The sequence below is a fragment of the Alosa pseudoharengus genome, unplaced genomic scaffold (genome assembly GCF_046254945.1).
Source record: "Alosa pseudoharengus isolate Yale_2024_CS ecotype anadromous, Long Island Sound unplaced genomic scaffold, YU_APseudo_1.1 YU_APseudo_1.1_scf_9, whole genome shotgun sequence".
In the NCBI taxonomy this organism is placed as follows: Eukaryota; Metazoa; Chordata; class Actinopteri; order Clupeiformes; family Clupeidae; genus Alosa; species Alosa pseudoharengus.
The window spans coordinates 10916552-10986821 of NW_027468881.1; the positions used below are offsets into that span (position 1 = coordinate 10916552).

Genomic DNA, 70270 nt, shown 5'->3' on the forward strand with positions numbered 1-70270 from the left:
GTCTTTGACCACATTAAAATCAAACAAATCATAAACAAATAACAGGGGCAATTAATGAAGTCTTTTCATTAATTCATTAAAGTGATTTTTAGGCAGGGAGTAAATGTAATAAGAGGGGTTTGTCATTCATTTGGAGGGTATTCTCAGAAATAACATGCTATTCAATGATTGAAAATGTCCAAGTGTTGAATGCTATGCTAGTTTCTGTGTTATGTTTTTATAGGTCTGTTGTGTCATTTAGAAGATGCCTGCATAACCAATCCATGTCCACAAGGTAGCAATTGCGACACAAACCCACTAAATGGGAAAATAATCTGCACCTGTCCTATAGGATATGTGGGTCGTGACTGCAGTGTAGACGTTGATGAGTGCTCATTAGGTAAGTGACACTGATTATGTGTTTGAACATGTAAGTATGTTCTTTAATTTGTATTTATTTGAACTTCCAGGCCAAAACCCATGTGAGCATGGAGGGCGCTGCATCAACACTGTTGGGTCCTTCTCCTGTCGGTGCCCAGTTGGTTACGCAGGCTCACGCTGTGAGTTAGAAATTAACGAGTGTGCATCCAATCCCTGCCAAAACGGCGCAACATGTCTTGGCCAGATTGGAGGATACAAATGTATCTGTCATCCAGGTTTGTATATGTTGTAGCCTATATGTTTGCACATGTGTGGTGGAGCTAGGGTGGCCAGACGTCCTGCTTTAGGAGGGACTGTCCTGATTTTCAATGCCCTGTCCTGCGTCGTGCGCAACATCAAGCAGAACGCGTAGCCTATTTGTCCTGCTTTTTGAGACAGGCTTGAAGAGCGGAGTTCTAGAATCTTTGCTGGGACACAGCACAACGTCCAATGCAGTAACATATCTAGTCTAACAAATTGATTAAGAGCAGTGTCAGATAAATATATGTGCAGATATCATTGGTTAAAAACGTAAACAAGGTTCTATGTGCTGCTACGTCATGTATTGCGGCTAGGGCTGGGAAGGTAACCGCATTACCGCAATACCGCGGTCACGTGACCCCATTCCGTGGGTCTGAGCTCGTCACAGTCATCACCGCAAAAAAATCAAAAAATCTCAAATTCCGGGTTGAAAACGTAGCAGAATCTCAGAGATAATCACGTTATGCAGTCAGTTTAGACGTCTGCAGGTGGCTAGCCTAGGCTACATGAAGTCGAAACCTATAATTGGCCTGCACATGTGTGCACGTAGTAGGCCTATGTAATGTCATGATGTGTAATGTGATGAACTATCTTATGACATTGATACTCAGAGAACCTCATTTACGTTAAGTAGGCTAACCCTCTGTTTTCAAAACAAAACTTCAAAACTTATCATCAAAATATGAAGCAAACCTGACCTTTCGCGTTTGTGTTGGGGAGCGCGATGTTCCAACATTCCATTTGTTTAGCCTAGGCTAGGCTACTAAGCGAGAGTAGGGGAGAACTGGCACAATCGTACCACTTTTCTATTCTCTCCGTTCAAACTCGATTTACATAAAGCTGTTAAACGCGAAAGCTGTGAAATTTGGCCAGAAAGGAGTCATAGCCTACATGTTTAGTTCATGAAAGAATTAAAAAAATATGTTCTAGTTTGTTAAGAATTTCACTTAACAGCGACATGTAGTCTAGCCTGGCTAGCCTAGGACCTACCTTTGTTACAACCTGACGCAGCCATTAAAACGTGCGGTAGCCTAACATTGTAACACTAGCATTTAGCGTCATGAATGTAACAGTTCTAAAATCGTGATAGCCTTGTTGATAAACTGCTTATTTCTGTCATGTCTGAAGCATTTGGTCCAGTGGTCTTTGAAGTTGCTGCGGCTGTCTAAAGTTTAATTGGCTGTGATGGCTGATGTTGGCACAAAATGCATAATCCATAATCCATTCTTTTTTTTTGGGGGGGGGGGGTATACCGCAAAACCGCGGTAATTTTTTGCTTACCGACCACGGTAAGAAAACATCCATACCGTAACAGCCCTAATTCCGGCTTCAATGACAGAAAGTTAGCCTACTGGTTAGCGCTTCGGATTGTAACCGGAGAGTTGCCGGTTCGAACCCGACCAGTAGGAACGGCTGAAGTGCCCTTGAGCAAGGCACCTAGCCCCTCACTGTTCCCTGAGCGCCGCTGTAGCAGGCAGCTCACTGCGTCGGGATTACTGTGTGCTTCACCTCTCTGTGTGTTCACTGTGTGCTAAGTGTGTTTCACTAATTCACAGATTGGGATAAATGCAGAGACTGAATTTCCCTCATGGGATCAAAAGAGTACATGTTATACACACACACACTTCAAGGTATTGAATAAATACAAATACTGTGAACAAACACTTTTTGACATTTCATTAATATTTTTTCCTATTCAGCAACACAAACATCATCTTTAAACTGTAACGGACACCCCCCCCCCCCTCTTCATCCCCACCTCCCCTCAACATTCAAAATCAATTGTATGCACCATATTGCTATGTAGCTAGCATAGCAATATTATACACCATGTGAAATCTTGGACTTTTGGGAATCAAAAAATTACCATTTTTTATGTACAGTCTGTATAGTGCTTTACATTGTCAGATTGATCATAATTATGTCAAATTTAATCCCTGCTGCCCTCCTCCCCCTCCTCCGCTTTTGGTGCTACCCTGACCTCTGGCTGCAGTGTAGCTGCAACACAGTAAGTAGATGCAACATATTTTGTACCGAAATATTCACAAGAATCCTTAGAAATTGAATCTTCATGATGTTTTATCCAATATTAGTTGTGCAGATGTATAGTGTATCTTATACACAACCATTGAACCAACAAAGTAAATGCAAAAATAGATACTTTTGTGTAATTATTCCATATTTTGTGTAGTCATTCTATATCAGAACACCTGACATACAATCAAAATAGTCTACAAGAAACCTCAGAGTGTTACCTTTCATTTGAGACCAAGATCATGCTTCTAGAGAGGTTCCTACACAGTAAGGCTTTTATTGTCAGTATGCATTTTGGGTAACCAAAAGTCCTATGGGGAGTTTCCATAGGGCATTTTACAAAACGCATGAGCATACTTTGGTAAATAATGGTCTAAAGCAGTGTTTCTCAAAGTGTGGTCCGGGGACCACTGGTGGTCCGCAAGCTATCCCAAGTGGTCCGCGAACAGACGTGGTAAAATATCATATAGATGAGTTGTTTGCAATGTTGAACCAAATCCAAATTAAATCCTATTAATCCAAATAGTTATAGTAAGCTATGTCAGTTCATATGAATCCTCTTACACAATAAGCAAAGCGTAAAAAGGCAAAAAGCAGGTGGTTTAGTAGGCCTATTGTGTACAGGTCTACTCTTTTTTTTTTAACTAAGTGGTCCGTGAGTTTTTGTTGAATTGGTTAAGTGGTCATTGGTCTGAAAAAGTTTGAGAAACACTGGTCTAAAGTACTCATTTTTCGTTCTATTTTGATTTACTTTTGCACAAAGCTTCACAAGACCTGGTGCTAGGGCTCAGTTGTGTTTCTAAGTCCATTCAAGTGACCTAGAGGGCTGAATTGTGGTCAGTTCAGAGATGCTTGCAATCTGGCAGGAAGAAAAAACTATTCTAGCCTCTGCAGCCCTGTGTCAGTACATCACAGTTATTCTGATGGTCTCTACTGAAACTACTGTGTCTCAGCTCTCCAAAGCGGTCAAGCATTTGATGGTGGGCCAAATTGGGTGAGAACAGTAGCTTCTAGAGTATAAGAACAGTGCGATTTCGACCTGTCCGAAATAGTTAAACCACACAAAATTGTATTGTAAATGAGAGTATACCAGAGTCCTATGTACACCATAGTAATTTATTGATATGCCACATAATGTCCTGCTTTTTGGTGTTATGGAAATGGTCACCCTAGGTGGAGCAGCCATAACGTCACCATCTGACAGTTGGTTGGCCAGAGTTACTCAACCCACCATTGTGAATCTGTGTCATTTTGGATAAAACTTTCACTTTCACTTTAGTCAACTTTAGTCATTTGGTCTTTCTCCCATATTTAGACATGTCGAAGAGGAAACTAAGAGTAAAAAGCCATGTAGTTCTGTCAAACATTATTGCATGGCTGCAAAGTAGTGAAATGTAGATTGTTGGTATGTAGAAGAAAGTTGGTGTGTAGTTTGATGACTCAAGCCCTATATTGGATATTCTTTAAATGCTACAGAATAACATGTGCCATGTTTAAAATGTTTCTTCCTAGATTCTGCATGCCTATTTATATAAAGCTGTAACCTGTTAATTACAGCTCTGTGATGTTTTCAGTGAATGGAAGCTATCTCTGTCTCTCTCTCTCTCTAAGGCTTTGTTGGTCCGCAGTGTGAGGATGTTGTTTGTGGTCAGCACATATGTCACAATGGGGGAACATGTCTAAAATTACGGGAGGACGGATCAGGTAACACACACACTGGGTTTGAATTCGACATAGGTACCCTTCGACTGAAAGAACAATCTGTGGAAAAGCCATTTTATGTGCAGCTAATGGAAACTATTATACTTTGTTCCCAGTCAATTTCTGCAAATGTGCGAGTGGCTGGACTGGAGAGGACTGCAGCGAGAACATTGATGATTGCCTAAATGCAGCTTGTTCACAGGGAGCAACTTGCAGGGACAGAGTTAATTCATTCTTCTGTGAATGTCCACTAGGGCGCACTGGTGAGAACTTTTGTGTGTACAGTATGTGTGTGGACATTGCCACTGGAGCCAAGACAATTGTTGATAGCAGCAGCATGAACTTGCTTGATTCACAGATTCCCCTGATTCTATCCGTCTTAAAAGAGTTTAATCTGATGCAAAAAGTCCAGCTGCTTTGAAATGTTCACTAAACATGATGTTACATCCTGGTCGTGAAATAATTGTATTGTTTGATAATTATCGATACTTGTTTGATAAATTATCATTTTACAGCATTGTTAAACGTTGAGTGATTTACGGATATGTATTCTGTCTTTATAGGTCTGTTGTGTCATTTAGACGATGCCTGCATAACCAATCCATGTCCACAAGGTAGCAATTGCGACACAAACCCAATAAATGGGAAATTCATCTGCACCTGTCCTACAGGATATGTGGGTCGTGACTGCAGTGTAGACATTGATGAGTGCTCATTAGGTAAGTGACACTGATTATGTGTTTGAACATGTAAGTATGTTCTTTAATTTGTATTTATTTGAACTTCCAGGCCAAAACCCATGTGAGCATGGAGGGCGCTGCATCAACACTGTTGGGTCCTTCTCCTGTCGGTGCCCAGTTGGTTACGCAGGCTCACGATGTGAGTTAGAAATTAACGAGTGTGCATCCAATCCCTGCCAAAACGGCGCAACATGTCTTGACCAGATTGGAGGATACAAATGTATCTGTCATCCAGGTTTGTATATGTTGTATACGTTTGTATAAGCATGTGTGATCGATCAGCAGTAACATCACCATCTAATTGGTTGGCCTGGGTTACTCAACCCGCCGTTGCAAATCTGTGCCATTTTGGATAAAACTTTCGCTTTCAACGTAAGTCAACGTTACATATTGTAGTCAGTCTTTGTTATTTGTATCTATATTTTATAAATACTACAGAATAATATGCGCCGTGTTTAAAATGTTTCTTTTGCATGCCTATCTAGATATAACTTCTGGAATGCTATGCAATACTTTGTTTCCAGGCCAATCCTGTGAATGTTTTAATGGCCGGGCTTGAATTGTTTAGTTTGTAATCAAAACTAATCTCACACTCACAAAATTGAAAACACTGATCTGTAGGTTACCCTCATTGTTTTCCTATTATGTGGGTCTAAAAAAAGAGACTTACATGTATCTGATTTACTGGATCTCAGCAGTCAATTCATTGGAGAACTGTTAAGCGTGTTGCCCAGGTGCAAGCTCCTTTGAAATGCTTTGGTATTGTGTGGGGGGATATGTATTAAGGCCTTTTGTGATCCATTTTCCCTTCAGGGTTCTCAGGGAATCAGTGTGAAGTGAAAGGGGGGCAGTAGGGGCACTGATCACATGTTGACCTGCTGGAATCAGCACTTCCAATTAGAACTTCCATCCATCAGTTTAAAAAATAAAATCAATGATAAAAAAAAACAAATGAAATGTTACTGACCTTATGCTGTGATTGTTAATCCATTGCAACAGTCATATTCAATGATGTGATTCCTTGTTCTTTTCATGATGTCAAAGGGAACATCTAAGCCAACAACACACACAGCACACAGAAATATGATACCGCTCTTAAAGATGACATAGAATGGATGAACAAAGTATTTGACCTTGTTTCCTGATGTTTACATACTATAGAATGTGTGCAACTTTCTGTCAAAAAACTGGCTCAGGTGCTATTTTACAATCCCATTTCCACCCTATTACAGTTTTTAACAAAACACATTTTTTTGAAACCTGCCACCTTTTTCTCAAAACTATAAACAAAAATCCCAAATTGTAAACTACATACCCAAAACCTTTGCCAACCTCTGCAAAACTAAACAATCGCCTCAAAACAGTGCTCAAAACCAAACACTGTCTTCAGTTCATCTCACAAAGCAGTCAAAATGAAAACACTTCTAGGCAGTCATTGGACACTACATCAAAAAATGGAAAGCAGTATTCAGGGCAGCTCATATAGCTCCATGATAAATTGTCATTGTTTACAATACATTAAATGCATTTTGCATCTACAAAACAAAACAAAGCAAATAGATTTCATAACTAATTTTCTGTAAATCCAGTAAACATAAATTAAAAGTATTGAGAACCGGTGTTTTGTGTTTACTGTGTTTCGAGAAAACTGAGGTTTCAAAAATTGTTTTAGCAATTGTGAAAAACTGTATGCTGGAAAATACAGGCATTTCAGTACTGTAAATGAGAAGTACATTGCAGCTACAACCTGCATTTGTGTCACAATGCAAAATGTGTCTTATTGCATGAGAATGTGCAAAACATCTTTGGAAGAAGAGTCTATAAGATCTGCAAATTGTGTTTTATATGTAAAAACTGTTTAAGGTTTTGCCAAAAGGTTTGTCACCGACAAAAAGAACCAAAGCTACCATCTTTGATCATATAAGAAGTGTTAATAGAAGCTGGCAAGTTGCATTGCACATTAGCTCTGGGGTCGCAAAAAACAAAGTTTGCCGTCCACTAGAAGGCAGAGGACAAAAGTGTGTAGAGCAAAAAGTCTGCATTTCTGATTTCTTCATCTCCGCGAGAGTTTAACAGGTGCAATAATTCAAAATCCCCATGTTATTTTTCCAGAGAAAAAAATCTCAAGATACCAGATCTCCTTATATGGGGAAAGATTGTAGCTTTTTTGTAGGCGAACTTCAGAGGTCTATATATCACAGTAGCTTTATAGCCATGCACCAAACTCTCTTTATTCAACAAACCATTTTAGTAGTAGTATCGTCATTATCTTTGTAGCATCTTCATTCACCTTCCCTATTAAGCCTGTAGCCTTGTGCTACTAAAATGACAGTTATCAGATTAAAGAATGGCGCTAAAAGCATTCAAATGTAATCTGAAAGAGCAAGATAAACTAGAAATGCAATTCCCAAGGAATTACCAGTGCATGAAAATGCAAAAAATATGATGTAAATATCATACGGAGTAAAAACAAATAATTCAGATATAATTACAATAGTGTGTCTAGGGTACATATGATGGTTGTTATGCCAAATTAAGTGGTTTCTATGCTGGTTGCTAGGGTAATCCTGTGTGTTGCTATGGTAGTTGCTAGGTTGACATTGTGGTGGTTGCTAGGTTGTTGCTAGGGTAAACTATGGTTGCTAGGGTGTTGCTAGGGTAGTTATGGTGGTTGCTATGCTGGTTGCTAAGGTAATCATGTTGGTTGCTAGGTTGTCATCATAAAAGTGGTTGCTAGGCTGTTGCTAGGGTATTTGTCATGGTTGCTATCCTGTTGCTAGGGTACTTGAGGTGGTTGCTAGGCTGTTGCTAGGTTAGTTGTGGTGGTTACTATACTGTTGCTAGGGTACTTGAGGTGGTTGCTAGGCTGTTGCTAGGTTAGTTGTGGTGGTTGCTATGCTGGTTGCTGGGTTAAACTCATTGGTTGCTATATTGGTTGCTAGGTTGTAACTGTGGAAGTGGTTGCTAGGCTGTTGCTAGGGTATTTGACATGGTTGCTTGGCTGTTGCTAGGATAATAGAGGTGGTTGCTAGGCTGTTGCTAGGGTAGTTATGGTGGTTACTAGGCTGTTGCTAGGGTATTTGAGTTGGTTGCTATGCTGGTTGCTAGGTGGTGGTTTAATATAGTTGGAATGGCTGAACAGTTAAATAGGTGGATAGTTTAAATGGTTAAATTGTTTAACAGTGAATTATTGTGCTGAGGACTTATTTTGAAACAGTTGTGGACAGAGGAAGCAGTGGAACAATGAGTTTGTAGGCTTAAAGCCTGAGAAGCTGACAGTTGGTGCAGGTGGCCTGGCCACCTGGCCTAGGATTCTAATTGCTTACCGGCCCGATTGTGATGTCATCAGCCCAATGTTAAGTCTATGGGGAAATAACAAACAATAAGTGACAATAGAGGTGACAAACCATTTCAATCACACAACTGTTAGAAAGCAAGTTAATATCTTTACAGGATGCCAAAGAGGGACACAAATCAGACCTAGGGCATACTGTGGGCATTAACATGCACCGCACTTTGATACACTTATGAGTAGCACTTTCCAAGGTACAACACTGCACCCTCGTGGTCATTGTTAGTACATCAGGTAGGTGTTTAAACATGGTCTTTCTAATTTGACAAATAGGCCTACAAGAATATACAGGAAGTAGGACTGTCAAACGATTAAAAAAATAACTCATTATCATATTTTGAAATGGATTAATCTAGATTAATCATGATATTTTTCCCTAAAGACTAAAGCTTATGTTAAACACAACATAAATCACAAAAAGAATGAGTAACCACAAAGGTAAAAGTAAAACACTCTGAAGTTCACCTAAAAAAGAAACCAAAGCTGCCATCTTTAATCATGTAAGGAGATCTAGGTGTTAATTGAAGCTCTTCATTTCTTAAGAAATACTACTTATTTGATGCTGTTTAACTAATTTGTAAATGGTGCACTGTCACTTCAAACCCATTCTGTCCATCAGCTCGAGCAAATAGGCTAGCCTGTTTGTGCCACATGTAGCCTATAGCACAATATTAACCATGATAAGCATGATAGTTGGTATAAACAGCTTTCATTCCTTTGAAAATAGAAACATGTAATGACATGAAGCTAGACATGTTCTGTTTGCCTAGCTAGCTGAGTGGAATGCGTTAATCGGCAAACAAATTGAAAAAAGACTCACCAGTTCCATTACACAAAGGCAAAGATAATTCTTCATGTTCTTGTCCATTTTCCAAATCACAGTGAGTGAGTGCAGCCTATGTCAAAGTGCCTTGGCTCTCAGTTTAACTGGTCAGTAGTGGGAACCGGATAGCCTAAATCCGCAATCTCCTCTAACCTAGTCTTTGTTGCATTCAGGATTTCCTTTTATAAGTTTCTGATATTAAAAAGGAGATATCAATTATCATCAATGACAAGCCAACTGGAACCTGCCACTCGTTTTCTCTCCCTCTCGTGAGCACGCTCAGACGTGTTCTCAATTAAATGTAGCATATGTTCAAGTTGGATCTTAATGGAGAGGACCCGAAAAGTATTATCTTTATGTAACATGCTGTTTTTGCATTTTGACATTGTAAACGTTCTCTAACAAGAGTGAAAAGCAGTTTGCAGTAAAGCTACTATTTATTGGCTAAGTGTTGGTAATGCGTAATGCTGTGGTGGTAGCGGCAGCACTGATCACTGATAAAATGAAACTTTTCACCTACAAGCTCCTCACATACATATGGCATCAGCCCACCACAAAGGAAATAGGTAAACACATTGGGTTAATTGCGTTATATTTTGTAGTTATGCATTTCAAAATTAATCGCTGCAATTAAAGCATTAATTTTGACAGCCCTAACAGGAAGCATGTTATGGCATTTTTTGGTGAAATTCTTATACATTAGGGCTTTAGAATCAGGCATCCCTCAAAATCTATGAGTTTTGGGCAATCAAATTCAGTTTTGGAATATGAACTGCTGCCAAAGAAAACATTTGTAGAATTGTAATGGCACATACAAAAATAGAATAAAAGTTCAGGTATGTGGTTTTGTTTCCTCACAAAAAATTGAAAATAGACCATATCATTTCAAGTATTACCATGCATTGCACAGCATCTGTGAGGCATCTAATCATACTAGAAAGACGTTTTAGAAAAAGTTAATTTGTTGTTAACTATCGTTTGATTCAGATAAATCAATCTCAGTCTGGCTGAGAAAGTAGATATTCAGTAAGTTCTTTTAAATTGAAGTTGACAATCACACTCATGCAGACATTTTTTTTTGTTTTAATGAAGGAGACCATTCTCTTTCAATCCTCTATAAAATAATAGCAATTAAAAACCTTTTTTAAGTAAAATATTTACATATTAACAAGTGGCTGTGCAAAATTTACAAGATATCAATACACATACTTTAGGCCATCATCTCACTGTTTGTCTTCTTTCTGAAAGGGAGGCTGGGGGGGGGGGGTGCATCGTAACAGTTACCAAGGTGATCATCTCGAAAAATAAGACAATACTGACTAATTGACAGGAGTCTGACAGTGAGCAAGAATCAGTTCTGTTCATGAAGAATCACCTCATCACGGACAGTATGAAAAACTAACTGAAGTATGTACAAATCATAAAAGCTTTATCCATAGACAACGTTTCATACAATATAACCTGTGAAAATATATAAGGAACCAGTTAGTATGTGCGCTAAAAAAATAGGTACAAACAGCCCCACCCCCCTCCCCCCTCTGGCAATTAAATAGTCCGATTTGCAAAATCTGATCCATCAGAGGATGCAGTCCATGATCATGGATGTGGGGTGGGGTGTATGTGCGGTGGGGGTGTTTCCTTCTCTTCTGTTGCCAAAGTTTTGAAAAGACACAGCCTGACCGAAAGAGGCAGTCAATCTCCATCCAGGGACAGTGCAGTCAGAAAAGTTCATGATTTAACAACATTTCTTATTGTGTATTAAAATAATCTTAGGGTTTGTCTCCCACATTTCATTCATCTTCTGCTTATTTTTTTTTTTTAAACGTTCACACAGTGGACTAGAGCCATCCTGCCCCATGCAATGGGAACTTGAGGAGTTGTGGTGATTACATATATACATTAGGTATACTTTCGCATGTGTATGTGAATATATATTTATATATAATCTCCAAACAAAACCAAAAATGCACCAACATATAAATAATCATTACAGCTGAATTAGCAACAAAAAGGTTAAACATCACACAAAACAGACGATTAAATAAACTTGCCAAATCAGAGACCAACGCAAAATGTGAGAACAAACTGGAAAATTGTGTTGTGGATGAGTAATCAGACTGATGCTACATCAGATGGAAATGAGAAATGAGAAAAGAGAAAGACAGGGAGGAGAAAGAAAGAAAGAAAATTGCTTAATTGCTCAGCCTTCAGAGAAAAGATACAGAATAATAATTATATGGCTTATTTTGGCAAGAAGGCAACTTAGTTTAAAAAAAGACAAAACATTTCCAGTTAAAAGAATCTGTCGGCTCTGAAATGTCGTAGAAAAAGGGCTGAATATAAAAACTGTCCCTTAGAGCTTGCCTCACCGTGGCTCTGAACAAGATTAGTATGATTATAAAACGAGTGAGTTTGACATGATGAGTGAAGTCTCTTTAATTTTCATGTACTAGCCTGTCCAACAAAAGGCGCTTACTCTTTGTGAATAGACTCATGTCAACGACTTAAAAAAAAAAAAAATCTACGTCCTTTTTTGTTTATCCATTTGTTTCTCTTTTTCTACTTTTGTTTTCTTTTTTTTTAAAAAAAGGTGTTAATCCATCAGAAGTTAAGAAGCAGTAGGACATCCTGCAGATTCCCCGTGCCAGGCTTGCCTGTTTGCTGGAGGTTTTGTAACCCTCAGTCTGCTCAAGGCTGGGCTGTTGAGTGAGGAAGCAGGTTGTAGAGCGAGAGAGAAAGAGAGAGCGCAGTGCCCCTCTGGGTGTCCTGTCAGGAGACCCTCATCGAAGCAGACATACAGGGAGCTACGCCAGGCTGTACATCAGATGGAGACTTCTCAGGAAGCACTCTACTTCAAATAAAATTAAATTAAATTAAATTAAATACAAATAAAACTCAAATTAAAAACCCAACAATGTGAGCTTAAACAAAAAAAATATTGTAGGAAGAGGGGTGTAGGGAACAGAGGTGATGTCAACTGCACTTAAAGGTGAGGACCCAACTGCTTAACCTTTTTTAAGTGAGCTCTCTTTTTTGCCTTGAGGAGTAGGGGGGGGGGGGGGGTGAGGTATGAGTTTCTGGGTTTTCTACCCCCCTCTCTCTCATTCTGTTTTTCAGTGAGGGGAGACCCAGGTCCCCTTTTAGATTCCTGAATGGGGCACGACAGAGATGAGGGTGGGTGGGCCTGGGACCTGATGTAGGTGAGTAAAAACCGAGGCTGGGGCTGTGGTGATGGTGGTGGTGGTGGTGGTGACTGGGGTCCGTGGGGGAAAACAGATGGTGCTATTTGAGAAAGGCCTTATAGAGGAGATGTGAGTGGCTGGTCTCGCGCTCGTTCTCCAGACAGAACAGCAGGTCCCTGAGGTTGACCCGGATGATCCGCTGGCGGGTGAACTGCCTCGAGCCACTGGCCCCCGATGTTGCCGACACCGCCGAGCCGGAACCCGAACCCTGCAGACGATGGAGGAATGACACTGTGAGAAGACATACAGTACACAAACCACTAAACCTCTGCTAAGGCTTGAAGAGAGAAAGAGAAAAAGAGAGAGATAGAGAGACAGACAGACAAACAAAGAGAGAGACAGAAAGAAAGCGCTAAAGACAGACAGACAGACAGACAGACAGAGAGAATCAAACAAACCTCTGCTCCTGCTCCACTGGCAGGGGACTCTACTTTCCGTTTCTTCCGGGGCCCAATGGCGGCTAAGGCAGTCAGGTTCGCATCTCTCTGCCTCATCTGAGCCAACTCCTGCTGCTGCATCTGAGTCGCAAGAAAACAGAGAAGACACTCAGCACTACACATCAAAACCAAGCCATGGCCCCCAAGGTTACTCCTACACCATAGAGTTCGCAAGGGGCGTATTTCGACCGACAGAGAAACCGTTCTTGAACCGTTCAGTTCTGAATTCTGTAAACCTTGGTGCTATCTAGTGAACCAACCTACATTTACACCAGTTTTGAACTGAGCCAAGGATGAGTCATCAACAATGAGTGTTGCATGCAAAAGAACAAATTTAATGAGATGCATAAATGGGAGAATGAACAGTTGTCCCGTAAAAACAACAGAATTTAACTGTTTAAAATGTTAGTCAACATTTAGTCTATGGATAGTTGACTTGTTTTGTTTACTCATGGCAACAGTTGATATGGACGGAAAACTCATGCTTTTAGCCTTCTCCCCTCTGATTGGCACAATGACACGGCCACTCCGCTTCGCAGGAAAAAACAACTATTTTCTGGTTCAAGCTCCGAACCAAGGTGCCACGTTCTGAACCGGCTTTTGTTTGGTCGAAATGCTCCGAACGTTTCAAATGTTGGTTCGCGAACGGGAACGGAGCCAGTTCTCTGTCGGTGGAAAATGGCTAAAAGTAGACACATCGGTGTCACTAAATAGCACTGGAATTAGATTCATCTGCAAGAAGCCAGAGCATTCCTTAGTCCATGACTTGTCCATGATGATCAACTGCGATGACAGACTGAAGCTGGAAAAGACCCAGACATCCTCCTACCTCTTTGGCCTTCTGTTTGAGCCGGAGCTGTTCTGGGTCCTCTTGACGTGACCGCGACTGTAGTAATGAGAAGAGTAGAGAGTCATTCTTACTTATCTGAAAAAAAATATTTCTCTTTTCAACCACTAGGTGGCATTTATTTGACCAAGGAATGGTAAACTTCCATTTTTAGGATACTAGATAGGGATTTTTAAAAGTGTTGACTTATTGTATGGCTAAAGCCAAGGCAATGCAAGTTTATTTATATAGCGCATATAATACACATGGGTAATTCAATGTGCTTTACATAAACAAAAGCAAAGAATAATAGTAAATAAAAGCATAAATAAAAGTTAAAAGTAAAGTACATAAAATAGGATGATTAAAAAAAGACTTAAAAAAGACACAACATAGAATAATTAACACAGAGTGAAAGAGGGGGAAGTGAGGCCTTTCACCTTGGCAGCCTTCATGAGCCATTTATTTTTTAGGGAATGGTAGACTTCGAGTTGTTGACTTATTTGAATGCCATGTTGAAACTAGTTGAGCGTATGACCAAGGCCCTTTACCTTGGCAACCTTCATGAGTCGAGTCGAGTCAAAATTGTTGACTTATTTAAATGCCATGTTGAAACTAGTTGAGCGTATGGCGAAGGCCCTCTACCTTGGCAGCCTTCATGAGGATCTCCCTCTCCTGCTCCTCCTTCCGCTGTTTCTCCATCTGATCCAGCTGCTCAAAGAACTTGAGCTGCGTTCGGACGTCACTGACCTGGTCATACCGCTCCTCCTCCTAAGGCCACACAAAGAAAGGGGAAATGAGAAAGGATTAGTGAGGGAGTGAATGAATGAATGAGAGAGAGAAAGAAAGAAAGAAAGAAAGGGAGAGGTGGGTGGAGAGAAGTTAGCGAGGGTAAGTGTGTGTGTGTGTAAGAGTGAGTGTGTGAGAGAAATTGAATAACCCTTAGGTTACTCTCTAAGGATTCTCTTCACATTTTAGCAACAGCATTAAGTGTACCTGTGGCTCACCTTATAAGAGATATTTTTCTGCTGGGCAACCTCTGACACTTTCTCTAGAAGGTTCTGCAGCCGCTGCTGGGTGGCGTGAGAGACAAAGTTGATGACATCCGGGCCCAGCTCTGAGATGCCATACTTCCGCCCTGCATAGAGCCCAGAGACAGACATGCATAGGGTGTGCCGTAACAGAAAAGACACTTGTGTTCAAATACAAATTGGCACAAATGGATGTTACAAGAGGACAAACAGAGAGACAACAAAGCTTGCAATATTCATTCTTATGATAACAAGCATACATCAGGGTTGCTGCAGGTTTCAACAAGTTAAATTTAAGACTTTTTAGGACCATTTTACAACAATTATGACTGATATCATGCCCAGAATTATTAGCAAAGTAAATAAATTTGTTCTCTGGACTTCTAGACAAGCTACAGTTTGTATCACTTCCAATATAATGTTATTACTTTGTGCTATACTGTATCTGAACTATAGAGAGAAACAACATAATTAAGCATAATTAAGATCTACCTGTATTTAGATCTAGTGTGTGATATGTTAATGTATTTAAGACTTTTTAAGGCCCCGCAGATACCCTGATAGATCTAAACACAATGGATAACATCAAGGTAAGATCAAGTTCATGTCTGAATATCACATGATAAGTTTATAAGTTAATAATGCCATTATTATGACAGGCCTATACCTGGTACTGCCCATCTACTGACTGCATGTCATGTTCTATGAGAACAAAAGAACCCAGAAGAGAGGCAGTCTTACAGGAGAAGAACATGTTTTAATCACAGTCTATCAGAAATGGCATACTACACATTATATGGACAAAGCATTGGGACACCTTGCCATTAGACTACAAGAAGTTTGAGGGCATCCCATCCTAAATATATTCATGGATTTCATCAGGTCTCTTTACACAGGTGTATTAATCAAGCACCATGCATTCTGCATTCATAATCTAGGTGCTTGATTTTATACACCTGTGAAAGGGACCTGATGAAACCCATGAATAGAAATAAATCTAGAAATCTATAGGATAGCTACAACAGCTTCCACTCTTTAGGGGAAGGATTTCCACTAGATTTCTGAAGTGTGTCTGTGGGATTTTTTGCCCATTCATCCATAAGAGCATTTGTGAGATCAGACACTTATGCAAGACGAGAAGGCCTGGCTGGCTTGTAATTTCCGTTCATCCCAAAGGTGTTCAGTGGGGTTGAGGTCAGGGCTCTGACCGGGCAAGTCAAGTTGCTCCACACCAAACTCACTAATCCATGTCTTCGTGAACCTTGGTTTGTGCACCTTATGACTACCCTGGGAATCCAGAGTTCTCGCAGAAGCATTTGCTCAGCGAGAAACTCTGGCAACGAGTAATGATGCACGTAACTTTTGCCCCTTGCATCACGGGGAACCAATCATATCTGTGTATCTGATGAGAAGCGAGCTAAACAGATGACAAACGTAGTGTTATCCAATTGCGTCGAAGTCCGGAATCAGTCAGTTAACATTGTTCGTATAGTGTTATCCAATTGCGTGCAGTGAGATTTTCAAATGCGTGCTTGGTGCCGCCCCTCGAGTTGAGCCATTACGTTATTCGTGGCCAGACCCTTAATCTTTCAGATTGGGTCTGGTCCTCCAGACTACCTTATGACAATGCCATGTATGAACTCATTGAGGTCTTCAGAACATTCTTTCACAAATGTTTGTGAATGCAGACTACATGACTAGGTGCTTGATTTTATACATCTGTGACAGTGGGTCTGAATGCTAAACATGAATTTGATGATTAGTAGGTGCCCCAATACTTTTGCCAATCTAGTTTATCTAAACATTACTGCAGGACCCTCTTCACAGAAACAACTCCTAGAAGTGCAACAGTGCAACCCCTCAGAGTTGCATTATGACCGAGCCTCACCGATTTCCAGCATCTTCCGTCGGAGCGACTCCGTGAAGAGAAAGGCCTCGTCCTTACAGGAGCGGGTCACTGCCCCCACAAGCTCAGAGTTGGTGGCCAGGATGCGGGCGCTCTCTTCCGACAGATTCACCCCGGCCATGGAGGCCACATCGTTAATGTCGTCATCATCTCTGCAGGGAGGACAAGCATGGTTAAATTTCAGACATACACAGAGAAGGTGTTTAAGTCCTTGTGCTATAGTAAGAAAACCTGACAAAGACCTCTGGTCGAAACGTTGTAGCTTATTAAACCTCTCTGGGAGCTTAAAGAACAGTGTGCGGGTATCTTTTTGTTTTTTCATAGGTAAGAAATTTACCACAGTAGCCGATCAACATTGAAGCCTATTTCACATTATACAGCATGATGCAGGATTCAGTGACAAAGTGCAAATTGGCTTGTGTCAGTCGCAAACACGCCACATATTGTAAAGGCCCTCGTTCACACACACTCTTTGGAGGCAACTGTAGACTACAAACATCCCAATCTTACTGTTGACATTTCCCATTGATTCCTGATTAATCCTAGCCCTGTTAACACCAGACCCTTCTCAATTGAGTGGGTCTGGAAAAGGTTCATTGACTTATGAACTAGCAGTGAAACTAAACTTAAATTGGCGCATTAAACTCTTACCAAATCGTTTCAGAAGTGTAGCAATCTTGTAAACGAATATAACACGTTTCGGTCACAGACCTTCATCAGGTAAATTCCTGATGAAGGTCTGTGACCGAAACTTTGTGTTTTATTCTAATAAATATTTGCATGCGGAATGGACAGTGTGCGGGATCTCTTCTAAAACCACTTACTCAAAGAAATGTCCACGACGGATTATTGATTGTATTTGTGTGCCCGTGTTTTAGGGTCATTGGAAATGGGCTTCAATGGCCTCTTGGCCAGATGGACCTGCAGAGCAAATCCCAAATTTGCCAAAAATTCGTATGGGTATTCCCAGGCTAGATTAATCCACATTTCACTAAAATTGTCTACAGAAGTAACATGCCATCTGACTATGCGAGGCAGATTACCACATGTTGTATTCCAAAAAGAGGAGGCAACAATGAAGAAGATATGGAAGCACTCATGACACATGTCCAGATGTAATGTGCTGACACAGTATCAGGGGTATCAGCACATAATAGTTGAAAAACACACTTAAAAAAACAAACCAAACTTGCAAACTACAAAGTGACTCTAAACTTCAACTGTTTTTTGACTCTTAACGCTCACTCAGTGATGAAACAACAACAGTGACCAGTGTCTTGTGTGGTATTTCAGTCAGACCTCACCTGTTTAATCAATGTATCAACCAATGATTGAATATACAGTCATTGGTATACACATTAGCGGCTAGCAACAGGTGCATCAACTCATCTACTTAAAATGAATATCATGTTAATATTTTAAACATATATTTGATGGGACTGAAGGTGAGCACATGCGAAAAAAAGCATTTTAAAACGTCACCACCAAACGAGGGAGCCCAGAGGGTTATGATTGTGTCTGTGCTTCACTGACCTGAAGGAACCTCCACCTGCCTCCTTCAGTTTGTTTTTCTGGGCAGCTGAGGCCAGAGTGTGTTGGCCCGATATGGACACCACTTTAGCTCCAGGGGCAAGACCAGGCCTAATCAAAGAGCCTGAGAGAGAGAGAGAGAGAGAGAGAGAGAGAGAGAGAGAGAGAGAGAGAGAGAGAGAGAGAGAGAGAGAGAGAGAGAGAGAGAGAGAGAGAGAGAGAGAGAGAGAGAGAGAGAGAGAGAAAAAGAGAGAGAGAGAGAGAGAGAGAGATAAAGAAATGTAATGCCGTATGAAACAACCACAGAGGAAACAAAGCTGGAAAGTGTGAGCAAACATGATTTAAGTATTACTCATTGCCAGAGAGCATGATTATCCCATCACCACCACTACCCAGCACTGACCAACAGAGGGCAGCGTTTCCCCAGTGCAACATTGCAACATTGTTTCATGAGCCCTTGAACCAGTGACAGATTGGAGGCAACGCTGATCCAATTACTACTGTCTCCTTGTTCTAATAGGTGAGAACAGCAGACAAAGAAAATACTATGTTGCAAGATACAGTCAGTGCTCACAATGAAACACAGCCATTCAGGGTGATGTATTGTATGTATGCTGGTTGGAGCTGTGGACATGCTATTGTTGTGAGGAGACACCGAGTCAAAGGACATTTTCTGCATCCATCTCAGAGGCCTCACAGTAAATGAAATAGTCACATGACTACAAAACAGAGAGCAATTAAAAAGTTGTCTTAGCATCAAACAGCTCTGAGAAAACGATGACATTGAAAAGTGCGGCAGAATTCTGAAATGCCTTTAGACAAAGATGTCTTCAGATGTGCTCACATTATTGTTCTGATAACAGAATTTCGGCCGATATCTTTTAAAGCCCTAATTTCCCAACTACGTAAGGCCCGTCTGGTTAGCTACTTCTTCTTCAAAATAATGTCAGCTGTGTGGATGTATTGTACACTATCTGCGTTGAATCTATGCAGCCCGGGCGGAGCTCAGCCTACCCAGAGAGAATTTTCTTCTTGTGCTGTTGTTTCTGCACTTTACCGCGCTAATTGGGATAACAAATAAACAAACTCTTGGTGGGACGATTCAGTAAATAAGTAGTTCTAAGTTGTATTTTAGTATTATATTTGCATTTTGTTAGCTTGGGTTTTGTAATAATACCGAGAAATATGTTAACCATTCCTGCTACAGTTCCAGACTGGTCGTTATTGACCTTCGGGGCTAACCCCTTTCACTTCTGCTGCAGCAGGTTGTGCACAAAAGAGTAGGCCTACAGACAGGCTACAACCCGATGAGTTGCAGATTTATACAATTACCCGCCGTTGAAACTACACATAAGTTTCCCTCACAAACTCTGATTTGGTCGCTAGCTTTTCCCCAGCTTCTAGCCGTTTATCTGCGTTGAGCGTTTACTCCATAGATATGAAAACGATTCACACTGTCGCTGGCCACTCACTCGCAATTCACTGACGTCCCGTTTAATTAAAGGACAGGAACCACACATAGGTCTAGGCTACTGCTATTTTGTTGACTGCTGTACCATTGAGGTCTATTATGAGTTATGGTGGTAGGTCAAATTACTGCAATTAAACAATGCTTCTTAAATACTGTCCCCAATGTTTTTTTCTTCACAATTTTATTTCAAGAGTAATATTATCGGTTATCGTATCAGTATCGGCCACAACAAACTGAAAAATATCGGTTATCGGCCCTAAAATTCCATATTGGTGCATCTCTAGCACAGGAAATAACCACAAAGAATTGGATACATACAACAGAGACAAACATGAGACACACACACACACACACACACTTTGCCTGAGGCTGAGAGTTGTACTATTACCTGCAGAGAGCTGTTTGACGACCGTCTGGGGAGTGAACATGCGGTTGTGCGGCTGGCCCCTGAGGGTCACCATGGAGGTCTGAGCGATGGTCACCTGGGGCCGCAGGGCACCCTGCTGTTGGGGTTGCTGTAGGATTACACACACACACACACACACACACACACAAAAACACACACACACACACAAAAACACACACACACACACATTGAATTCCTTTCTGCTTTCTGTAGTTGGATTAACCTGAACAGTTAATTAGACAAAAAAATAGCTGATTCTCTTGTATGACAACCGAACACAAAAAAAGTATAAAATTGATGCTAAAACTTTTTAATACTCCATACGCTTGATACCGCAGGCTAGGGGATGGTTTCCCCTTTCAGCTCCTTCATAATCATGCATGTGTGTGTATGTGTGTTCTTACCAGGTTGGTCTTGTTCTGGCCCGTCTGAGCCAAGCTGATGACCGGATGATGCGGCGACGGGGTGGTGGTGATGGCAACGGTGCCAGCGGCGGTCTTTATGTGGGCAGCCGGGGCGGGCTGGATGGCGGCACGCTGGGTGGCGGCCGAGCCACCCAGCACCACGGCGGTGAGGGCAGTGGAGGTGGGCTGGGCGGCCGGCTGGCCTTGCGACTGCGGTTGCGGCTGCTGCTGCTGAAGTTGGCTCTGCTGGATGAAGGCGGCCGAGTCCGGGGTCATCTGACGCAAGGCTGGGAGACTCCTCTGCAGAAGAGGGAGGACAGAGAGAGGTGGGGTGGAGTAGGGAGACAGCTTAAACGTCTGTGTGTATGGTGGTAGAGGGGGTTGGAAGTGCAGTTAGGACAGTTGACTAAACACTCCATTAGAGGCTTTTGTGCTGAATCTGCGACCACATCACACTCCCCCCTCCACTAAAACAGACAGTTCATTTGAGATTATTGATTTACTTGGGAAAGCCTCCTAACAGCTATTGTCCTTGAAGTTCTTTCAATATCCAAACAAGAACAAATGACATGACAGACAAATACTGTAATGCATAGATCCTCAGACATCACATTCCAATTCTTATACATTCACATAACAAATATCAAATGGCAACATGGCACTTTATTCACATTTGTTTGTCTTTACATAGCCTCTAGATCACTGGAATGACAACATTGGCCAGAACCAAATTCAAATTGTGTGTGTGCACACACATTTAGCAGAGCAATAAAGATTCTGGCTCCACACACATACATACACACACACACGCACATACACATACGCAGGCACACACGCAACGCTTCTAAAACATTTGTATGCTAGATTACAGCTGGAGTAATAAAACAGAGGTCAGCAGTGTTCAGAAAATGGAAAAGGACAGAGGACACTGCAAAATTGGGCAATGCAAAGGGTGCTGTCCACTCCAGCTTACCTTGAGGAAAGGCACGAGGTAGGGCTGAGGGGAGGAGTTCAGCTCCCGGTACAGTCGACTGGTGAAGTCCTCCGCTTCGATCTTCCCCTCCTGTGGGGGACACAAGACACAGCAAGGCAGCCAATCAGTACCCTCAGTTAGATCCTGGTGCTGGAGGTTCACATCATGTGGTGCTGTTTGGCTTGTTCCCGCGGCTACCATCTGCACGAGCAGCAGAGCCAGCAGGAGAATGGAGAGACCCGGCGGGGGGGGGGGGCAGACGTACCAGGAGGCTCTTGACCAGCTCCTTCACGTTGGCAGCCGTCTCTGAAGACTGCTTCCCGCTTGACGCCAGCTTGATGAGTGTGGACAGGAAGTTCTTACACTTCTTCACATTCTCCAGGGTTTCCTGAGAAGCAGAAAAAAGGGGAAGAAAGAGGAAGGCGCGGACAGAAACACAGAGACACGGGACATCAAGCCAGGTCAACTGCTGCTCAATGAAAGCATTCTAAGAGTTAACAGGTGGTGATGTTCAATGTGACAGTAAGCTTGGTTAGGGCACGCATTTCAATACAAGAGAGCAACACAAGAACCATAACAGAGCCCGTGCCATGCATCTGCATCGGTAAACACAGTTATCAACAAGCAAAGTGGACAGTCTTTACAGACATCAGTCCAACACCATTCTGAAAACCTTGTGGAGCCACTGATGGGAAAGAAGGCAGAGAAGCCAGCCGAGAGAAAACTCTGACTTAAACCGCTCCTCCCACTCAGTCACCAACACAGGCATCGAAACACGATGGGACGTATTTTAACCAGTAAACGATCAAGGCTAGTACACCCGGTTGCTTATGCCCAAGATTAGAACCCTTACACCAAAAACAACAGTTTGGGCACAGACAGCGCATCTCATCGCCCTCTCTCTCACCGTAGTCGTAGCAGCGAGGACTCTGGGCGCCACTACCTTCTGAGCCGCCGCCTTCCCAGGCTGCACTGGGGGTGGCGTTCCGACAGTGGGGGCAGTGCCCGTACCCAACATGATGTTCTGAAGGATTAAGGTTGGTTATGCCGCAAGTTAGCTGTCATATATTGCATGTTTTTTTTGTTTGTTTTGTTTTGTTAACGTCAGCACGTGTCCAGCCACTCTGAGCACTGGTAATGGACTAAACACTGTGTGCTATCTCGGCTGTTGAAGTGTCCAGCCCAACAAGCACACAGCCGTGTGGGACTTACCTGCAGGACTGGAGGTCTCTGGAGTGCGGTGGTGGCCTGCACAGTGGTCTGAGCTGGGGAGCCTTGTTTGATGATGGTCGTGGGGGTCACTGGGCGAGCGATGATGGGAGTGCCGGGGGCCTGGGAGGGACAGAGGGAGAGAGGCAAACATAAGAGAGTGAACATGGGTGACTGTATGAAGGAAACATGGTAGTGTTTTTGGCTTACTCTAACAGGAAGACACAGAAACCCTAATAGAGAAGCTATTTGTTTGAGAGCATGCACCTTCCCAGTCTTTGTGTGTGGTGCTAAACCTAAAATACACAAAGGTAATGAGTTTGCACACACAACATCAATAAACCTGGACTCATCTCCATTTCACATGTTTATCTTTGGCCAAGTCAATAACAAACATGCCAACATCTTGGCCATCATCAGAGCAAAATGGAGACTATATGCACTTACAAAGACAAATTGATTAATGGCAATGATGGGTATTTATCCAAAGGATGAGACAATAAACCGAGATCCTGACTCACTGCCGTTATTAAAGATCCCATGGCACTTATTGCAAACAGTAGGGGGTTCCCCGGGGTCCTGGTCTAAATTCCCAACCGGGTTCATTCAATCAGGCCCCCTAATCATCCCCGTGTAACCTGCTCATTCATTCATTCCCTCATTCTCCACCTCAAGCTGGTGTGTGGTGAGTGTTCTGGAGCATTATGGTTGCCGTGCATCACCCAGGCTGGTGTTACACATCGTTTGTGGTTAGTGTGAGGTTCCCCCTTCACTATAAAGTGCTTCGGGTGCCTTGATAAAGCGCTATATAAAAGTCGCTGTTGTTGTTGAGCGATTTTCCAGTAGAATTGGACAGTAAGAAACAAAAACGAGGGTAGGTGTGTGGTCTTGGCAATCCTCATCTTACCTGCACAGAGGTGATCTGAACAGGTGGAGAGCTCGTGGGAGTGGCAGGTCGTGTTGCCATGGCACCCTGGGACTGAGCCTGCATCTGTGCCAACGTGTGCTGATGGATCATCAGTAACTGTCCACTCTCACTGCGCACCAGAACCATACCTGCATGTCCACAGACATGCACACACCCACGCGCACGTACACACGCACACAGACACACGTCAAACAAGGTGAGGGGTTGTAAAGATTACTCTTCCCATACAAATCAGATTAAAAGCCCCAGGAAGTACCTCATACATTACTCATCATTTACCTCAAACATTAAGATTAATTTAAAAAAGGTCTGTTATTTTTCTTTACAAATTAACTAACCAAGTTATTTATTACTTTTTTTGGTAGACTATGTGGATATGATCAAAGTAATCCCCCTTAATCTGGTCCCTCCCTGTAGGCTTGAAGTCGCCCTGCTAACCTGGTCAGTGAGATAATTATTCCATTTGTATTCCACAGCAGGGGCCCTAGACTCCAAAGCACACAACTGACTCATCACTGCACTAAAGCACTGACTGACTAAGACAATCAGTGTGGCTGTAATCACAGCCACTACTCATGGGCGGATTATGAACTTTCGGGCCCCTGGGCCCAGATGTATTAAGGGCCCCCCACTAATTGTCGCATATGTGGGAGGGGGGGTTTGGGGGTCCTCCCGCAGAATTTTTTTTATTTGTTTGATGTGATTTCCTGTATTCTGGTGCATTTTGGGGATGGCCAATACTAAATTTAATCAGATTTATAGCCTACATCCTGATTTGTTGATTGAGGCAATGATTCCATGCAAAACCTTGGGCTTCAGGGCCCCCTGACCCCATGGGCCCCTGGGCCTGGGCCCGGTAGGCCCGTGCAGTAATCCATCCCTGTCACTACTGAAGACAGGGGGCCTCTCAGAGCACTGTGGGGAAAGGCAGATAAAGTAAAGCCATATCACAGAGGACAATGTCACTAAGGTCCACAGGCCAAGCACACTTAGACATTATGAAGAAACCAATGAGTGCTTGCGTGCTCGAGAATGTTTTTAAAATAACAGCTCATATTCAAAGCAACCCTTCAGATGAGTGAAACAGACCAAGCCAAAAACAAAGTGATTGGGTCTAATCACTTCAAGGACACATAAACAGCAAATGTACAAAGACAATTAGCACATTAGACTGGTCACCTGATACATCTGGTTTTAAGACAAAGCATTCAGTTTAGATGTGTAAGTGACAACTTTACTGGTCAGGCAGCATTCTAACTTACAAACTTGGAATACATAGCATCTAAGAATGTCAATGCTCTGGCACCATCTCACAAATAGACATGACAAGCAGCTTCCACGTTTCTCATTACACAGTATTAAGTTGGACCCAGGTAAGTGCATGTGGCATGAGCCCATGGTGTTAACAGAATGTTGCTTAGAAATTGTGTTACCTCCGAACCAGGGCCATCGATTAACAACTTATTTAAAAAAATACTGTTAACCTGTAATCAATGCTCTCCAACTCTACTAACCATGCACATACATGAATTACATAACAGTGAAGGGGGAAGATTCCCGTTCATGTTTGCTTCTACAGTGACCTGTCAGATTTAGCGGGAACAAGGTGTAAAACGTTTCTGATGCAAATTGCTATGGCCAAAGCAATGCCCTTGCTTTGGCAATGTTGTCACGAAAAACTTACATCTACTTTAACTACTTTCGGAGGTTGTTTAAGGTTATGTCTAACTGCGGGCGGGCATGCATGCAGCATAAAGTAAGAGCGCTACTGCAACCGTGTTACATAAAATGTCACCGTTAAAACAAGTGTTGATGGTCAGAGTTTAGATTCTTATAACTTAATAATTATAAGTAAATCAATGTTAATGTGATTTGTGAGTGATTACCTGGAGGAAGCTGGATATTCTGGATGTTTGGCTGACTCTGCTGAGTATTTGGTAACCTAGGAGCCAGCACTTGAGGGGCAATCGCACGTATACCACCTGGACTGGCAGTGATAGTGGTCGGAACAGAAGTTCTCGTCACATTTTGCAAAATTGGGCTTTTTCCAACTCCAGAAACAGTTCCAGTTGTACCGGGCTGCAGTGTGCTTTGCATCGTCTGTCCTAGAGTCAGGTTTCCTGGACTCGCAACAACAGTGGGAGACCCGGTCTGAGTCGTCGTTTGAATAATAGTTTTCGGTGACTCCGACTTGTTGATCTGAGGGACAGAACTAACAGGTGTTGAAGTATTCGAGAGTGCCAAGTGCGCAACATTGACGTTTGCAGTCAAAACTGAGTTATTACTCCCATTTTGCGTGGTAACCGGTCCGGGCGATTGCATAGGCGGCCTCACTAGTGTGACGGTGGGTCCGGTGGTTAAACATGAAGTTTGAGAAGAAATCACAGTCGAAGTGACCGCATTCTGTGTGTTCATTAAAGATGTCTGAATTACAGTGCTAGAAGAAGTAGGTAAAACTATTGTTTGCCCTTTCACCACGGAGCCAGGTCCGTTGTTGACAACTGTGACAGCAGGGACGGTGCTGCTGACACTGTTGATTGAGCTCGCTGTTGTCCCTGGGGTAGCGGGAACACTTCCTGAACTGTGAGAGTTTATCACCACGTTACTTCCATTCAAAGTTGGCATGCCAGACGTCCCTTTTTGTCCACAGCCAGCTCCATGGTTAGGAATGGCCGTAAGAACAGCGTTGCCAGCCCCTGCTTTGCCTTGGTTAATCTCCACTTGCGTACCCGACCCAGCCGCTGATGTGGTCCCCACTGCTGCATCCATAGTTGAACCCTGGGACCTCGTATTATTAATGACACCCCCTGGCACTCCGGCGCCTTTAAAAGCAAAAATAAACATTATATGTGAACACATCAAAGCTGAAAGTAATGGATTACATCATAAGCTTTAGTTTTTCACGTCTGTTACTGAGAAACGAAAACAGCAAAACAACGTGACCAAAATTAGCTATCCAGCTACTGTACCTTACCTGCTTTTACAAGCTCTTGTGCAAGTCCCATTTTGTTGTCCTGGACACTGGAATTAGCACTCCCAGACGAGTTATTGATGTGGTTTCCAACACCTTGAACCCTGACCGCTGAGTTTCCGTGACCTGATCCAGTAAGCTCAGACTCTAAAGATCCAACTATATCGCTAACTACTTTCTCGTCCACCTCCGTGTTGAAGAAAACATCATCCAGCAAATCGGAGCCCGCCGCCATCTTTACTCAGCTACGCTCGCTCGTAAGACGCATGCGCCGATTGGGTAAATCGTCACTGACACAGAGATTCCGGGCTACTGTGATTGGTTATTGCTAGATTTAAAGAGTGGGACAAATGGCTGAACATTGCATTCTGAATGCATTTCAGTGCCATCAACTGCTCGACAGATAAGGGGACTAAACTGAATTGAGTCACTACATTCGAGCAGAATCGCGTTCTACGGGAACAACACTAGTCGTGTATGCATATTGTTCGTGTTTAGGCGAGGCATATGCCGTCAGAAAGAATATATATTGTTTTTTCGATGTTTAGACTTGTCCTCAAGATGGCTGCGTTGTTCCTTCCCTTCCGTGGCCAGGCAGCAACTGACTGCTAACTGCGAACGAGGGCGCCATTCGTGCGACTGCAGCCATCCAAGTACATGCATGGGAGGCGCAACTGTCAGCCGGAGCAAGAACTCACCGGCGGTTGACGCCTCCATCGAATTAGACTTTTTTGTGCCCTCCCACAGGCGTACGTGCAGTTTATCTGATGTTACAAATTTGATTTTATGTTGCATCTGAAACAATGTCACGCGCAGGACAATATACTGTAACAGTTGACGCGACGACCCATTTAAATAGCCTATCCCCCCCCAGTAGGCTAGTCTATCACTTGGCATATACTTTAGCGTCTAAACATGTGAAGGCAATAAAAGTTTGAGCAAAAAACTGCCATAATTGTCTTCTGGGGCAAACATATATGGTTCTAAATAATTAGGTCAAAATAACGGCAATTTCATAGGTACTCCGCTTGGGAATAATGATTAAAGATGAAACGTGGGGGGGGGAGACTGCAAGAGAGCATACGGGTGAAAAAGAATTCCCAAGACCCATTTTTCTAATCTGCCACAGGTGCAATCTGATGAGCAGGCGTGTCAAACCTGATCTGACGAGGTTCCTATAAATTCTTCGCAGTTTAGGGAATCATGTGACAGCGTGGTTCTGTGTAGCCTAAATATGTAGTTTTTGTTACGATACAGACATTACAAGCTTTCCACTAAACGCTTTCTGTTCAGCAACATTCTAATATAGGCCTAGCAAGTAGACGACTGAATAACCATGAGCACGGGCACTCCTTATATCGGTAGTAAAATCAGCCTCATATCAAAGGCCCAGATACGGTATGAGGGCACGCTATACACGATTGATACCGAAAATTCAACTGTGGCATTGGCAAAAGGTAAGTTGTAGACTTTTAAAAATGTGTCTGATTAGGCTATCTACTATTTTGTTTTTGACGGTAGCCAGTTAGTGTTCAACAGCTTGTTGTAGCTTATGTTGGATATGTTTGGATTGTATATTGTGGACATTTTGTGCCCTGAAATCCTTCCTGCCTATTTGTTTATTTTCAGTTAGGTCATTTGGGACCGAAGGAAGGCCAACAGATAGACCTGCACCTCCAAGAGATGAAATCTATGAATACATCATTTTCAGAGGCAGTGACATAAAAGACATAACTGTCTGTGAGCCTCCAAAACTGCACCATAGTTTACCACAAGACCCTGCCATAGTTCAGGTTTGTAAAAGGATCAAAATGTTGCTGGGTCCACGTCTTTGACACACAACGGCATGGCACACACCCACCCACATGGCATGCCTCGACAGGCCTCAAACATCTTTAATCATTGGCCATTAGTGGCTCTAATTTCTCATCTTTTGTAGAGTGAGCTGATGCAAAGATCCTTTCAAACTTTCTCTTTCTTAGTCATCCATTGGCAGCGCTTCAGGGGCCTATTCTTCTCCGGCACCATATTCGCCGTACAGAGGCATGATGCCCTCGTACAGCCAGCTTGCTGCAAGCTCCCTGTTAAATCAGCACTATGCTGCGGCAATGGGTTTGGGTAAGTGTATGAGGGTCAGTTAAACACTTGTTTAATACAGCAACTGGGGTTTATTATAAAGTGGACCAACCTTGTGTGTGTTTCGTTTTCATCAACAGGTGCAGGGACGCATGGGTTTCCAGTCAGAAGGGGCCCAATGGTCGAACAGGCTGTCCAGACAGTAGCGGCACAGAAAACTGCTCAGAAAAAGGGTGTTTTGGGGTCACAACCTCAGAGACGAGATGGAGTTAGACCTGTGCGGAGTGGACAAGGAAGCCCTCAAACCCAGAGGTCCTCGGGGCAAGGCAGTGGGTGAATTTCGTCTGCTCTTGGTCCAGTCCTGCCATTCATGTCATGATGATGTCATGTCTCGTTTTGACGTGGTGCAGTTTGCTTAAGTGCAGTACTGGTACTTTTAGCTTTTTTTGTAATTGAAAATATTTACAGCACATTTTTGATTTTGTGCTCATTCTTTCCACAGATGTCTCTGCTGCACAGCGCAGTCCAGCACAAGCACCAAGGCAGGCAAATGATGAGAATCGGCCACCACAAAGGAGACGTCAAGGTGTGTCTGTCGGCCTGTCTCTCAACCTGGGTTGGGTTGATGGGTTTAATGAGTATTTTTGTCTTGTATTTGTTCTCAATTTTGGTCATGGCTCTAAAATCGTAACAGGACCCCGCAGATCGAGGAACCGTGGCAGAGGCAAGATGAGCGCTTCTAGCTCCAAACCAACGACCCTCCAATTTGAGTCCGACTTTGATTTTGAAACTGCCAATGCACAATTCAATAAAGAAGACATTGAAAAGGAGATCCAAGAAAAGCTGAACGTTAAAGGTTTGTTTAACGTTACACAGACTCCGCACAACTTGAAACAGTTTTAGAAATGCTGAGATGCATGAATCACTCATACAGTTGCCTTAAATCAGTGGTCCCCAAACTTTTTCTTCCGAGGGCCAGCTCACTATGCCTGGCTCTAAGAGAGGGCCAGAGACTCCAGGCTAGAGACTCTATGCCTAGGGCCAGAGACTCCATGCCTGGCTCTAAGAGAGGGCCAGAGAGTATGTCAGTAACCATAAATAGCTTGAATATTCCATTACATTTAGCCAATGATTAAATGTAATGGACTGTTGTAATACCATTGTTGGCTGTTTAGATTGTCATCATGCCGTGTAAAATGTAGCTCAAATGAAATAATACTAATAAAAAGACTTCCCAAAAGTATTAGCAGGGAGTCCCAAAAGTATATTTTATTTAAAATGTGTGAACTCTTGTCAAGTTGTGAACAAGCAATATCCTACAAATAATTTAAAGTTCTCAAACTTGGAGAGTTTTATGAAGTGCTGTCAAAAACATCTGAAATGACCACCATTCTAACTTTCACTCACCTGATGAGAACTTTGTGAATTTGTATGAACATTTGAAGAGTAGGCTAAATAAAAAATAGAAATAATTGTCCCAGAAATATGACTTGAATAGAAGTTAGTTAGTTATTAACAATTAATTGATAAACTTTTATAATACTTTGAGCACTGATGCAGTCAGCATAGGCCTCTTACATTGTTTGCAGGTAGGTTCATTCTGTTTTTGATGGCAAATGCAAAACGGCGCCAAAACAACCACCCGTGGACAAAAAGAATATTACATGTGTATTGTTAAGACTCGCCATAGAGAATGAATGGGGGGAATTACGGAGGTCCACGTGCAGGCCAGTTGCTATATACCACAGACATGTTTTGGGGGGCCACCCAAAATGAGGTGGCGGGCCGTAGTTTGGGGACCACTGCCTTAAATGTTCTTCACTTTCACCTTTTGACTTGTTCTGTACAGAAGTGAAGAATAATGGTGAAGAGGACAAGCTGGAAGTGGAAGAGGCTGAAATCAAAATTGGTGAAGGGACTGTGGAGGAGGATCCTCTTGGACCTAACTGTTACTACAACAAGGCCAAATGCTTCTTTGACAATATCTCCTCAGAGATGAAATCGAGGTATGTTAACATTATTTTGGGTTTAAATTGACCCATTGATATATGTATGCTAAAATTAGGGTACTGGGTAATAAAATGTATTTCTGGAACACAGCCCAACACCTTTATGTAAACCTGTCAAGATGAAATCACTTTAGATCATGAGAAAATAAAGTCAATTTGTCATTGACTTGAAAGAACAGACTGAAGTTTAAACAAATTCCTGCCCTGCATCTTATTTTGGTCATTTAGACGCACCACGTGGGCAGAAGAGAGGAAGCGGAATGTAGAGACCTTTGGAGTGCCAGGTCGCTACCTCCGAGGTCGCGGGATGCGTGGTGGTTATCGTGGACAGAGAGGAAGGGGGGGTATGCAGCGACTTGTGGGCAGTGGCCGAATTTGATATGGTGAGCTAATTTCCTGAGTCCTAGCATCAGATGTTCAACTCCGTATATTTTATTTCTTTTTTTTCAATTAGGTTTTCAACAATACAAGTTGAATGTCTGGAGCTTAAAAAAATATGATTAGGGACTATTTTGCACAAACATGGATTCCTTTTTATACTTTATGTTTTTGCAGGTCCCCTGGGGAAAAGTTGTGTTTTTTTCATTAATTGAACTGTATAAATACTTTTTCTGTTATGCAACTTGTTTTTTTTTCTTTCTTTAAAATATCAGAAGTGCCATTGGCAGAACAATACATGAACAAAATGGGCTAGAGGTAGATTTCTACCTTGGTAGATATTTTGGAGCCATTTTGGTTTAATTTTGTCATTACACATTGTTTGCCCTTCATTCATGGTTTAACTTCTGTATTGTCTGCCCATAAACTAGTTTCTCTCCCTGACAATTTGCATGTGATGTTCTGCTATTTGAGCGAAACTCAAACTGTTTGTTTATGGCATTGTAAACTATGTAATGTACAGCTAAATACCAATTAATTGTATCTATAAAGTTGAGATCCCCCATACTGTCCTTTATAAATGTTTGTTTTCTTTTTTACCTGTTTTGGAATAAGTAACTTATTTGTGGGGAGATTCTTGCTGTTGCATATTATTAAATAAATATACGAAATGTCCACACCTGACTTGATTTCTTCTGGTTCTATGAGCTGCTGTTCATTAACCTAGCTGTGCAAAAAATGTGAATAAGACCTGTTGGTATGTAGAAGTTTATTTCATTTGTGGAAATGTGAAGTGCACATTTTGATATGAATATAGATGTAGTTGTTACTGGCTAGGTAAGAGGGTAGTGTCCTCATGGTTTCTTTTTCTTCTCTGTCTCTTCTTTTTCCTTCTCCAAAGCCAAGACGTGGCGTTCTATCTCTTCAGGGTCCAAAATCTGGGGACACATTTTGAATCCACAAGTTATTTCAGGGCACTGTCCAAGAAAAACCTAATGTAATCTTTCCTTTGGAAGATCAGATGAGAAGGTTTTGGCTTTCGTCAACATTCTTGTATGTAGAGTGTGTGTGTGTGTGGTCAGGGATTTGGAGAAATGGAGAAATTCTCTAACTGTATAGTGCAATCCACAAACCTTCATTGGCTCATTTTGCCTCATAACTGCGAGTTCAATGTTCTTCCCTCCAGACTGCACAACCTATAAATGATCAACAGCACAGGATATTGGTGCGCTGCATATATATATGTATATAGCCTATTTTTTTTTTCTTATTTTTGCTGGTCTTTTGCTCTTGCATAATCAAAAGCCATTGGCACTTCCAATGTCACTCACCTCAAGCAGTGCTTTGATGGCTAGTTTTATAGCTCCTTCATCAGATTGTACATGTTCCTCTTTGTAGTTCTTCTCCAGGAACTCGCGTACAGTTTTTGCTGATCTACCAATAGCATTTGCCTAAAAAAGTAATCCTGTTAAAACTAACAACTACAAGTCCTCTTGCCCCACTCTGCTTTTAAGTTATTTTGATACCTTTGAAAGTCCATGACTCTGAACATGTTCGTCCAACCATGCATGACGCTTACACAAGCCTCTGAATGTTTGTTCATCCTAAATTCTGTGTGTATACCTTCCAGGCGTGGTAGGTTCCTGATGGATCAGTTTGATAAAGGTGTGGTGTCCCATCAAAGTCAAAACCTGCAATCAAGGATGAGATCCCGAAGGGTCTACGTCCATTGCTCTGAGTGTAACGCTAAAGAGAGAAACTGGGTTAAACAAGATACATGGGGCACAAATTCACAAGGTGTTATATTTTAAATATTTATGGTTTTATGTTTCAAACTGTGTTTAACCATGTTGAACAGAAATGTAAAGCAACCTCTTGGCCCATAACTTCCATCATACAGTGCATATGTAAAGTATTCACAGCGTTTCACTTTTTCCACATTTATGTTTCAGACTCCTCTTAAAATGGATTCAATTAATTTTTTCTCATCAATCTACACACAATACTCCAACACTCCACAAAAAAAAGGGGTTGTGTTTTGTACATTTATAGAAAAATGAAAGACTGAAATATTCCATTTACATAAGTATTCAGATCCTTTTGATATGACGCTTGTAATTGAGCTCTGGTGCATCCTACTTCTATCAATTGTCCTTGAGATGCTTCTACAACTTGATTGGAGTCCACCTGTGCCTAAATTAATTCACTGGACATTATTAGGAAAGACACATCTCTTTATATAAAGTCTCACAGTTGATGGTGTGTCAGAGTGAAAACCAAGCCACGACAGATTGAGGGGACTTAGCCAAAATGTTGAATGTTTACAACTCTCATGCCCCTCCCCCACCACCGAGCACCCTCTCATCAAGTTTGTGCTCATCAGTGCACATCAGACTGTGATTGACAGTCAGATCTCACACAGCCCTGCTCTGATTGGACCAGAAGAACCGGGAGCTGTGGATTTTTGCAAAACAAATAACAGGCTCTAGGTGGAGGTAGAAGTGCAGTTTTTTTTCTAAAACCGGCTGATTTATGTTGTTCTGTCAGAGCATAGTGTCGTTTTCAGTGAATATGATCAAAAAAATCTTGCCAACTGCAGCTTTAAGACACAGATCTGGGGAAGGATAAAATAAAAATTCTGCAGCATTGAAAGTGCCAAAGAGCACAGTAGCCTCCATCATTCTCAAATGGAAAAGTTTGGAACAACAAACAGTCTTCCTAGATCTGGTCGCTCAGCCAAACTGAGTAATACGGGATGAAGGGCCTTGGTCAGACAGGTAACCAAGGACCCAATGGTCACTATGAATGAGATCCAGAGTTCCTTTGAGAGGATAAGAGAAACGTAAAGATGGACTGTTGTGTGAGCTGTGTGAGTATTGTTATTGTGTGTAGATTGATGGGAAAAATGAATTGAAACATAACAAAATGTGGAAAAAGTAAAGCGCTGTGAATACTTTCCGTATATGCCATAGAAATCCCAAGGTAGGCCTACACACCTGCTTCAGGTTACATATGAAGCGGGTGATGTATTCTACTGTCACAGGATCCTCCACTGTCAGTCTGTGACTCTGGCATTCCACCCTTGCCCTGTTGATAACAATCCTGGCGTCCGCTGTTAGGCCTATCGGTCAGAGAGAAAAGCAAGTCTGTCCTGTAGCCTGACTGTTCGTTTGGCAATTGTTTGGTAGCGTTCCTGAGTTTAAAGTACTCTGTTTAAAAGTGACAGTAATTATGGTATCCAAAACAAGAGGATTGAGTGTTAATTTAGCTGTAGGCTATGATATACAAAGGTTGAAAAAGCCAAGGGTAAAGTCTACCTGCAAAGGCCATGAAGACGTTATCGTCCAATACGCATATTTTACGCACGGTTCTGTCATCCTGAAGTTTGGCGACTGACTTTTTCTCCACTCCAACCACAACAGTGGTCTTACCACGTACACCAACCTGTTAATATGATGTGTTTTTAAAAAAGATTAATCTTTTAACAAAATTAACATGTTGGTACTTTCACTTAGTGAATTGGAAAAAGGCTCTTTCTTTTTACTTACTACTGTAGAACCTTTTTTGACTGCTTCTTGCGCATATTCCACCTGAAACAAATGTCCATCGGGGGAAAAAACTGTAATAGCTCGATCGTAGCTCATTGTTGTTCTTTAAAACAAAATAATTTTGCGTGTTATGTCCGGAACTAAATGTGAATTTTCAAATGAAAAGCGAAACTAAAATGACGACAGGGAACCAATGCATTCTCTCTGCGCCTCATTGTGGGCGCAAATGTAAATTCAACACGTGATTTATTGCGCTGAGAGCACAGACCGTAAAAATATATAGTAATAGACCGCCGTTTGCTTTGAGAAAAGTGCGTAGCGACTGTTGAGAATCAACGGACGTCGTCCTCACTTGCTTCCAATCCACCATGGGAAAGTAGCGGGTCACTCACTGGGTTATACCAAAAGACGAGCAGAGGTATTTGTATAGACTGGCTGGACATAAACCACCTGATCAGCATCATTTAATTGAGTACTGAATTATCATTTACAGAGTGAATGGCATGGGCATCGTTGCTTTCCTTTCCAGCATGTATGGTTTGATGGAATAAATGGCTTACATCGTATGTATCTAAAGGTTATTACACCCCTATTTTCACGTTCACCTTAGTATGTAACACTGGATTGAACGATAATAAATATTACAATTAAAAGAAGCGCTTTTGTTTTTGAAGATAAAAACAATGTCAGTCGCTTTCTCTTCGACGCGCCCGAGAGGCAAAGGGGAGGTGACTCAACAAACGATTCAAAAGGTAAGGCATATCTTCTTATAATGGATATGGATTTCTTTTGGCTGTCTCCTAGTGCTGCTAGTCTGCTGCTGTTATGGTGGGAAAGTAGTGAAAAACCGTCTGCGATGGCAAACACACAAAGCAACGGGATTTATCCGTGCGTAATGTGCTACATAGATTTGACAATAATTCGCAGATATCCCTAATTAACGGTCCATGACCGGTTTAAACAGAAGAACATTTGATGTACAAATAGTATAGCACATAGGCTGATAGCCGAGAAGGCTACAGCATCGTCGGGAACTAGATGTATTCTGAGAAAAAGTCACCGAGGTAACATTTAATTTAATACAGGATGGCAACTATCTGTACAGAATGTGTATTGTCACCATCACAGGAAAAACTTACTCGAATTTTGTGCAAGAACATAAACAATTTCTCCGTCTCGTCAGTAAACCCAATAATGTGTATTATAGGTGTATGCACATATGGACCACAACGGTATCATTGAGTGCTAATATGAAGGTGTATGGTTAGAGAAGACTCAATGACTAATGAGACTATTGTTCATCTTTGGAGGGGCGGGAATTAAAGATATACTTTACTTCACACATAGTCTACGAATTATCCAAGGGTTTTTAGATGGGATGAAAGGTGGCATTTTTGTCCGGTTTTCTTGCTCACTAAAACGAACAGCATATATTTGCGATAAACACGATATGAACACGCCTGACATTTGATTGTTTCCCTGTCACTATTGTCAAACTCAAGGAGGCTGTGGTGGGACATAACCTATAAAAACTGACCTACATCCAGAGAAGCGAATGAGGATTTTTTCCCCCTCGAAATATTTGACAAAATGTGACTATTTCATTCAACTAACATTTCAGTGAGCAAAACATGTCTCGAAATAACCAGATGCACTTATTTCTCCTTAGATGCTGGATGAAAATCACCACCTTATCCAGTGTATAATGGACTATCAAAGCAAAGGCAAAACTGCAGAATGCACTCAGTATGTATTGAAGACATGGAGTACATAATTAGTGGTATAGCTTAGTTTTTATTTAGTGACTGATTTCATTTGTATCCCCACAGATATCAGCAGATTTTGCACAGAAATTTGGTGTATTTGGCAACAATAGCGGACTCCAATCAGAACATGCAGACCCTTTTACCTGCGGTATGTCCTCTGTTGGTTGGTCTTTTATTTTATTTGCCTTTTATTTTTTGATGCGGAGTAGAAACGATCCAGTTTTGAAAATTGCTCTAATTTTGAAAGCACATTATTTCACAGAGGCTATTTCAAAGTCTTCAATTGCAGGGCTCTTCTGACTTTTTATAGCTCCCCCTTCTCATACTCATCCAAACCACCAACTAGTCTTCATTCCCTCTTCCAGCCTCCTAACCCTAACATGAACATGGGCCCAGGTGGAATGGGACAGAGTGGCGGTGGGCAGTCTCTTCACTCTCAGGCGAATCTAAATGAAAACATGGCCTCTGGTCTTCCCCCTACCTCAATGATGCAGAGTGGGATGAGCAATGGTGAGGCTAGCCGGGCCTTTGTACATGTCTGTCTGTTTATCTGTCTGCTTGTCACTCACTATGTCACTGCACTAGTCTGCTACTATCGATCTTTTCCAGCCTGCAAGTGCTTTGCCTCCGTCTTCGGTTATCTAACTTTTTGGCTGCTCAGTCCTGCTGCCTGTCCATCTCTCTTTTTCTCTCTCTCTCTCTGTCTCTGTTGATCTCTTTTTGTTAAACAGCATTCATTTTCCTGTCTGTCAGCCTTAGCCTACTTGCCTAGTTTTGACAATAACTAAAAACCATTTTCATCACTTTCCCACTTGGACTTTCACCCTCTCTTCCTCTATCCTACTCTCTTGTCACTTGTCTCCCCTCCCTCCCTCTCTCTATCTGTATGCTTGTGTACTGATGAACTGAATGTGTTGCGTAGACACAAGTCCTGCCCACCACACTGTTTCGTCCGAACGGCCTGCTGACTGTGAGTGTGTGTTGTCAGGCCCCAGCCACGCCCCCATGCAGCAGCAGCAACAGCCCAGTCAGATGCCTCTGCCCTCCAGCACGTCCATGAGCCTGCCGGCCAGCGGCCATCATAGCTTGGCCTCCGGGTACAGCCACCCTGTGCCCTCCTCCCAGGCCATGCAGCATCAGGGCCAGGGCTACGTGTCCTCAGCTTCCCGCAGCAACCTCAACATGCAGTCCAATCAAGGTGAGCCAGGCGAGCAGGTGGCGAACAGGACCGGTGGATTGAGAGTGAGGGGGAGCAGGAGAAGAGAGATAGGTGGACATGAGCTGAGCATCATTGAAGGTTACAGCAGGGATGGAGTATGGTTGGGTGATGAGAGGCGAATTGTCACTCGACACGACACAACAAAAAAGGAAACTCGTTGAGGTACAAGGCTGAATGGGGGGGGGGGGGGGGGGGTTAAAGGTACACTCTTAAAACGAATGTGTTGTCCCTATCTGGACACAGAAATACAACTCAAGTTGTGTTGTATTTCAATGCAAAGTTGGTCATTTTCAACACATATTGTGTAACAAATAAAAAAATAAAACAACACAAACTGGACACAGAGATGTGTTGTTGTGTGTTGTTTTTAACACATTCGTTTTAAGAGTGTAGGGAGAACAGTTGAGCAGTGATGGATTTTCATTATCGCAAGGTTTAACTGCACAGGGTGTACAGTAACTCAGGATACAGTACATTACACAGTGAATGAAACAAGAACCTGTCATTAAGACTGCAAACCAGCTGTTTGCTTCCTTTTCCCCAAAAAGATCTCTAGATTATTTGTCCCAGGCCTACAGGACAACCCAATGTGCCTTACTCATGTTTTGCCCTCAGGTCATGAAAATTATAAACCCATGAAAACACAAACACATTCAGTTCATCAAACTGGGAATCCCTCGCTCCTCTGTAGTCTAGCTTGGTACCAGTGCCCTCTGAAAGGCTCATCTGACCTTGGAACCCTCCCTGACTTGCAACCCTCTTTTCCCCAGTTGTTAATGTGTAATTATCTCTGTCGATACACTGACCCCATCCCCAGCTTCTTTTGAGTTGCCATGATGACCCTTTCAGCCTTGCCTTTTTTTGTCTATGTTAGCTACTGGCTTTCTTTCCAGCTGAGACATCTCTGTGCTTGTTTTGAAATACTTCAGTGGTTTTGTTCGTTTTGATAACTGTTATATGCCCCAACAACATGTCCAGTCTCGATGATGCACCAACAAGGCGGTGGACCTCATTACTCCTCAGCTCAGGGAGGTAGTCAGCACTACCAAGGGCAACAATCCATAGGCATGCTGGGACAGGGTAACCAAGGCAACAGTATGATGGCACAGAGGCCCATGGGAAGTTACCGCTCATCACAACAAGGTAAGAGAAGGGATCTTTACACTCTTGTCTTGGAGTGAAGTGAGTGCAGTGAGCTGCTTGGTTCTGCCTGAGACATAATACATGACATTTTATGGATATGTAATCTGGATGATTGTAGACAATGTTTTATGGAAGATACTCTGTTCAATCTGTCCATTAGTAAACTATAGTGGTAATTCTTGATATCTCTGAATGTACCTACGTGAGCTACAGGGGAGGTTTTCTTGTAGCATGAATGTGTAGCTGTAAGCTATAGGAGGATGCGCCTGTTTAGTGTTCATCAGTTAGACAGGGGTAAGGGTGATGTCATTGGAGATCGTCATAGTGATGGAGTGTCTCAGCCACACACTGGTTTGATGTAGAGTGCCTGAGACAGACCAGACCAGACAGTCACATGACCTGTGTGGATTTAAGAGGGGAGAAGATTTATGGTGGCTGTCACTTTCATGCCCAGTTTGTATAAATCACCTGGCTGCTGCTGGGTCAGCACAAACCTGAAATAGGCTCCAATGTGGCCCTGCATGGACAGTGAGGGTCGCAGATAAGGCTGTTCACATAGATACCAATGGATGAAGCAGGTACTTTCTCGTTGGACATTGCATTATTAAAACACGCATCTTCAAACAGGTCACATTGGGTAGTATGCATGGTAGCTTCTACCGAGATATGGAACCCACCATGTTGGTAGTGAAAAAGGAATATGTAGCTTTGCTAATGGATTGGTGTTTATATCTTGTTCATGTCATTTTCACACAGTATGGTATTTGATGATGGTAATTAAGACATGGATTGCAATGGCTAATACTGAACAAATATTCTAATTATAGTGGACATTGGATACTACATTCTGCTGCTTGTATTTGCATGGTCTGAATGAGATGAGTCATGGCTTTTGTTTTTATATGAGAGGGAAGGCTGAAGAGACTTCATGTCTTCACCTTCTCAAAAAACATCAGCAGATTATTTAATCAAGTAGTTGTGGATAATAAATAATAATAATAATAATAATAATAATAATACGTTTTATTTATATAGTGCCTTTCTCAGACTCAAGGTCACTTTACAAAGTGAGTGAGAGGAGGTATGTTCTTGTTGTTTTAATAATCTCACACCACCAGTTGGCTCTCCACCACTGGCCTGAACCAATGTCAGGTTCTTCTTAAGAACCATTTTGCCAAAAGTTATTCACCCTTTGGCAGTGTGGTGAATGAGGATATCTTGCTCGCTGTGTACACAACGTGTTCAATGGTGTAGCCATCATCTCAGTCAGTAAGAGAATGTCTCAAGCTGCCTGCTTCTGACTTTCTACTCTCTACAGTCTTCTTACTCTATACTACATAGATTTGGACTGTAGAATTATTATCTGACAGAATCTTTTGCCACATATTCCTGCACTATGGCTTCTTCAGTGACTGATCTGATACTGACACCTCCCTTGTAAGGACTGGTTGGCACAACATAACTGCCCAATGCTGTAAAAGCATGAGTATGTAATCCTGTTGGAAATTAGCACAAGTTAAAAATAAATGGCTTTCTTTAGACTTCAGTACAAAGCCCCTCCCTTTAACCTCAATATGCACTGATTATATAATGTGCTGTGTATGCCAGATTAATTAACAAGCATATCAGTGACTTTTTGCAAATAATCCTCCTTAGTACCCAAAGATGAACAAGTGCAGTTATTCATTGATGATTGCAGAGCAAGGTACTGTCAGAGAGGCTGACTTTCTGCTGAAGGTGGCTTCAGTGGAAGGTAGGGAAATACCAAATGGTTTTACTTGCTTCTTTACCATTGTTTGTATGGGCAATGGGGTTCCAGTAGGATAAGCAAAGATACATTTTATTGGGGCAGCGAATTTATTGATATCCGTCATTACGTAGGCCTATAGAGACTTCTCCCATCATTGGGTAGTCACCTGTAACATTCATTTTTAATACCAAATCAAGTTGTGAAAATATATTTCAATTTCGGCATTCTTCTTTCTTCATTGTTAGTGAGCAGCTGGTTATCTGCTGATTGCTGGCTTATCAGCATTCATATTTTCTAAAATGGCAGCCTTGCGTTCACTGTGCCACATGGGTATGGATGAGGGCTATTACAAAAGTTCATATTGCTCGTAGCTATAGCTGTAGCTATTGTGAAGCTCTGATCTGATCTGGGCCTAACCATGCTGGTTTGAAGAGTTCATATTTGTTTGGAGTCAGCTCAGCTGTTTCAGCTTAACTGTGTGTCACCTCACTGATGAGACTGCCAGGTCCTCCAACCAGAAGGACATGATGTGTGGGGTGGGCTATATGCCATTAATACTGTCTCAGGTTTTCCAGTTGTTGGCAAGAAGGGACAGATGCAAGTCCAAGATGTTTGTTTACTAGTTTATTGTTATGAATTGTTATTGTAATGAATTGTTTATTTGAATATTTCTAAACAGTATTGATGTCTGGGGTTTCTGCACACCACAAACACACAAAGATTGTAGAATGTTTGCTTTTTGTATTTCTTTATTTCCATTGTTACGTTGCACACGTACCTTCATTTAATTTCTAAATCACTTTTCATTGCACATTCCATATCCATTTTTTTTATATTTCAATTAAATTTGAAAAATGATTATCTCTGAAGGCTGGCTGGCACCTCTCAATGGGAATTATTGTTTTTCCATACATTTCCCTGTGACTACATTCTCCATTGATATGCAAACCTGAACTCATGGACATGAATTAGAACCAACAACTGAAGCTCACTTCGTTTACAGGACCAAAAAGACACAAGACTCTTTTCCCAGTTGTGATCATCTGATAGCACCTTCTATTCCAATTTCAAACCATAAAAGGCACAGAACATGCCATAAACCACAGTCTGATTTTCCTGGTTGAGAAAACCAACCAGCTGCACTCCCACAGAAAAGGGAAAAAATCAACTTGCCAACCATCAACCAGCTTCACCCCCACAGAAAAGTGAAACGAAAGCAGCATCTCTTCCGCAGTCCATCCAAGTGCAACCCCTCGACCAATCAAATTTGCAATGGGACATTGATTGACCAGCTGATTAACCAACCCTGGTGTCGCCTGTCTTGCAGGATCTGCCCCGCAGTACACGGGACAAGACGAGTTCTACGGGGAGCAGTATGGGCACGGTCAAAGCTCCAGCGAGCCCATTAACCAGCAGTATTACCCTGATGGTAATCATGCAGAAAACCATTCCCTCCACATGCACCGCACATTCAAACACACACACATGCACGCACACACGTGCACCTACAGTGCATTCAGTCATCAATCTTATCCACTTCTTATGTTCATTACAGTCCTCGTACTATTGTCACTTTCAATTTCTTTTTTTAACAGCTTTCATGTCTTTGACCTCTTCATAGCCTCCTCATTTCTTGCTCAGTGACAGCCCAAAAATCTCAACAAACCACACATCATTTTCACATTCTTTTATTTTTTTCAGCTGTTCTTTTTTTTGGCAAGGCTTGATGGCGAGATCGGTCTCAGAGCAGCTCCAGTCACAGTGTGTCAGCCCTTTATAAGTCAATCCAATGGTGTGCGGAAATTTCAGATCCTTTCCCCTCATTTGTTTCCACACTGTTTGATGAGCGTAGTTTTGTCAAGTGTTTGTATCAGTGTGTTTAGGTGCATTGTATTTTTTTCCGTTGTTGGCATCTTGTATTGATGTATTGAAATATCCTCCCCCCCAGTCTTTACATAAATGCGAAAACACAGACAGGAAACAAATATACCATTTTGCAACAGGTTTGCCGTGACTAGCTGGATATTTTTTTGTTTCTTTATTTCTTTTTTGGCATATGCTTTCTTGGCCTTGCAGGTCACGGAGAGTACTCCTATCAGCAGTCCTCCTATGGTGAGCAGGGCTATGAACGTTCTTTTGACGAGTCTTCACAACATTACTACGAAGGCGGTAGGTTCTGATGCTCACATACATGCATTATATACTGTATGCCATACCCCTCAACTCAATACTCATATTTTGAGAATACATACCAAAACTTGCTTTATAGCTTGGTGAGCGTATTTCTAATGTCAATAAGCACATTAATAGAAGGTTAGATAAATGTGAACTGTTTAAATCCACTATATTTGTGATAAGAAAACATGGATCTGTGCAATATTGGTCAAAATTGTGTGAGTAACTCAACGCAAGTCTGTACTGTCTGTGTGTGCCTGCTGTGGTGTTTGTCATGATTCTCACAGGAAATTCCCAGTTTAGCCAGCAGCAGAGCCAGTACCAACAAGGATCAGGCCAGCAGCAGCCCTTTAGCCAGCAGCAGTACTCTTCACAGCAGGGATACAGTGGGCAGCCTCAGGCCTATGGTAAGGCCTGCTTGGTGGTCTCTGGTAGTATCGTAACATGTTACAACATAAAATAATATATCCTTGAGTAACTGGACCGTAAAATGTAACTTGGCCAGTGAAATATAGATATATCTGCTATTCAATTTTATTTGTTTTAAGCCTTTCAATTATTTAAATAAGTCATGGGCCATTTTTGAGGTTGTAAAGTAGTGCTTAAGTAGATGCAGTATTGGTTCATTTCATCTCAAGATTCTTTGTAAATGAAGCATTTTTTTCAACAAACAGTTTGTTTCATCCACACATGGGCAATTTATGGCAAAGTATTTTATGGCTACTGTGTACGGCAAACTACTTGACCCTACTCTGACCCACAGCACCTTGCCGGTGCCACTGTGCTCTGTATGCAAGTGTGACCCTAAATGTAGCCTACTGATCCAACAGAGGGCGCTGTGTACATTTGAAATTGTGCTAAATAAACTTTTCCTCACTACTATTCCCAAATGATAGAAATACCTGTGATACAGGCTACATAACTAAGACATATGACAAGATGCAGGGTAAATAGGCTACAAGTTGGTGCTGCATTTTAAGTTGATTGCTATATAAGCAAAATGTAATCTACGCCATAAAGCATGTAACAACTTTTTAGGCCTTTGGATGGACTTACAATAAACTAGGTGTAGGCCTACTGTAATGTAGCTTCACTTAACAGCACAATGTGCGTTTTGTCTTTCAATCAGTCGTCAAATGTGTGGCCCGCGGCTTACTCTATCGAAGTTGTATGGCCCTCTGAAGAAAATTGTTGCCCACTGCTGGTTTAAACAGTAACAAACAAAACAGTGTCACCAATGCTGCTGACTTGTCAATTTCAGGTCCCGGGCAGGGAACATCGTCCCAGTACTCCCAGTATCAACAGGGGCAGGGGCAGCAGTACTCCTCCTATCGCTCCTCACAGGGCACCCCCGGTGCCCAGCCACAGAGGCCGTATGCCTATGAGCAGGTATGTGGGTCATTAGGGAACATGTCCTCTCTACAGAGCCTTTGTAGTGCATTAAAGTATAATGAAAGGCAAACATGTCAAATTATGTATTTTCAAACTGCAACACAAGGATAACTGTGCATGTGATGTGATCATGATGTATAGATGTAGCCTACAATTATTAATTCCTCTACAGCATAGCAATAAAGTGTGTTGTATTGTGATACCGTGTTGTATTGTATTATGTTAGTGTTATACTTAGAGAATTTGGATACATTTCTCAATGAATATGTCTTTATGAACTTATTCCCCAGGGGCAGTATGGGAACTATCAGCAATAAGTTGATACTTCCAGACCAAAGGCTACCTCTTGGCAGTGGGGAGCAGGAGGAAAAGACATTTTTTTGCCGATAACTTTTTTTTTTTAGTTATTTTTTGAAACAAGATAAAAAACAAGTAACTGCCTGTGTTTTGGTAGGCGTACATATATCTAGCCTGTTGCCATATTTTTTTTGTTTGTTTGTTTACTGCCATTTGCGTTCTCTCTCAATTGTCACTTATTTTCACTTTATCTGTCTTACATTTGTTCAAAATGTGTCCTTTCTTTTCAATACATGGGTGTTCATTTCATCTAGCTAAACAAAGTAGGTCTAAAACATGATCAGTCCTCAATTATAATTCATATAAGAATCTGGTCACATAAGAGGTGAGCAAATCATGTGACCATATAAAATAATTTCTGTACCTGAGAAATTCCTGACGCTAACCTATTGTTGAGTTTGTTATGCTGGTGCTTTTTGCCGTTTGACTGTTTCTATCCCAGAGTAAATGATGGCTTAAGAAGGTAAAATGTTTTGTTATTTTAGTATATTTATATTTGCATGTAATTTGCCTACATCAATCCTTTCAATTGTGGTCTTTTGTGTCTTTAGTTTGCTTTTATTTTAATGACACAAAGTAATAGATGCAACAACTTTCAAAGTAAAGTCAATAATAGAGTTTTTCATATTTTCCATGACCATCAGTTCTATTTTCTCTTTTCTCACCCCAATGCCCATGTCTTATCCATATATATCCTGGTATCTTTGCTTAACTCTTACTTGTGACTTTTAGTAGTCAGTAGAACATGACAGTAGGTACATATGCATGACAGGTTTATGCATTATGTGAACATATGTTAAGAATATGTTAAGAATATTTGAAGTTTAGTGACACTTTTTAAAATGATAGCACTTTATTTATTTATTTAGTTATTTATTTATATGTTTATATGTATTTGTTTTTTAAAATGAATGTCTTTTGGCTTATTTTGTAAATGTGTTACATATATATACAGTATATTTATATTTGCTGAAATCACAGATTGGTGATTTGGGATCCAACGGAGTAACACCAGTCTGTTATATGCCTAAATGTGCACACTGGTCAAAACCCTATAGACAAACACAGGAGCATATATGCTGTTTGTTTCATTTGAATTTATTTTACCTTATTTTACATTTTTGTACTCACTTCATATATTGACTCTGAAATATACCGTATACACAGACACACAAGGCACATCTGAAGCATAATGGTTTAATATGACAATTGTGCATAATATGTGTAATGAGAGGACATGATTCATACATGGAAACTTGAAGTGATGGTTCAGGAATATCTATCAACTGTGACCAATAATTAAGCCATTTGTAGCCTAAGTGATAGCCTACACAAATAATCTAAAAGTGATGTGGTTACATATTAGAAAAAAAAATAATAATTCAAAGGCAGGCCTATTCATGTTTTCAAATAATGTATTGACTAATGGCCAAAGGCTCTATAATGCTATTATTCATAGCTTGTCTTAAACCTAAACCTTGAGCAGTGGTGAATATAAATTTCAGTTTATGTGTGAGTGTGCACATGTGTGCATTTCTTTGAGTGAGAGTGTAGCCTCTATTAATGTGCTTAACTTTTTATTTGCCTTCACAAAGTCTTGACAAAATGGGTGATTAACTTTGATCCTGTGTGGGGTCTGTTGGCAGTGTGTGTGGAATCAGAGGTTTTGTTCAAAAGTACAGCTGATATGTTTGCCTTATTTTTATATCAATTTTTTATAGTTTTAACTATAAAACAACTATATGTTATAAGTTTACCTGTATGTATGAAGATACAACACTATACTAAATTCACCAGGCAGTAAGACTATTATTCCATCCCTAAGGGGACAGCACAACCCATATCCTCTTGAAGTTGCAAATGAAGCTTACATAGAGTTGAAGTATCTGGCTGTTAAACAGCTACTTTTGTAACACAACCGATGATCCATGACAATCGAAGGACACCATAACCTCGCAACCACATCACTTTGTGTATGTGCATGTGTGTTATTTTTTTAGGCCCAGGGATACTGTGATTTGGATGTCTCATTTTATGTGTATCAGACTTTCATCCCCAATGTGTAGCCTAGTGTGCGAGAGATTATCACTAACCAAATAAGAGCATTACTTCTGTTATTGTCATAAATTAAAATCATTGTGCATCGCTTGTAATATATAGTATTCTTTTTGGTACTGTTTAATATGGAACATAATAAAGCAAAGCTTACCTTTTCATGTCTGGCCAATATGTGAAGTTGTGAACGATCAGCCTAATATTTGTTCAGTTGAGGGAAAGACAAGGTATAAGTTATCTCAACCATAGGCCTACACACTCCATACCATTCGATGGCGCTAATGCTGTTGAACCTTTGGTTTACCTTTCACTAAGTAGGCTACATGGCGCATTCGCCGTTATGTTTAATCCTCTCCAGCCGCCGTAGTGTGTACAATGTCTGCCACAACATTATCTGAGTCATTTTTAGCCTACTATTTTGCAACGGCACGTATTGCTTTCATCTTTTTGGGTTCCCCCACATTTTGAAACGTCCTTATATTATTAGCACCAGGTTCTTAATTAATTCAACATCATACGACAGTTTAAGATTCACCCAATAATCTCTCAAGGTTGTGACATTTGATAGCTAGCTAGCATTAGCTGTCGTTTGCTAGTTACGTTAACACACCGGGTTCACATTTTGTTGTATTGGAGTGTATTGGTAATGCTAACAAATAGAGTTATCCTGGTTCAAGTAAAACATATTTTAAAATGGACCAGGCAAGTCAGGCGGACCTGTGGTTGGCCTGGATCGTGGGGCAACCAAACGTCTTTCTGGCACCCACTGTCCAAGAAACCATTTTCCACAACTTGCGGATTGTGTGGAAAAGCCCGTAGGATTCAGAAAAAGACCGACATATCTGAGAAAAAGCTGGTAAGTTACTGTTCTAGGTTATATCAATGTTGTTATAGCTTTGTCAGTCTATTTTAACACACGGTAATGTGGCAGGCTACTCAAAGACCTAACTGATATCCAAGGCTGTAGCCATAGTGAACATGTGGAGTAATATGTTTATCTTTTTAGTATTACATAGCCTTGTCACCCTTCACAAAAAGTGTATTTTGCACTGATAAAAGGACACTTTTCATTGTTAAAATCCAGTGCTAAGATTATGGGTAGTCAGACATCCGCTGTGGTAGCATTCCTGAGAAATATCAGTCCATTTCTAGTGGACAATACTCATCTTACTCACTTTACAATTCTATTGGTTTCTATGGACAGTATGTTTTCTCCAAGGATTTCCTAATATTTGAATGACTGTACCCCTTGCAGCTGATTATCAGTACCAGAGAAAGCAAAATAGGCCTAGAGCATCACCTGGCCATGGCCATGCTTCACTTTAAACATGCACCTTTCAGGGTAGGCCTATTCTTCATTCTTCATCTTCCAGACATAACCACCGGTTAAGAGGCCCAAAAAGTTATAGTTTTGTTCCGTTGCTCCATAGAATTAACAACCAAACCTATTGCCACTCATTCATATGGTTTTGGTTCAGTATTCTGTTTTGTTCAATGCTTATAGAACTGTAGTATGTTTGGATGAAGAAGAATGAAGAATACCCTGAAAGGTGCATGTTTAAAGTGAAGCATGGCCAGGTGATGCTCTGTGCCTATTTTTCTTCCTCTGGCACTGATAATCAGCCTTATTTCCTCCTTGCTCCTTCTATATTGAATATCTTGAATTTCCCCTGGGGATCAATAAAGTATCTATCTATCTATCTATCTATCTATCTATCTATCTATCTATCTATCTATCTATATCCCTGCCCAATTGGCATCATCATGTAGACTACTCTCACTCTCTCTTAGTCTACTCTGAATTAAGTATATATATTTTTATATTAAGTCTTTTGATCCCGTGAGGGAAATTTGGTCTCTGCATTTATCCCAATCCGTGAATTAGTGAAACACACACAGCACACAGTGAACACACAGTGAAGTGAAGCACACACTAATCCCGGCGCAGTGAGCTGCCTGCATCAACAGCGGCGCTCGGGGAGCAGTGAGGGGTTAGCGCACTTCAGCCGTGCCTACTGGTCTATGTGTACTTCTATTCACATAGTTTCACTAATGTGTGTGAAAAGAGACAATAATGTTGGAAGTTGAACAAAAAGGATTGTTCACCACAATGCTTAAAATGACTTGAAACTTCAAAGGGCTGTAGTTTTGGAACCATTAGTGATACAGATATACTATTTAAGATTTATGCATAGATTTGGTCTACAAACACCTGTGATTTTTTTTTTTTTTCAGATTTTTTTGGAGAGGGTGACCTGTGTGATTTGACATGCAATGACCTATTAACTTAACACTGTTTCAATGCTGTTCCTAGTTTCTGTTGTAGATATGAATTTAGTTAGATTAATGGCTGCAGAACACCACATTTGACCCAATACTAAGTTCAGTCTTTGAAAAGGCCGATGCTGATTACGCTGACGCTTGCTGATTGTAAATTTCTCTCCCGCAGACACGCTACTTTGTGGATTACCGTAGGGTGAGGTTTGTCGCTGGTTCAGGGGGCAAAGGGGCTTGCGCATTCCACAGTGAACCAAGGAAGGAGTGGGGAGGACCTGATGGAGGCAACGGAGGTGATGGTGGGAGTGTCATCCTCAAAGGTGAATGCTCTCTCAATGCTGTCATTTTTGTCTAGATACATGCTCTGGTCATTGTTAGAGATTGATATTCCACCATAGCTCCATAGCATGACTTCTGTTGGCATGTTGCTGTTTGGAATGGATGTGCCACTGAACAGATTATATAAATGAACATATCTTTGTGTGCCGCTGAGTGATCTGTGGTGTCCTGAATATCTTCTAGTAAACACACAGGTGAAGTCCCTGTCAACAGTATCGGCTGTATACTTAGGTGTGGATGGAGAAGCCGGAGGCAGTAAAAACTGTTACGGGCGCAATGGAAAAGCCACTTACATCCCAGTGAGTCCTCCTGGCTCTAATAAGACATTCCATCGATTTCATTGGTTATCACATGTGCAGGGCCTTTGTGACATACTTGTGACATTTTGGTCTTTGTGGGGTAGGTGCCAGCTGGTACTATCGTGAGAGAGATGGGGAAAATAGTGGCTGACCTGTCAACGCATGGTCAGGAGTTTGTGGCGGTTCATGGAGGGGCAGGGGGGAAGGGCAACCGCTTCTTCCTGTCCAATGAGAACCGCGCGCCCATGACTGCCACACCTGGGGAGCAGGGTCAAGAACGAGTTTTGCAGCTGGAGCTGCGCACCATGGCCCATGCTGGACTGGTGAGAGTCTGAAACGGCAATTGCAGTCCAAGTCAATCTCCTCTCAGAGTGAGATTTTGCCATGTACACTTGAAAGCCTATTGCACTTCCAAAGAATGTGCCCTAATAACTGTGCAGCTTTTTGCACAATATGCTATCAATGAGTAGTTGAACCGGTTTGTGTGTGGAGATGATGGTGTGTGCTGTTGATGGGCCATCCATTTGTATTTCCTTAGATAGTAGCTTTAAGCATTTTTAGATGGCATCATGGGCTCGTCTTCATGGAACTCTGTATGATCTTCAGGTCGGGTTTCCAAATGCTGGGAAGTCCTCCCTGCTCAGGGCCATCTCCAACGCCAAGCCAGCAGTGGCAGCCTACCCTTTCACCACACTCAACCCTCACGTAGGGATAGTCCAGTACAGAGACCACGAACAGGTGGCAGGTACGTCACACACGTTGTACTTCGAGTTTTTAAAGTTGTTATATCCTTCTCTTTTTGGAAACCTATCCTTCTGTGAAGTTTGTTGCAAGGCAATTTTTATCGTTCTCATTTGTCCTCGTTGTTTAGAAGGCTGGTGTGTTTTGAATTTACAGTCATGTTGGCCGCTTACGTGACCTTCCAGTTCTAATGAATGTGTCTGTGCTGTTTAAAACGGTCTTGTTTACTTCAGTTTGTTTCCCCTGTAATTGTTATCCTTTCTCCCCCATCTCAAACCCTCCCATCTGATTGCTGCTCTGGCCACAGTGGCAGACATCCCAGGCTTGATCCGTGGCGCTCACCTGAACCGTGGCCTGGGCGTGTCCTTCCTGCGGCACATCGAACGCTGTCGTGTCCTGCTCTTTGTTCTGGACCTCTCCGAGCCCGAGCCCTGGGCACAGCTGGAGCACCTGCGCTTTGAGCTGGACCAGTATGAACCGGGCCTCTCCCAGCGACCCCAGGTCATTGTGGCCAACAAACTGGACCTGCCCCAGGCACAGACGAACCTGGAGGCCCTCAGGGCACAGGTCCCCCAAAGGGTGATCCCTGTGTCGGCTCTGACGGGCCAGAACACGGAGGAGCTGATCTTGCACCTCCGAGAGCTGTACGATGGCTACCTGCAGACAGGAAATGGTTCCAGCGGGCAGCGGCCTCTTACGTGGTAGCTGGGCTGGGTCAAGGCACAGACATGGGCAAAACGTGAACATGAGGTCCCTATAAACTGAACAGCTCACACTACCTGTGGTTACTCCTAATCTTACAACCAGTGTACATCACTCAGGTGTGATGGATGAACTGTGTGCAGACATGCTAAATGGCTGAGCTGTACTGAAGGTCATTGTATCTGTGAGTGTGTGGGCACTTGTGCTTCTCAACAGCAGTGCTGATCCCTGATTAGTTCCTGTTTATCTGTTAAATGGATGGTATGACTTCAAAAAAAATAGAGCAAGCAATGCATGTTTCTATCCATCAGTAGACACTCTGGTTTCAGTCTATTCCCACAAATGAATGTTGTTACTTGCCATGGACTACAGCACTGTTCTATTGTTTGTATGGACTACTCGTAGAGATGTTTTGAGGCTGAAAGCTGTATAATTAAATATTTAACAAATAAATGTATATATTTTATGCACAGTTGTTTTACTAGTGGGTCTTGTCACCTCTCATTTGCAGATAATGAAGCTTTACTCATCAATTCTGACATTTAAAAACAATGTAGCTTTGATGTCACCACACCTTTGTGAAGTCATAGATGTTGTTATGCACATTTAATGTATGTCTCTTCTGACATTTATAATACACCCTACCTACCTTATCTATATGGTCATTGGCCATTTAATTAATGTAAATAATTACAGGTGTTTCTGATAATAGGGTCAGTATAATCAGAAAATACAACAGAAACTAACAAACAAGGAAAGGAGGAGCAGTTGAGCAATAGTTTACCATTCGTAGGTAAGGGAAATGGGTCATTCCGTGTCAAGTCCAGGAAAATGGTTGCTGCTCAGATTTCTCTCTAATATTTAGGTCCCAAAACTAAGACAATATTTTTGTTAAATTCCAATGTTTTCATAATTTTTTCACCCTTGATTATACCATTTTTACACTCTCAGAAAGGCCTTATATTGGAGGCCATGTTTAGGCATTGATATCTTGAAAAGTATTTTTCCCAGCCTGCCCAAACTTCGTAAGGTGGAAAACAGACATGTTCTCAGTATGATTGGACCGTTAAAGGTTTGCACTGCATGCCCATTAGTTTTATATAAGACCCTAGATATGTAACAAAATGCAAAACTGTTGACATTGAAGGTCTTCTAAACTAATTTTCTGTATCCACATGACACCAATTATTATTTTATCTGCCAATACAATACTTTATTAATGTTGAGCCAATATTTGAGGTCTCTGCAACAAATGAACATGAAGATAATAAGGATGAAACATGGTGTGATTGCATTTTTTCGTAATTTTCGTAGGACTAAAATGGTGTGTGGGGTAGCTAATAGGAACATCAACGTGGGAATAACTCAATTTATAGTCATTTTGTGTATAAAGTGCCAATGATGTACCTTGTTTCATTCATACATAAATGTACTTACTTGGTTATATTGTATACCAATGGGTTTTCATTCTTGTCCCTGAGTCAGAACAATGATTTTGACTATCTATGGTACAGCATCGGCACTTTGTACACTAAATGCCCATACACTGAGCTACTTTCACATACCAGTAGATTTTCAAGTGCCTACTAGCTACCCCACATACCATTTTCATCCTAAGAAAATACAGAAAAACACAACCTCCCTGTGTCTAATCCTTAAAATCTTCAAGCCCATTATATTTAGAGAGCTCATATATACAACATTAATAAAATATAGTTTATACTACCCTTAATATCACTCTTTTTGCACTTTTTTCCAAATCTAGGGCCTTGTAGAAAATCAATGAAAATTCCATACAAACTTTTAATGGTTCAGTCATACTGAGAACATGTTTGTCTTCCACCCTAAAACTTTTGGGCAGCCTATAAATAATACTTTAATTAATGCCCAAACATTGCTTCCCAGAAAATGTGATTTTCAGGCTGTAAAACTGATGTAATTTCAAGGGCTGCAAATAACATGAAGACATAATGCCCTGAAGGGTGTTTCTCTACACCATTGTTCATGTTTGTTTTTCTTTTTTTTTTTTTCAAAAGCACAGCAGGGTAGCGTGGTGTTTGTGACTGTTTATGGTCATAGCGGGGCAATGGGGCATGTTTTTGTGTTGCTGCTGACTGGACTGTCAGCAACACAAGGGGAGGGGCTACAGGCAGGTCAGCCAGCACAATCATCAGAGGGCTCTCACCTTTTCAAAGTAAACAAACAAAAAAAAAAAAAAACAATCCCAAAGCAAGGGAGCAGTCGTGGACGTTGAGTAGATCACGTCAAGAGATGTGCAACTGGAGAAGAGTTTCTCTGTTCTGCTAATATAGTTAGCCATCCCCTAAAGGATACTTTTGTTCATTTTCCAGTGATCTAAGTCCAGAGCAGTGACCACCATCAGTTCCCCGACGGTAAGCGAGAGGGAGCGAAGGGCAGGTGAAAGAGTAATGGGTGGGGTGGGGGCCGGGGAGGGTGGATGCTTGTTCATTCTTTACGTCACAAGTTCTTTGTAGCTGACTGGCCATCACACAGGGGGGAATGGGAGAGAGGAGAGTGATCCGAGGGCCAGCACAGAGATGCTGTGTCACGGGTTCCCCTTTTCATCATTCTCCCAGAGGAGGACGAACAGAGAGGAAAAGGAAACTGACGTCACAGGGAGAGGCGGCAGTTCCTGTGCCGGATGGTGTTGTCTTTAATTGAATGCAGTGCAGCACAAAAGTGCCCCTAGCGAGATTCGGGCTCTTCTTTTTACATTGTCTTGAATGCAGCAGCAGTTGCTTGCAAATTTATGGACTCCAAAGCACTTTTCTGGAGCACAGCATTTTTTGCAGTGTCATTTTTAAAGAGGGAAGGCCAACACTGCTTTTACTTTAATGGGTAGACACTCTAGATTTTTTTTGTCTTAACAGTTAATGGTGTTTTTCATAGAATGAGTAATTTGAATCCTATTGTTTCTCATTTTCCTTGGCAGATCAGCATGCAAGAGAAATGGATGATGAGATTGACAGGAAAGCCAGAATTCTGTGGGATTATCTCAGTCTAAATCAGACCTTGGAGAAGGTACATAATACGATATTTTCTATTTCTATGATGGTGAATTTACAGATGTGCCATGGAATAGCAGAAACACCTGGGTGACACTTTACTTGGATAGACTGCCTACAGGCACTTTATAGATGATTTGTTGAAATTCAAGTTCAGTTCATTACTGAACATGACCTTAACCAAACCAAACACCTAACCCTATATAGTTAGTATGTTTACAGATTTACAGTTTGTTTATAATCACAGCATCTGTAGACGGTCTGTAGGAGACCATCAAGTTGATCAACACCAGAACCATATCAATAGAATAACGATATTGTAAAACACAGTTCTTGTATCAAATAGGTTGCTCTTCATACACATAATAGCCTAGAGATTACATTTATGCTTCTCCCAAAAGGTTGCTCAGATGAAATGTCAAATATGTCACTCCCAAATGTTTTTTCTTCAGTTGGTGGATGCCTACTGTATATGTAGTAAATTATATTAGATTACCTCAAGGCAAGGAAAGGCTGTGATCATTGTATTTAAAGGACAACTCTGGTCTCTGAACAACCCAGGGTCTATTTTTGGATGATAACGAGTGTACACTTTTGTTGGTGACCAAATTGATGTTAATCAGAGTAGTTTTGAGTAAGACCATAATATGCATTTACAACAAAACATAGCAATAGCCTTGGGGGCCAGCTTGATACATCAAAGTAAATCGGTATTTCAAGCCTCTGGCTGACAAGGCTCAAAATAGCATTACACATCTGTGATGCTGTGGAGCGGGTCCCTACAGACAAACGGAAGTCATTTTAATTTTGTAAGTGTACATCTTGCTAGGAGAAGTCCATACAACAAATGAGACAATAGCTACAGTACATACGGAGGAGAGTTTGTTAATCTACTTCTATGAACTCTCTTCTCTTAAGATGGCAGGGACCACCAAAATAGTCATACAAAAAAATACACTGACTGAACAAACTATCCTTTAATATACCCTTTCTTTTCACTTACAAGATAAAAATACTTCAGTACAAAAGAGATGCATTTCCTGAAGGAAATACCAGTGCATGCAAAGCAACGGTTTATTTTTTCAATTCAGTGCAAAGTGCAATTCAGTGCACTGAGAGAATGACCAACAAAGAACAGTTGAATGATGAATATATTAGTTAAGCGGGGATCACACTGGCCAGCGGTAAGTGGCAGATTTCCTATTGTTCTCTATGGTTCGATACAGGAACAGTTGCAGCGCTAGCGCAACGCTAGCGTTGAACAAGCTAAGCGTTGAACTTGGTTCAACTTTCAAAGCGCAACACAAGCATATTCAATAGAGCACCAAAGCCATTATGTCACATTGTCCAGGCAACCAGATTTTCTGTTCTAAACAACCAAACCTAGATGCCGTTTTTCTATTGCTTCACTGTGTTCTTTCTTTGAAAATGAGAATAAATTCATTTCAAGAGGAGAAAATCACTACAGATCGAAACATGATTGCACTCAGGAGCGACAGCGGTTTGCATGACATTAGTTTCAGTTTTTAAATAAAAAAAATAAAGACGATCTATTCTCAATAATTGCTTCAATCATCGGAAAAGCAAACTGCTTGTCATACGCGAAAAAACATTCCATTTCTAGAAAACTTTAGTCTGGCCTAGTATTCCTTGTTGTTAATTTGGTTTATGTAGAACATGTGACGTCACACTTTGGTACTCTATCGTCAGTATAGATAATAGAGTACCAAAGTGTGACGTCATGTTTCCGTATTCCATGAGTTAGGATGGGTGAGAATGAGTACAAGTGACTGAAAGTGATTTTAAGGAGTATGAATATTTCTTTGCATGTAGTTTAATAATATAGAAAAAGCATCCAAAAAACAAGGACGTTGCTTAGCATGGACTGTAACTACAAAATGAAACAACAGTTTCATGAGTGTCAGCTGGACTTAGGCCGCAGCATACAGTGGGAATAAGGATATGAGTGCAGTGCACTCTGCAACCGGGTACAAGGACAAGGCCACCACCCTAACTTTCAGTGACTGTTGTCCATCTTAGAGTGATGTGATCATTGGACTTGGCTGCCACGATACGAGAGTGGCAGAGAGATCAGCTGAGCTCTTCCTTGAGGGGTTTGCTCCATGGCTGCTCTTCACCGGTTACCTCGGCAACCAGACTGCAGGTGAGATCCACCTGTAACAATAGTCCTGTTAGCATATTTACATTTGAGGCATATGGCACTAAAATGATTGCCATAGTAAGGGCAGCCTTGGCCTACTGGTTAGGGCTTCGGACTTCTAACCGGAGGGTTGCCGGTTCGAACCCCGACCAGTAGGAACGGCTGAAGTGCCCTTGAGCAAGGCACCTAGCCCCTCACTGCTCCCCGAGTGCCGGTGTAGCAGGCAGCTCACTGCGTCGGGATTAGTGTGTGCTTCACTTCACTGTGTGTTCACTGTGTGCTGAGTGTTTCACTAATTCACGGATTGGGATAAATGCAGAGACCAAATTTCCCTCACGGGATCAAAAGAGTATATATACTTATATATATATAGTTAGTTATGCCTATCCCCTCCCTTCAAAGTGTTGTACACACACTAATGCTGTTATCACATCTTGCAATATAATTTGAAATACTTGTATATTAAATATAGTGTGTAGTGAAATATAATTGCTAAGTATAGTGGCTTTATGGATCATAAAGATATGGATATACCTTTTCTTGTGCAACACAATCATGCATTTTTGCATTTTGTGATTTTTTTAAAAAAAAACATGTTTTTTTAATTATAAATCATTATAGGTAGAAGCCTTCAACAACTTAAATCATCAATCATTAATTTATCAAGAGTAGATCCATTGTATCCCTTTGTAGTTTGTAACTGGTCCTTTTCACACATCTCGTGTGTTTGTGCGCGTCCATCAGGCGTGTGGACGCGTCCAGAGGCGGAGGTGTTCCTCGATATCGCGTGCGGAATGGGAGTCCCCCGCAGCAGCATCCTACTAGAGACTGCAGCAACCAACACCGGACAGAACATCCGCTTCTCCTACCAGGTCCTACAGAACAACAATGTCCCGGGTAATATAACCTGTCCTTGAGTGCTCAGTTTACATCCGGCTCTATCTGATGAAGTTGTATCACCTGGTGACCACTAGGGGGAAGTGTAGGACAGTTTTTTTTAACGCCTTAAACACCTTTTCAAAACCAGTCTTATTTTTTCCAGAACTTGTACAAACAATTTACAATTTACACAACATGCAAAAAAGCACAAATCTTCTGCAAAATGAAGCAATGCATTCAAAACTCAACAAAAATAGTGTCCTAGACTGCAAACTTGTGCTAGAAGGTGTTCTCTGGTAGCTCTTATTTGTCAGTAAAATAGTAGAAAACAGCTAGATGTAATCACAGTCTCAGTTGACTCGTTTGAACATAGTATTACATTTACATTTACGTTTATTCATTTGCTAGACACATTGATCCAAAGCGACTTACAGCAGTTGGCAGGCTACTTCTGGAACAGTGTAATGCATTGTGTTATCAAGAGGTTGGAAATCTGACTCCCATCTCTTCAAACCAACCACTGAGGAGTGTAATTGTCTCAATTACATTACTGCAGACACAATTGGTACTACATTCTCTAAAGTCTAAACAACTCTAAACTCACCTATAGGCCTTACCTGACTCAATATGATAACCAGCTCAGTTTCTACTCAAAGCATAGCTGTCAACCATCCCATTTTTTTAACTGTTGTTCTGGTCCCTACCGTAACTTTTTAACTGTTTTTCCATTTTAATATTTTCCCGTCAAATATCCCATGATTTAATACTCTCATAACATTAACCCTATACCTGACCCAAAAATTAAATGTTTGCGGCAGATTTGCAGCAAACGTGTGGTTGTTGTTGGTTTGTTTGGGAAATAAATTAGTTCACTAGAACAGTGGTTTTCAAAGTGGGGGCCGCGAGGGGGTGCCAGGGGGGCCTCAGCAAGTTGGAAGGAATAATTTAAAACATACCTATTACTATGAGGGTTGTTATACAATGCCATTATAATAATGTGAGGCATATCTTAACATTATATTTCCCATGATAATGACTGGGAATAATAGTAGAGTGATAGCTCTCATATAGCAGAAAGCCCCAAATACAATTTTTACACACTGTATGCTCCATCACGAAGTGCTTGTGGCTAAAATAATTATTAGGATTATCTTAATGTATTTTTACATTTGCCGTAGTATTGTTGATTGGCTTAATAACACATCAAGGGGGTCCTTGGCCAGAACCTAGTGGTATTTGGGGGGCCTTGTCATGGAAAAGTTTGGGAACCCCTGCACTAGAAGATGTTGCAAGAAGTTTGCTAATGTTGGCCGCTAGAGGCAAACTTCCAGCAAAGTTCGGGCAACAATGAGAAGTTTGCCACTAGTGGCAAATGTGTTCGCCAGTGATTTACCACCACACTTCCAGTCAAACTTCCAGTGAACTTCTGATGACAAACCTAAATTACATGACATAGCTGCAACATAGCCAAAAGTTAACCGCAGCTGTTAGCCAGAAACCTAATTTGCATATAGTGAAAATATGACCTTATTGCAAATTTGCGGCAACAACTTGTTCAAACCTCAAATATTTGCTTGAAGGCGACCTTGGAGTGATAATAGCCTATTTAAAGGTTCTCTAAGAGATGTTAGGCGGTTTCTAAGCTAAAACATTTTTTGTCTAATACAGAAAACATCTTCTCACAATCCGCTAGCTGCCTGTGCCCTGAGGAAATCACCCTTATTTTCAATACTCAGTGTTGACAGCTGTGACTCAAAGTCCTCTAAAGGTGATGATGGAGCAACTTTCTGAGGCAATATAATCAGTTTCCCCTTCTGATGATTAATTTTCTCCAGAAAAACAGCTATCGCCCAAAATCAAACGGGAACATGCCAGAACAACAACAGTCAGGAACAGCGCAGCATTGCTCAGAGGGGTTCTTTGTCTATTATACTAGCTTAAGTGTTCAGTACCGTCACACTGGTGTGATGGGAATGTTGGGAAATGAAAGTTCTAAAAAATATCTGGGTTCATTGAATTCAACATAGAATTTTAGGACCTTCAATTGTTGCGGAACGGAATCTTATGTTAGAATGTTCAAAAACCTACACCTTTAAGGTTAAAGTCACTTTGGATAAACACATCTGCTAAATGATTCATGTAAATGTATTTAAAGAAACAGAAACAATGAAAGATAACTGTTCGGACAAAAAATGTTTTGTAAGTACATAAGTACGTAAATTGGAACACAGTGGTAGTATTGATAAATTAAACATTACATTACAATACATTAAAGAGGGAAAATACTTAACCATGTTAACGCAAGTACCTCAAGTACATTTTTGACTGAGCAACTTTCATTTGTACTGGAATAATATTTGACAAGGTGTATCTCTACTTTGACTGAGGTAAAGGAATTGTGTACTTTGTCCACAAAAACACACCCTAAATTCATTTGACATGTTTGAGATTTATTTCCAGAGAAGGTAATTAAAGACATGAATTCAGTCAAGCATGTCCTGTGTGTGATGATAAATAAAGTCTCAGACTCAAGTGCAGTTTGGTTCTGTTTACTTAGCGAAGGTACAAGTCCACAATCCAAAGAGTAGCCGACAGCAAGCCAAGGTCAGTTACACAGGGAAATCCAAAGACAGGGCGAACAATCCAAAACGTAATCCAAAAAGCTTGGTCAAAACAGACAGGCAAGGTCTAAACTGGAAAAAGGCTAAACAGGTAACTCTCAATGAATAACTACAAACACGGCTTAGTAGAGTTCATACAAACAATACCTCACGTCGAGGCAACAGATACAAAGTCCTTTTATAGAGCAAGTCTACTAATTGGATATCAGTCACAGGTGTCAAAACTCTGGGGAGGCCGTGCAAGACTGGAGTGGGCGTGTCTGTTGCTGTCCAGAATGCTGCAGCGAGTCAGGCCTTACACTGTGGATTTGTGCAGCAGATATTGTTTGTAAGACGTTGTAAGAGTGTTACGAGAAGGCCGAAGCGCAGCATCTAAACCAAAGCTACGTTGTCTAGGGCAGTGGTTCTCAAATGGGGGTACGTGTACCCCTGGGGGTACGTGAAGGCACTCCAGGGGGTATGTGAGATTTTAAAATATACATACATATATTGATATTTATCAGTTCCAAAGTTTATTAAATTAGACACTGATGGCACAGTGCTCTGTTTTAAGTCTTTTTTTCTCAACTAAAAATGCTTTGCGCTGGTTAGTAGGTACTTGGCTGAAAAAAATATTTCACAAGGGGGTACATCACTGAAAAAAGGTTGGGAACCACTGGTCTAGGGTATGTTTATAGCTGACCTCGGACCGCACCGTAACCTAAAAGAAAAGCTAGAACTAACCTACACACTGGCATTATAGTCCGGTGGACAGCCCATAGAGCCCCATTGTGGACCCGGAAATGTTTAGTATACCAAAGTTTTATGATGGAAATATATAGTATGGGTTCCCAGCATGCAGAAACTGCCGGATGCTAATTTGCATATGTTGGGCAATTTTTGTAATTGAGCTAATTAGCATAAATTAGCATAATAGCCTATATTGATCATATTATAAGAGCTGCTTGGCCAAAATGGACAATGTTAGTATGTTTTAGGGGTTACTGGAGATGCTGAGTCCATACCTGACATCTTCAAGATTCAAAATCACTATTTAAACTTGGTTTGGTCACATTTTACTCTCATTAAGCTGATTTTGCTGAGTTTTTTGGTACAATTTAGACCGATTTTTGGAGGATAGGGCTGTAGCGATATACAGTAGGGCTGTAACGATACACCAACCAAACAATTCGATTCGTATCACGATTCTTGACCCACGGTTTGATACGAACCTCGATTTTTCTTTTTTTGGATGGGGGGGGCTATACATTTCAATAGCCTACCTTAAAATACCAGAGGATTACAATGTAATATATCTGTATTATTTTATATCTTGATATAAAAAGAGAGATTACTGAATGTCTGATATTTATGACAGCACACTTTATGCAGATAGCCTATAGCTTAGGCCTACTATTTCTATTACAACTTTACCAGATTCAGCTGTCTGGTTGAAGCCTGGAAATATTGTAAACAAAGTAGCATAGTTGGCTAGCTTATCATAGTCTACTGATTGGACTGTTCAGTTTCCTCATGTGTGTTTAAGGTAATACTGTTCTCCTTGGGACAAGCCTTTTGGGAAACATTGGTATTGAGATGATCATTCAGTTCTCCCAGAATCCCCAGCGCGAAACATCGTGGGAATCTCAAGCACAGTCCAGCACGCTGGCGTGACACAGCTACCCCAACAAGCCATTGCCATCCTCGGCGCGGGAGTTCCCACATTCAGTCCAGCAAAGTCTCTGGCACTGCCACACAGCAGGTGGGGTGCACACACCGCAGGAGCCCTACTCACCCTGGGGAACCACAACCACCAGCGGCCCAATGCGGGGCGTGCTAGCAGTCACCTGGTCTGTCGCCTCTCGTTCCCAGCTCCCTTCAGAGAACGCCCTCAGGTCGCACTTTCGCAGTGTGCACATTCCCACATCCCACATCGCAGTGTGCACATTCCCACAACCACCAGCGGCCCAATGCGGGCGTGCCTGCAGTCACCTGGCCTGTCGCCTCTCGTCCCCAGCTCCCTTCAGAGAACGCCCTCAGGTCGCACTTTTGCAGTGTGCACCACTGCAACATTCCTCCAACACCTGGCGGGGCCTAGCCTCCGCTGCCACAGACTCCCCGGCGCTGAGCACCGTAACTGGCACTGCACCTCCGATGCTCCACTCCGTCGTCTCGCCAGTCGGGGCAGCAGACTGCAGTTCCATCGCAGCCGGACCACGCTGCACACGGCTACAGCTACCGACGTTGGCGTCCCTCCTCTGCTGCCTTGTCGCAGAGCTGTCCTCCGCTGTTCCGGCCACTCCACACCGCCACGATCGCTCCACACCGCCTCGTGCCATCGGATTTCACACAACAAACTTTTTCCCCCTTATTTTTCTAAAGAGCACCGGCGAACAGGCCGACTCTAACAGGCTCCGCCAACCGTCCGTCCTCAAGGCACCACCTCCTTGCCGCTCCACCTCTGCTCTGCTCCGCAGCCAGGGCCACCGCCAACTCCAGCCTAAAGCTGTCCGGCGGGGGCAGGGGCTCAAGGTCTTCTCTCAGTGAAGTCAGCGCCCAGGCCAGCGTCATTACCTTATTTTCCAAGGCCGCTTCCTCAGACCGCTCTCCCAGTCGCATGAAGTCCTTCTCCGCCGTGGCCACTGCATCGAGATCCAGGCCCAGGTGACGGCTGGTCTCCTCCCGCGGCTTCTACTGAAGGCCTCTGTAAGCTTTTTAGTACCCCTTACAAGGGCTCTCTTCGGATCCTTTTGCTTGGGCCTCCACCTAGCGGTGAGCATGGACGGATTATGAACTTTCGGGCCCCTGGGCCCAGATGTATTAAGGGCCCCCCATTAATTGTCGCATATGTGGAGGGGGGTTTCGGGGTCCTTCCTCAGAAATGTTTTAATTTGTTTGATGTGATTTCCTGTATTCTGGTGCATTTTGGGGAGGGCCAATACTAAATTCAATCAGATTCATAGCCTACATCCTGATGTGTCGATATTGAGGCAATGATTTCATGCAAAGGCTTGGGCTTCAGGGCCCCCTGACCCCTCGGGCCCCTGGGCCGGGCCCGGTAGGCCCGTGCAGTAATTCATCCCTGGCGGTGAGGTCTCCCACTCCCGGCTCCTCCAATACTGAAGACACTGTCTCCTACAGAACGCAACTTGCTCCTCCATGGAAAACGTGCCCATCTACAGGTGCTGCTTTGGAAAGCCGCAGACCGTCCTGATCCACCGGCTGTGGATATAACCGCTTTTGGAGGGAGTTAGAAGACAGGTATGAAGAAAGGAGAGGAACTTGCCCACCCTCGATTCAAGTCCTGTTGCTCCTCCTGATTTGTTAGATGTTATCAGCTGTAACTGCAAAGCTGGGTTAAAACTGTGTATACATATATCTGGAAAGTGCAGCTGTGCAGCTGCAGGCCTGGCCTGTACTAATTATTGTTTCTGCAAAGGCAGTGATGTTACATGTGGCAATATATTTACACAGCAAAAACAGCAGAAGGACAGGAATGAAGAGTCTGGAGAAGATGGCGACAGGACAATGGATGAGGACAGTGAGGAGTAGTAGAGGCTAGTTCTTCCCTTTGTTACTCAATTGTGAGTCACAGCAGAGGGCCAGTGAATAGCTATTTCCAAAATGATTGTGGAATTCAGAAATAACTTGAGGATCCAAATTATTCCTAAACACTGAACATTTTTATCCTCCAAAAATCCGTCTAAATCGCCCCCAAAAACTCAGCAAAATCAGCTTAATGAGAGTGAAAACGTGAACAAACCAAGTTTAAATAGTGATTTTGAATCTTGAAAATGTCAGATATGGACTCAGCATCTCCAGTAACCCCTAAAAACATACTTACATGGTCCATTTTGGCCAAGCAGCTCTTATAATATGATCAATATAGGTGATTATGCTAATTTATGCTAATTAGCTAAGTTACACAAATTGCCCAACATATGCAAATTAGCATCCGGCAGTTTCTGCATGCTGGGAACCCATACTATATATTTCCATCATAAAACTTTGGTGTACTCAACATTTCCGGGTTCACCTTTCTGTCCACTGGACTATTACGTGATGTAAAGACGTGGAAGTAGAACCTACCGTGTGTGGGTGCAATGTGTGTTGTGTCAGCTTTGGCAGAGCTCCAGCGATAGGTCACTTACCTGTGGCTCTCGCTGACCCGGTATAGCTCTCTTTCAACGCGATAACGAACAGCCCAAGCTTTGGTTCCTAGGCTGAGTTCAGTTGTGTGTGGTGGTTTTAAAATCCAAGCGAACAAAACAGTCCAAGGCCACATTTACACATAGCCGGGTAACATCGTGCACACAACATTGTTTTCAAAAAACTTGTCATTTACATCAACCCGCATAAATACGCTGTTGAGCGCCATAATAACTATGCCAAACCTATGGATGGCAGTGTAGGGAAAGGAATAAAGCCATGCTGGCCAATCAAAATCCTTAGAATCGACACCAACGACTAACACGAGCAGTAAAAATGCTGACCTCCGTGCGATCCTTCGCCTCTGCTCCTCCATGTCGAGCAGTTGTTGCAAATGCAAACAGGCCAGAAGCGTTTGCACAAAAGTAAAAATTAGTAGCACCTTAACAGCATCCATGATAATCCTGATCAGTAGCCAAAGAAACTGTAAACATCAGGCGCTCACATGACGTTAAGGATTTTCTGGCGCATAATGTGACGTTTAAGAAGCTAAAACGCCGTTTATCCCCGTTGACACGGCAGCACATAACCGGCGTTATCAGAAATCTCCACTTTGGCCGGAGGTTTTGGAAATAATCGTTTTCTGTGATAAAAACAGGGTTTTGGTGTAAACGAGAGGCCAAACCGCAGGGAAATATCTGCGTTTTCCTTCGTGTAAATGGGGTCCAAGTTTGCCGTACTCACAACAGGCAAAACGCTCATGAGGGGAAGCACAGGCCGCTAGTCTTTCTCATAGGCCTGCAAAACTAATTGTGAGCCCAGGACTTAGGACAGGTGTCCAATTTAACCCATAGACTGTATATATATACAGTATATATACAGTCTATGATTTAACCTAATTAGCCACAGGTAGTGACATCACTGAAGCCCCGCCTGTAAGTCAGTGCTCACCCTACCAAGTGACCCTAACCTATCGTAACACTAGCTTACACTGTTCCCACATAGAGGGAGGCAGACATCATGCGGTCAGTTGAGGCTGGCCACTGCAGTGTGTGGGTGGATATTGAATGTAGAGTTTTTTCATTTCCTGTGTGATTTGTCTACATCAGCTTTTCCTGTCTCTTCCTCCAGTCAGTAAGCTGATTCTAGTACAGCAGCCTTTCATGGAGCGAAGAGTCATGGCTACCTTTCTCTGCCAGTGGCCCGGACCAGAAGGACACACTCACACCATCGTCACTTCACCCCGCTTAGACATGGCTTCGTATCCCAATGCCAGTGTGGGCAGCAAACATGATCTCATCTGCTACATGCTTGGTACTTACTTCCAACACAACACAAACTAGAACTTGACCTGTCAGCAGGTGTCAATAGGCAGGGCAAGGCAAGGGAATTTGTTTTATATAGCAGATTTTAATACATATAGGTAGGTACTCTACATAAACAAAGGGGAAAACAGATAAAGACAAATACAATTGCTTACATAGAATAGAATAATGAAAAACATTGCAATAAGAGTTTTACTATGTGAAGAATAGTGTGTTTCTTGAGCTGTTGTCATCTGATGAGAGAGCCTGGTGTGTTTATGTGTCATCTGCATAACTATGGTAATGAATTACCCCATTTACATTTGTTTTTATATAAGTCTTGGGTGATTAGATCCCAAGAGGTCAGTTCTTAATACAAGTGTAAATAGCCATTGCATTGTGATCCAATCGCTCAAACCACTCGCCGAGATAGTCAGGCATGGACGCATGTGACCACTTATCCTGTGTAGCGTGAACACTAATGCGTCCTGATGCGTCCCGGACAATGGGAGTTCTAATGAATGTGGTGTTGGCAGTAACAGAATCTAAACAGAAGTGCTCAGCATCATCTCTGGTTGATCAAAAGTTCTGAGTTCAAAAAGTTTGTGAGTTGTAAAGAACTTGCTAAATTATTGAGGTCTCTTTTTAAGAGTGGCTTAATGACAGCTATTTTTAGTGATTACATGAAAATTACTGTAGTAGGCCATTGACTACTGGTAACAGGTCAGTCAGAAAAGTCAGATGGCAGTATATCAAGACAACATGGTTTAAGATACTGAACAGTTTCCTCTAGAGTTTGCGTCAGTAGTGATCTCAGTACACCATTCTCTTTTGTTGATGTCTTTTTTCTTTCTTCCTATTCTTTTAGGGGTCCTTAAGCGAATCCGAGACTACCCACAAAAGGGATTCCAGGTTAAGCAGGATATTTCACCCGAGGCCATGCAGGCATACCAGTGGTTCCTAGAGACAGGTTATCGTCCACACTCCAGATAGACCAATACCTAAACACACCAAGCTTCAGTGGTAAATGATGTCCTTCATCAATAAAACGACTGGGATGGTATTTCAGAAAGCGCTCTGACCCTTGACCACATCATAGTTCATAAGAAGAGGGTAATTCCTAAAGTTTCCAGAGCAATGTTTTATGAAAAGTAGGACAATGAAATAATGTCAAGTGTGAAGACTGTGTGCAAATTAAGGCTACACGATTTGGAGAAAATATATATTTTTCAGACAGATATTGTGATTGCGATTTGATTTGTGATATTTTTGAAAGTCAAGCTTCAAGCCTAATTTCACTTTTTAAGTTGGGCCACTTCTAATTGGTGAGCATGCCTTGTGCATGAGAAGCACAACACTCCTGTTAGGTGAGCTTCATTGTCTGTCACAGTCAAAGGCTGCATTAAGTCTGCATGGTAAATATGACTCCATTCTGTTAGTATCGTTGCCATCAGATAAGTCATGTTAGTGTTCATACAACAAATGTATCTCTGTATATAAATAAGATATAGATTTATTCATACATCATTTATGTATTGATCCCATAACAAAGTTTAAAGTTTTTTTTTAAAGTTTCGTTTAAGTTTCGCAAATTCACCTATCTATTCACACCGAGATTGCAACAATATTTTTTTTTACACAAGATTAAGTGCTTTATCCCTTCATCTGTTATGCATTATATGATAAAATGTTTTGCTAACCAAACATTTTTGCAGATTTTGACTTTAGAGTCATGTTTCTGTAATCTTAGATTACTGACCAATAGTCACCTCCTTGCCATGTTCACACTCTGGCCGTTTTAAGGGTAAATTGCTTGCATGAGGTGTGAATCCAGCTGTTAAGGTAGTTGCTTTATTTGGTATCTGTACACAGATAGGCAGGCACCAAAAGCCAGGTGTATGCACAATAGCAGCCCTGTATATCCGTATCTGCTGTGCAAATGTATGCAAATGTTTTCAAAATCAAAAAAGTATGTGAAGAGATTCCACCTCTTTGCCACCCTTGTGTTACTGAATGATAATACAAAACAGTATGTATTGCATGTATTGCAAGTAAACCAGAAGAGTATTAAATCCATTTTTTAAACCATAGAAAAATAATAGAAATTAAATGGCACTTTGTTTATTGCCAAATATTAAAGGATCATGTCACAAATTCATATTGAACTAATTTAATATATGGAACATATTCACTGTTGCATTTAAATAACCTCAATTATATTCCATTGTAATAGCCTTCATGTTCATCATCATGTCCTGAATCTTCATCATCTTGACCAACTGGGCTGATGTTTTAAAGAATTTTTTTCTCATTTTACAGCTGTCCTCATATGAATTGTTGCATTTTACAGAACTGTGAATTTAACTCTTCAGCCTTATGTTGTTTTGTATTCACTACAACCACCCTGTAAAATAAGGGGACAGAAATCAAGCACGACTCATTTTCTTTCGTTTGTGTGTGTGTGTGTGTGTGTGTGTGTGTGTGTGTGTGTGTGTGTGTGTGAGAAACCTGTGGTTGTACTCTGTAACAACTGGCTCGGGTTTTCAAAAAGGTTTGGCCTTCAAAAGGCAGCCAGTGGTGTGAACTTAAAGTTAAAGTTGGCTGGTATTTAGCAGATTCTTTCATCCAAAGCAACAAGGACTCACAATGGCGGGTTTGAGATTTGAACTTGGGTCCAGATTCTATTTCATGTTGGTATTCTCATCCTCGGTTGATGTCTAGTAGCCCTACAACCTGTCAGTATTAAATGCTACTTTTATAGTTGTATCAAATTGTTATATTCCATAATATGCATTTCAATCATTGACCATTTATGATCATTATAAGGACAGTCATGCTATATTTTAGACTTTCACATTCATAACTTAAACAAAAAAGTAGTCGTTGGGGTTGCTGCGGCACAAGTGTCCATATCATCGGTTCCAAGTGCCCATGAGGACTCAGGTTCAAATCTCACCCCATCTCTCTCTCTCTCTAAAGGCAAAAAGACCCAAAATATGCTTTAAAAAAGGTAGTCTATTTGTTTGATTACTCATCAGAATGAGGATAAGTCTGAGGGTGACATTCTTCATTCTTGGAAGGGCTGCCAGGAATATCCTCAAGGGGATAACAGTTTCCACTCCTGTTCTTTAGAACCAGCAGGGTTCTCGAGTATTGCGAAATGGGCGTGAGACACACGCAATTCAGCAAGTTCACACGCTCACACGCCGAGAAGTTCACACACTCTCATGCAGAAAAAATACTATGTCAAGGTATCCACATAATTAATGGACGAGGCACAGGCATACGAGAGAATTTCTCGCATGGTTCAGAAGTAGCTCACCGCTCATAAATAATGATCACCTGACATCAAATAAAATGATAACCCGAATAAATGATCACCTGACATCCAATCAAAAAATAGCATTCGTTGTATCTGGTTAAAATTCCAAAATAGGTGATCCTGCAACCTTATGCCTATTGATGCGCAAACACAAGGAGTGCAGTCAAGTTGAAAGTGAAATAGCCAGATCAGATGAAGCATTTTGCTGTACAATAAGCTGTTCCCGAGTAATCCAGTTTTGAAATTACAGCACATTTCTACACAGTCTTTGGTCTGCAATTCAAATGTAATAGCAACCCAAAATAATGAATTGACTGTCTTTATCAAAGAATCAAAAGTTGGTCTTGGCATGCACAGATCAGCTGTGCTTTTGGATACATGGCATCCGCACATATGCAAGAACAGGTTATTTCAGGTGACAAATGCAGAGGAGTATTACCAGAAGGTACATTCTACATTCAAGTTATTTCTACTGGCATGCTTCCTGTGACACCAATGCAAAAACACAAATAATTTGTCCTTGTGTGGCAGGGAAGGTAACAGGTATAGCACTAGGACCCAGAGGAGGAACAGTGTCTATATAGAGGTGTAGGAGCTTACCTGGGTCTTTCTTCCTGGTCTGAAACACACCTGAGCTTTGAGAGCAGCTGAGGCCTGCATTTGTTTGCTGTTTGAGTTGATTCATGTTTGGTGAGGACTAGGCTACAATCTTGAATTTCCCCTTGGGGATCAATAAAGTATCTACCTATCTATCTATCTATCTATCTACAACTTGGAGTGAGTGCTTAGACACATCAGCCAAGAAACAAGATTCCAGACACCTGCATGTGTCCAGAGAAGAAAACTGTCCCACCCTTGAACAAAAGTCTCATCATAGAAGGAGCCAACCACTGTTTTTCCCATATTTAAACCTTGTGGTCAATCAGAACTATTGTTTGTTACTAACCTTGTGCATGGGCCATTTTGTTTTACTTCTTTAAGTGGGTGTTGTGCTTACAGTAAAGGGGGGATCTGATGGTAGGCTAGTTATCTCACGTGTGATGTGTGGCGTGACTTGAATCACCTTGGCCTGTTGTGGTCCTTAAAGTGTGTTACTGTTGCTGTGGGCTGAATTGCCGTGTGCTGTGATACTGGTGATGTGATTTCTCCCCTTTTGGAGCTTACCTCCACTTCATCTCCCTGGTGTAGGACAGACCCATTTTCTTTAGTTCTTTTATTTTGTTTGATTTGATTGTGTCTGCAATAAATGTGTCAATAAAATCTTTATTTTTGATAGAACACGCTCTATTTCCAGTTTATTCTGGGTTAGTAGTTAAGTTACACCTGTTCACACTTGATATAAAGGCTGACATATTATTACTTGTTATTATTATTACTTTCACAGATGGGTATAAATCCCCAACTGTCCTGAAAAATACAACAAAAACAAGATATAGGATGTAGGCTATATGGCCCTTATAATGACAAATTGCACTGCCTAGGTCTCAAAGGATTAATGTTTCTTTCCATAAAACTCGCCAGAAGTCACTATTTAAGGGGTTATTTTTCAAATTTATCTTGACACATGGCTCAAAAACTGAGACAAAACAAGACAGTTTATTGTCCTTGGTTAAATGTTTGTGTAGCCCACATGCCCAAATCCAATGGGAATGTGTTTCTGTATGGAATCCAGATTGACTTATATGTCTTGTACGTATGTTTTGTATGTAATGTGCTTATCACATTTTGAAACTGTAGAAAGTATGTATATCTGTAAAAATGATTTGTACAAGAAATTTTCAATATTACAACTATGTACTACACATACAAATCTATTCTACGGGTGCGGATTGGTTTTACAGCAACAAATCATACAGTATGTGGCAGAATTTGCCCACTAGTACCAATGTTTAGCCCTTACTGAGACCCCAGAACCCAGAATGACTCCCCACCTGTGTGCTAAGAGGTTCTCCCAAAGCA

The 70270-nt window shown here is 41.7% G+C and overlaps 5 protein-coding genes across 8 annotated transcripts; 3 read left to right on the top strand and 2 right to left on the bottom strand.

The window, feature by feature from the left end:
- Nucleotides 1-10390: 10390 nt before the first annotated feature.
- LOC143114205 (transcription initiation factor TFIID subunit 4-like) lies at nucleotides 10391-26879 on the bottom strand. Of its 2 annotated transcripts, XM_076275704.1 has the most exons (16): nucleotides 26648-26879; nucleotides 25560-26495; nucleotides 23653-23801; nucleotides 22749-22868; nucleotides 22444-22560; nucleotides 21802-21924; nucleotides 21537-21626; nucleotides 20564-20863; nucleotides 20142-20268; nucleotides 18286-18406; nucleotides 16735-16904; nucleotides 14823-14953; nucleotides 14461-14586; nucleotides 13819-13875; nucleotides 12951-13070; nucleotides 10391-12760 (listed from the first exon to the last, which is right to left on the bottom strand). In XM_076275704.1, exons 1-16 carry the CDS (start codon nucleotides 26877-26879, stop codon nucleotides 12593-12595), a joined length of 3087 nt encoding a protein of 1028 aa, XP_076131819.1. In that variant the 3' UTR covers nucleotides 10391-12592. The 2 variants fall into 2 exon arrangements, with proteins under 2 accessions (XP_076131819.1, XP_076131820.1); XM_076275705.1 differs by lacking the exons at nucleotides 10391-12760; nucleotides 12951-13070; nucleotides 13819-13875 and adding an exon at nucleotides 15514-15548 and having other exon boundaries at nucleotides 14477-14586.
- Nucleotides 26880-27001: 122 nt separating this feature from the next.
- On the top strand, nucleotides 27002-31782 carry lsm14b (LSM family member 14B). Of its 2 annotated transcripts, XM_076275812.1 has the most exons (9): nucleotides 27002-28101; nucleotides 28274-28437; nucleotides 28627-28762; nucleotides 28861-29049; nucleotides 29223-29306; nucleotides 29415-29576; nucleotides 30570-30726; nucleotides 30958-31112; nucleotides 31285-31782. In XM_076275812.1, the coding sequence occupies exons 1-8, from the start codon at nucleotides 27981-27983 to the stop codon at nucleotides 31106-31108; spliced, it is 1164 nt and encodes a 387-aa protein (XP_076131927.1). In that variant the 5' UTR covers nucleotides 27002-27980; the 3' UTR covers nucleotides 31109-31112; nucleotides 31285-31782. The 2 variants fall into 2 exon arrangements, with proteins under 2 accessions (XP_076131927.1, XP_076131926.1); XM_076275811.1 differs by having other exon boundaries at nucleotides 30958-31782.
- Nucleotides 31783-31861: 79 nt separating this feature from the next.
- On the bottom strand, nucleotides 31862-34848 carry LOC143114431 (proteasome subunit alpha type-7-B-like). The gene is made up of 7 exons (XM_076276022.1): nucleotides 34656-34848; nucleotides 34425-34551; nucleotides 34104-34228; nucleotides 32731-32853; nucleotides 32439-32558; nucleotides 32241-32303; nucleotides 31862-32045 (listed from the first exon to the last, which is right to left on the bottom strand). The coding sequence occupies exons 1-7, from the start codon at nucleotides 34749-34751 to the stop codon at nucleotides 31962-31964; spliced, it is 738 nt and encodes a 245-aa protein (XP_076132137.1). The 5' UTR covers nucleotides 34752-34848; the 3' UTR covers nucleotides 31862-31961.
- Nucleotides 34849-35310: 462 nt separating this feature from the next.
- Nucleotides 35311-45311, top strand: LOC143114430 (calcium-responsive transactivator-like). The gene is made up of 11 exons (XM_076276021.1): nucleotides 35311-35407; nucleotides 36325-36401; nucleotides 36485-36569; nucleotides 36787-36931; nucleotides 37410-37619; nucleotides 38619-38783; nucleotides 41861-41962; nucleotides 42610-42702; nucleotides 42996-43115; nucleotides 43970-44097; nucleotides 44391-45311. Exons 1-11 carry the CDS (start codon nucleotides 35339-35341, stop codon nucleotides 44415-44417), a joined length of 1221 nt encoding a protein of 406 aa, XP_076132136.1. The 5' UTR covers nucleotides 35311-35338; the 3' UTR covers nucleotides 44418-45311.
- Nucleotides 45312-46878: 1567 nt separating this feature from the next.
- Nucleotides 46879-66671, top strand: mtg2 (mitochondrial ribosome-associated GTPase 2). 2 transcript variants are annotated; one of them, XM_076276670.1, is made up of 7 exons: nucleotides 46879-47368; nucleotides 48962-49109; nucleotides 53824-53912; nucleotides 55937-56060; nucleotides 56802-56954; nucleotides 64817-64999; nucleotides 65858-66671. In XM_076276670.1, the coding sequence occupies exons 1-7, from the start codon at nucleotides 47159-47161 to the stop codon at nucleotides 65980-65982; spliced, it is 1032 nt and encodes a 343-aa protein (XP_076132785.1). In that variant the 5' UTR covers nucleotides 46879-47158; the 3' UTR covers nucleotides 65983-66671. The 2 variants fall into 2 exon arrangements, with proteins under 2 accessions (XP_076132785.1, XP_076132783.1); XM_076276668.1 differs by lacking the exons at nucleotides 53824-53912; nucleotides 55937-56060; nucleotides 56802-56954; nucleotides 64817-64999; nucleotides 65858-66671 and adding exons at nucleotides 49312-49427; nucleotides 49532-49750; nucleotides 50034-50172; nucleotides 50476-51340.
- Nucleotides 66672-70270: the final 3599 nt, after the last annotated feature.

Coding starts and splice junctions, on each gene's coding strand:
- lsm14b (XM_076275811.1), top strand. CDS start 27,981: ATGAGCACGGGCACTCCTTATATCGGTAGTAAAATCAGCCTCATATCA. Junction 29,307..29,414: donor ACCACAAAGGAGACGTCAAG/GTGTGTCTGTCG, acceptor AAATCGTAACAG/GACCCCGCAGATCGAGGAAC. Junction 29,577..30,569: donor AGAAAAGCTGAACGTTAAAG/GTTTGTTTAACG, acceptor TGTTCTGTACAG/AAGTGAAGAATAATGGTGAA.
- LOC143114430 (XM_076276021.1), top strand. CDS start 35,339: ATGTCAGTCGCTTTCTCTTCGACGCGCCCGAGAGGCAAAGGGGAGGTG. Junction 36,570..36,786: donor TGCAGACCCTTTTACCTGCG/GTATGTCCTCTG, acceptor TCCCTCTTCCAG/CCTCCTAACCCTAACATGAA. Junction 38,784..41,860: donor TTACCGCTCATCACAACAAG/GTAAGAGAAGGG, acceptor CCTGTCTTGCAG/GATCTGCCCCGCAGTACACG.
- LOC143114431 (XM_076276022.1), bottom strand. CDS start 34,751: ATGAGCTACGATCGAGCTATTACAGTTTTTTCCCCCGATGGACATTTG. Junction 34,552..34,655: donor TCAAAAAAGGTTCTACAGTA/GTAAGTAAAAAG, acceptor TCATATTAACAG/GTTGGTGTACGTGGTAAGAC. Junction 34,229..34,424: donor CGTCTTCATGGCCTTTGCAG/GTAGACTTTACC, acceptor TCTGACCGATAG/GCCTAACAGCGGACGCCAGG.
- LOC143114205 (XM_076275704.1), bottom strand. CDS start 26,879: ATGGCGGCGGGCTCCGATTTGCTGGATGATGTTTTCTTCAACACGGAG. Junction 21,627..21,801: donor AGCTGGTCAAGAGCCTCCTG/GTACGTCTGCCC, acceptor TGTCCCCCACAG/GAGGGGAAGATCGAAGCGGA. Junction 12,761..12,950: donor CCAGTGGAGCAGGAGCAGAG/GTTTGTTTGATT, acceptor CATCGTCTGCAG/GGTTCGGGTTCCGGCTCGGC.
- mtg2 (XM_076276668.1), top strand. CDS start 47,159: ATGCTAACAAATAGAGTTATCCTGGTTCAAGTAAAACATATTTTAAAA. Junction 49,428..49,531: donor GAAAAGCCACTTACATCCCA/GTGAGTCCTCCT, acceptor TTTGTGGGGTAG/GTGCCAGCTGGTACTATCGT. Junction 49,751..50,033: donor CCATGGCCCATGCTGGACTG/GTGAGAGTCTGA, acceptor TATGATCTTCAG/GTCGGGTTTCCAAATGCTGG.